The 71,263-nt window shown below is 41.1% G+C and overlaps 2 protein-coding genes across 6 annotated transcripts; both read left to right on the forward strand.

Annotated features, from left to right (window-relative positions):
• The first annotated feature begins 4,237 nt into the window (after positions 1 to 4,237).
• Positions 4,238 to 39,036, forward strand: FSD1L (fibronectin type III and SPRY domain containing 1 like). The gene is made up of 14 exons (XM_065656342.1): positions 4,238 to 4,322; positions 8,309 to 8,404; positions 9,307 to 9,438; positions 12,781 to 12,882; positions 15,427 to 15,449; positions 17,848 to 17,969; positions 22,737 to 22,946; positions 23,275 to 23,373; positions 25,104 to 25,230; positions 27,384 to 27,416; positions 31,352 to 31,449; positions 31,902 to 32,153; positions 32,482 to 32,570; positions 35,022 to 39,036. Exons 1-14 carry the CDS (start codon positions 4,308 to 4,310, stop codon positions 35,139 to 35,141), a joined length of 1,518 nt encoding a protein of 505 aa, XP_065512414.1. The 5' UTR covers positions 4,238 to 4,307; the 3' UTR covers positions 35,142 to 39,036.
• A 193-nt stretch (positions 39,037 to 39,229) lies between these two features.
• FKTN (fukutin) lies at positions 39,230 to 57,386 on the forward strand. Of its 5 annotated transcripts, none has more exons than XR_010607840.1 (10): positions 39,230 to 39,648; positions 40,836 to 40,895; positions 42,530 to 42,733; positions 44,162 to 44,439; positions 45,855 to 45,987; positions 47,396 to 47,525; positions 48,640 to 48,773; positions 49,687 to 49,814; positions 50,480 to 50,582; positions 54,954 to 55,038. XR_010607840.1 is itself a non-coding variant. In XM_065656458.1 (10 exons), the coding sequence occupies exons 2-10, from the start codon at positions 39,544 to 39,546 to the stop codon at positions 55,165 to 55,167; spliced, it is 1,386 nt and encodes a 461-aa protein (XP_065512530.1). In that variant the 5' UTR covers positions 39,230 to 39,380; positions 39,466 to 39,543; the 3' UTR covers positions 55,168 to 57,386. The 5 variants fall into 5 exon arrangements, 4 of the variants coding, with proteins under 4 accessions (XP_065512530.1, XP_065512529.1, XP_065512531.1 ...); XM_065656458.1 differs by lacking the exon at positions 50,480 to 50,582 and having other exon boundaries at positions 39,230 to 39,380; positions 39,466 to 39,648; positions 54,954 to 57,386; XM_065656457.1 differs by lacking the exon at positions 50,480 to 50,582 and having other exon boundaries at positions 54,954 to 57,386.
• The last annotated feature ends 13,877 nt before the right edge of the window (positions 57,387 to 71,263 follow it).

The following is a 71,263-nucleotide window of genomic DNA, read 5'->3' on the forward strand; positions in this document are numbered from 1 at the left end:
ATCACAAAACAAAACCTTACTGCTTTGTTGCAGAAGATGATAGCCAAACAGGCTAAGAAGGTGTTAATTGGAGTGAGAGGGCACCTGTGGCTGCCATCATAGTACCTGCATTTTGCTGTAACTTGTTAGCTGCCCCCAGGTAGCATCACTGGCCTCTTTCTTCGGTCTCTTCTGTTTCTTCATTACCCTCTGCTGCAGGGACAGACATTGCATCTCTGGCATTGGAACAACACATACAGATGCGGACAGACACACAGACACAGAGTTCTTGTTAGCAGCAAGAGCAGACCTAGGCATAGCTGAGCAGTGCTGACCCCGGCTGAGCTCACTTTTATTAGCAGTTCTTAATCTATAGGTTTACAGATATGGGCCTGGACCAAGAGGTTAGACAGGGTGTTTTTTCAAAAAATGTTATCCCAAACATACCACACTCAAGTTGTGACTGTTTTCAGTCACATTCCCATGCATGTCTTGTGGGTGGCATTCTGACCCATTCATTCACACACCCAGGCCCAACAGTCACATATCGTACATACAGGAGCCCGAGACATCATTCTCACTGGCCTGGGCTATCACTCCTTACACTCATAAAAAACATACTTCTGTATAACCTGTCCAAGGCCCTTTAGCTGGAACTGCACATCCTGCTGTTCCCACATCATGCCACATTTCCTCTTTTTTCTTTCTTTCCCCGCCCCTCAGAAATATCCAAGTCTTGAACTCCAGGCTGCATGGAGCAAGGCAGAGGCAACCAGCACAGCCACTCTGCTACCTGGTGCAGGATTGTCCCTGACGGATTCAAGCTCCAAGCTTTTCTGTAACAGTGATGATGTCAAGTTGAAGCTGGGGTGAAAAAGATTTCATTCTTCCTATCATGATTTATTGTGTGCCAAGTGGCAATGGTGGTTTTTTACACAATCACACTAACTCCTTTCCTCCCTCCTCCCAGTTCAGTGGGAGGTGGGAGGTGTTGTTTGGTTTTGTTTTGTTTGTTTGTTTGGGGTTTTTTTTGGTTGGTTGGTTGGTTTTTGTTTTGTGTTTTGTTTGTTGGTTTGGGTTTTGTTTTGTTTTGTGAATGCTTTAATGTGTATACAACCACCAATGCAGTAGATTTTAACGTGCATTCCAGGGTAAGAAAAATCTGTTGTTCAAGTCTCAGAATGCACTTTACTCTTCTCCCTTTCTAACTGGAAGACTACAAGACTACAAAGAAAATTCATCAAAAATCAAAGCCCTGCTATACTAAGTATACATATGTAACAAACAGTTCTTATCTCAAAGCAATCTTTGTCTGTATATTTTAATTCTATGGTTGCAGACCCTGTTGAAACAATGAAGCCTGTTTGATAACCACGGCCTTTTCTGCATGCGCATAAATAAAACCTCACTTGTGTTTCCTTCAGTGCAGTGGCTAACTGATGAAAGAACAGTGGGAAAGCCTGTTTTCCTCTGCCCACTGTCCTCTGTTCTTGATATGAAGCAAGACACCCTGAGAAAGGAGCACCTCTACCAGTTTTGGAATACCAGGGGGCATTTTAATCAAAATTTCTTGGTTGAATTCTTTAACTGCAGCTAATATTGTTAGTCGGGAGAAGGAAATTGCACAAATCTTATTTTCTTGACTCATCGTAGAAGCACTGCAGTAATTACATTTAATATAATGAGCCATCACCAGACCGACTTCTGAGGCTTTTGTGTTCATCAAGGTAATGAAGCAATAATCAAGAAGTGAGTGAGCAGCGCTGTCATGATCTCTTAGTCCAGGAAGCCCTGGACTAAGCATGGCCCACTTAAACCCTTCTGTCGAGCCCTGCTATCTGCAGCTAGCTTGCTGGGAACAAAGCCGGGAATATCTTTATTGCTCTTAGACTAAGGTGTCCACCCCGTACCCTGTCTAAGTCTTGTTTAAATCACCGGGGTGGTCCCTCTGCTTTTCTGCCTGACATCTGGCTGCGTGCTGTGTCTCCCTCAGGCAGACCAGGTCCCACACCGGGGTGTCCGGGCTTCACAAAACAGTTTAACCCCCCACCCCAACACCCTGCACAGATCTTCAGAGCCAAAAGTGCCTCTTCCTGAGGCTGGCATTACTAGCACCAGGCACAACCCCAGCACCTGCGGGCTGGTGACTTCTGTAGTGGTGGCCATGCCCCATGTTCCAAAGCATTCAAAACCATTCCAAGATATTTATGGGGGCTCCTCAAGCCAAAGGCTGTTGGGGTTTTCTATTCAGTACTGCTAAAATCAGCAGACATCCAAGGCACAGCCAGGCTCTCTGCTGTGGTTAGCCAGCTGCTCAGTGTTTTTCCTGTGGGTGTAAGACTCCTTGCATCTCATCACCCTGAGGTGTGGCACAACCAGATACGATTTTTCTTCCTCTGCTTTCAAATGGAAACAGGAAACAGGCTGTGGGTGTTCATTTGAACAAATAAGATATCAGGTACCTGGGAGACACAATAAAAGTTCGAACCACGGCCAAGGCCCAGCCCACACCAGGTAACAGCCCCAGGAGACGTCTGAACAGAGCTCAGAAGGCAGGAGCTATGCCTCTTGGCAGGTGTCGTGGTTTGATTGCGGGGTGACAATAAACCCATGGCAGATGTATTGTTAACCCCCTCTCCCCCTCTTCCCCCTTCAGCCCCTCCCTCTCCCCCTTTCCCACTAAGGACAGGAGATTGGGCGGGAAAGAAGGACAGAGAGAAGAGAGTTGAAAAAAATAAAAATGTTTTACTAATGCTACCACTAAAAATAGAGAAAATAATACAAAATATACAAAACCAATCTTAAAAGTCCTGGCAACTGCTCTGGCAGATGTAGGGCTGGCACCCGAAGTCCTGGACTGGACTCTGCAGCCAACCGGAACAGGATTCAGTCTGTCACTAGGCCTCAGTTCACAGGGACAACTCGCAAGGTCCTCTCCCAATGTCGGCCATAGGGAAAAGGGACGAGATCCTCGTAATCCCCCACTTTTATATGAAGTATCATGTGAATGGGATGGAATATTTAGTTGGTCAATTTTCAGTTCACCTCCAGCTTGTACATCTCGCGAGATGCATCATTATCAATGACCTTGCATTCCATTGCTATGCCTACCAAAACATGTATCTAACTTTCAGGAAAACTGCAGTTAGTAAGAAGACTTTAGCTGACAGGGAAATTCACTAAAAGAGAAGCTTGTTTTTAACAAAACCAGGACAGCAGGTCACAGCCTCGCTGCTTCTGCATTTCCTTTTGCCCTGTGTTTGTATAGTGCTGCCAATGGAGAACTTAAAACCATGGATAGGCAGGGCTCACAAAGACATAAATACCTTTAAAGAGATACCTTGACTGGTAGGTGGGAAAATCTCCCGCCATGATAAATTTCCACGCTAGGAGTGTGCTACTACCGCTGTGCACCCTGTGTGAAAAGCGCTGCTTTTTAACATCAGCACAGCACTCAGAGCCGTTATAAGGCCATGAAGCTGTACTTCAGCCCAGTGGCTGTTTTATGGCTGTATCTCTATAAAGTGTTCTGTTTATGAAATTACTATTTCTTTCCAACGCTGCAGTGAAACAAATTTTTTTTGGTTTTAAAAATTGGATTAGTAAGCTCTGAGATAAAGCAAAGCTGCCTTACAGGATACCCAACCTAATATAGAATACGAAAATATGATACAAAATTTATAATAAAGCATATTATCGCAACTGTTGCCTTGCTGCGGTCCTACACGGCCCCCAGGCCGGGCGCGGGCTCCCGGCTGCACGGCACCGCCTGCCGTGCGGGGCGCCCCCCTGCAGCACGCAGCAGGGCCTGCACCGGCGGCTGCGCGGGGTCCGCAGCTCCCCTGGAGGCCGCCGGGGTTCCGGAGTGCCCGCCTCCGGAGCTCGGCACCGGCACCGGCCCCGGAGTAGGGACACCCCGCTCCCTCCTGCCGCCCGGGGCGCAGGGACACGCCCGCCATGTGCGTCCCGGCCCACGGGACCGCCGCAGACACCCGGCAGCCCGGCCGGAGCCCAGGTCTCCGCTCCCGAGCCGGCTCCGCATCCCGGACCCGAGCACCCACCCGCCGCTCCGCGCGAGCCCCGCTTCGGGTGGCAGCTCCGACTGCGCATGCCCAGAGGCCCCTCCCCGAGACGGGAGGGCGAGGCACACGTGCCGCTGGCGTGCGCGGGGGCAGGACAGGGCGGGAGGGAACGGGGCGCAGCGCGCGTGCGCACGCGGCTCGGCAGCATCCCGGCGCGCATGCGCGGGGGCGGGTGGGCGGCGCGGTGGACGTTATAGCGGTTAATAGCGGTTCTGCCCCGGTACTGGCTGCGCTTCCTTCTTCATCATGGACGAGCAGAGAGTGAGTGTCGGCGGCAGCAGCAGCAGCCGCCTTCCTGCCAGCCCTTGGGTCGCGTCGCGTCGGGAGGTGGGCCCACCGTCCCTCAGCTGGCCGTGTCGCCGGGCTGCGGCGCGGGGGCTGCGGTCAGGAGCCGCCACCGAGGCAGGCGAGGCGTTTTCCCGGGTTGTCGGCGTTGCTTGGTGCTCGGCCTGGCTGCCTGAGGAGAGAGGCGGCGGCTGAGGAGTTAAACGTTTCCCGCTGCCTTGTCTGTGGGCAGCAGAGCGGGAAAGGCGCCGGCCCCCCTGGGCTGCCGTAAGAGTTCGGGAAACTGCCTTGAGTGGAGCGGCCCCGGAGCTGCGAGAGGCCTCTCCGTGTCCGCTTGCTTCGGGTTACCGCTGCAGTTGCTGCCTCTTAATGAAGTACGGCCCTGGTGTAGAGCTCCTTCACGCTGTGTATTCCTGTCATAAGTAATTATGGGGTGTACATAGGCCCTTCTGTTTCCCATTGATGTAATCCTGTGTTGAAGGGAGCTAATTAATAAAAGGTTGTTTTGTTTTGTTTTCTCTCTCTCTCGCTGTGCCTGCTGCGCTATAATTACATCCTTCCTTTACTTGTTATCTGCCCCCTCAGGGGAATCACTGAGGAGCAGACATGTGCCTGGCCAAGGGCAGGGCTTTCTGAAAATGATACTCTCTGGAAAAAGTTCTGACTCAGCCTTTCGGCTTTCAGTCTGTCATCCAAAAGGGCTTCTGTTACTGTCTCTGTGAAGACTACCCTTAGCTTGGAAACTGGTTTGGGAGTAGGGTCTGGGTAACTAGTGCTGCTCATGGCTTGAAATGTGCAGATCACAGATGTTTGCTCTCTTAGTTGTTTGTGCACTGCCACTCCATATGCATCTAGGCTTTGGAAGGTGAGATGTGAAATGCCAAAAGTGTGCTTCTAGTAGATACTGTGTGAGTTTGAGTCAGTCTGCTTTTGTTTGCTTTATGTGAGATTAGTCTTGGAGAAGGAGTAAATGAGGACTGTAGTTGTTGTGGGTGCTCTAGGCGGATGTTCTTGACTTGCATCATTGATCATACTTGAATTTCAGTGCTGCTCAGAGGTTCAGAATACAGTAGTAAAATTACAGTTGATCTCATATTTTACAATACATTGTTAATTTGCTGTTGTCGCTGGTATTGTCTTAAGTACTCCTTCAAACTCTGGCAACTTCAGAGTGTGGACAAGTGCAGAAGATTAAATTAATGGATGCTAAGTAAGTCCTCTTGCTTGAAATTAAGTCTGCACATGAAGGTTAATATGACACAGGATTCTGTCCTAGGCCTGAGGCTGCTTCAGAAACTCTGTTCTGCATCCAGTCATGTCATAAGACTTCAGTGGGATCTTAAGCAAGTTATAACTTGTTTCTCAAACAGAACTCATGTAATTATTTAGTTTATCCAAGTTTATTCTTTAATTTTGGAGGTGCCTGTCTGTTTCAACAGGTGCTATGTGATGTTAGTTACTAGCTATTCAAAGAAGGGTATATTGTCTACTTGCATGCTCCTGGCAAGACTAGAAGCCACCACACGTGGGAGGGCTTCTTTTCCATAGCCTTCTATGTTCTTCATCCCATGTGTATCCACAGTTACTTTACAAATGCCATACACATTTTTTTTCTGCAAAGAGCGTATTAGATTCAGAAAATGAGAAAAGTGAAGAGCAGTATTAAACTTACTGACAGCAGCAAAACCAACTTCTGTAATAAATGTGCCATAATGTTTTTAAAACAGATTTGAAACTGACCTCAATATGTGCTAGCCAGAGAGAAAATCACAAAAAAATTGTTCATAATAGGATTCTATGAAGTACTGTGTCTGTCAGTGTGCCTTAGATTTAAGTTTCCCACAGTGTAGAAACACCAATAAGCTTTAATGAGCTTGAAGTAACTTAAAATGTAAGCCTCAGCTGTTGCTTATGTTGGTAATTTTTCTAGCACACTTTTAATTACATATGGTTGTAGTGACTTCTCAGAAATTCCAGTTAAAGGGAGAAATGGCAACAGTGCATTGTTTTGTATTTGGCATGTGTCTTGGTGTGTTCAGAAGAAAATCTATTTGTGATTAGAAAATTACATTAGAAAATATTATGTAGTGATTCCTAAAATCTGACTTGTGCGTTGGTGTTTAAGAAAAATTCTGTCTACAGCTGGGTGATATTTTTAGGACTCTTTCATCTGCATTTGTAGAAGTAATCTAATCTTGTTCAAGTTTGACCAAACCTGGTGGAACTTCTGTTTGGAGAAATTTGTAGCATACTTTATAAGAGCCCTACCAATCCCTGTTTGGTCAGTTGGCTTTAGATGTAGTGCAAAACCTTGTTTGACAGCTGTCTTCTAGTTGCTGCCATGTATTTGGCTGTGTAAAGGCTTTCTGAGCATTGTAGATCTTCACATGTAGATCTCTTCCTTTAATCACATGTAGCTATAAAAACAAAAAGCATTATTTTTCAGTAGTATGTACAAGAAGACTTATTCTTTTTTCCATGTGATGGAACAGACTAAGCACTAAAATCCTAGTTGAAAGAGGATTGGGAGTTTTCCTGTTCATCCAAATTGACAGTTATGTTTATAGGATCTAAAGCTTAACTGTGGGCTGTCTGACATGCAAAAACAATTGCCTCTGGTCAGTAGTGAATGCAGAAGCAGCTGGTTGGACGATGGTGTTTCATCTGCCAGTCTAATGTGTACAAAGCTGTCTTCAAACATGTTCAGTTTAACCAGACAATGAAAAGATTCTTTAACGAAGTGATCAAAACTTGTTATACTCTTTCTGAAAGAAGCCAATTGGATCCTGTTTTTCTTCCTTAGAGTCCTAATTTCAGTCATTGCTCACTGATGCATTATATCTTTACATAACACTATCACAAAGCCTGTGGAAAAAGCAGTAAAATTTCACTTTCCTCTGCTAGTGATTTAATTTTGAGTATGACGCTATGCAAACAGGCAATGAGCTGGAGTACCAGATTCCTTACACAGGATGTAGTGTCAAGGTTTGCTGTGTCTGTTGTGAAAGGATAAAATATTTTTCTTGCTTTTTAGCAAACAAATCTGATCTAAGTACTAAATGGTTATTAAGAAATTGCTTATGGGAGGGACCTCTGCAACATCTTTTTGGTAATCTGGCTGTTTTTAAGGTGTGCTTATTAGCTCCCCATGCCTCAATTTCCTACATGTTGTCAAGTAACAACGTTAAACTCAGCAGCTTGAAACTCTGAGTCCAACTGATTAATAATGTCTCAATTGTCATTAAGACAGCTTTCACTTTTTTTGAAGAGCCAAATATAGCAGTTTAGGGTCAGCTTTGTTTCTAGAATTTATTATTTAGTAACCTGAATTAAATAACAAACTTCTTAGTTCCCTCCTCAGTTGGTCCTTTAATTGGAATATATAAATTATTCACCAAAATATTTTAACACTTACAGAATGTTTGTGATTCTGTGATAAGTTTACAAATTGCTGTTACAGATTTATTCTGTATATAGAAAAAAAGTCAGATTAACTATTTAACGTGAGCTTCTTTTAACAATAGAGAATGATAGTTTTTCTTCTGGGTTAATTTTTACCTTTTTTTTTAAAATTGATTCTCTATTTGGTGGCACAAGCACTAGCTTTCTTATCTGGAGAATTATATATGGCAGAGTGATGCTAGTAGGTAGTCTGGTTTAGATGACATGGGAGTTGCAGTAACATTGGTAGCAAAGCATGTAAAACGATGGTGTATCACAAATCATCTTGATTTTGTTTAAACAAATAACTGGAGGTCTTTAGTATGGTGCAATGCTTCTTAGACCTTTGATGCTCTTTCTCTTTTCTAACAAAATGTATTTCCCGATCCCATCTGAGCAAGAGCTGAATTCACCACAACTGGAATGTGTGCAATGAGTTTCCATGCATGTTGAAATGGTGATGGTTCAAAAAAGTTAAAAGGTTCTTTTACAACTTCTGTCACTTGTTTTTGTAATTCTAGGAGACCCTGCAAAGGATTGTCTCTACTCTAGCGAACAAAAATGATGAAATTCACAACTTCATTGACATGCTGAACCATACAATAAAAAATGTTCAGGTATATATATTAAGACTCATAGGTTGTAGCTGGGAGGGGAACAGCTTTCCAGTTTTGCCAGTCTTGTACTGTTTGGTTAATATGTAAGGGATGAGCTATAAGAATCCAGTTTAAAATGTTATGTTGGAACCAGACAGAAAAGCATTTTATTTTCAAGTTTGTCTCTAATTGAAAAGTATGGTGTTTTTGCTTTTCATGCCATTTTGTACGATTTAATTTGTATGGATGAGAGAATCTGGATTTTGATGCCAGATCTCAAACTCCTGTTAGTTGGAAGTAGTCTCTTTTTTTAGATTTCTAGTCTGCTTGGCAGACCGAAAAATGATACCATCCTGATACTTGAGCGAAAATGTTTTGCTGGGTTTTTTTTTGGTAGTTGTAAATTTTGTAGGGCTTATGTTAGACCTATTTTTTTTTTTTTTAGAGCATCTACACTAGGGTGAAGTTTATGTTCCTTTAGCCCATCAATAAGCCTTAAGTTGTTTGTTATGTGTTAAAGCTGAGCTAAGTTAACTGCAGAAATGCAAGTTATCCAGCAGATCTCTAAGCCGGCTTTTCGAGTGCAGTTTTTGATATCAAATGAAATAAATTTTATATGGAACTGGATAACTATCTCCTTACAAACATCTAGCAATCCATATATAATTTTGAGAGGGAACAAGTTTGAATATCATGGAATTTTCAAGGATTTCAGTCTTCAGTGTCCTGATGTAAAGTCTGCTTAGGAGGTGTCCATCATTCTTAATTTTTCCCTCCCTTGATAAGGTGAGGAACAGTGACAAGGCATATAATGGTATGGAAATAGTAAAGTGTGTTTGGGCAAACAATGTGATTTTCAGTCTAAAAGACTAGTCTGCATTTTTTTCCAATACAAATTGCAGCAGTTTCAATTCTCTTCTTAGATAAACTCTTCTAATGCAATCAGCGAGCTGGATGAAGAATTTGATGGTCTGTATTCTGTTTTGGATGAGATGAAGGGGAGTATGACCAACACTATTCAGCAAGAAGAGGCTTCTAAAATTCAAGCGCTACAGGTAACTATGTAACTACATCTGTAAATTTTTGCAGCTAAATAGAAGCAATTTTAAACTGCTATTTTAAATCTCAACTGAAAGTAAGATTTTGATAGTGTTGCAAGAAATGCAGAAAGTGTAAAGTAAAGGTGTTCTTTGATGTAAGTACTCCTCTGCTCCCTTCTTCTAGGGTACTTTATAGTCTCTAGCATATTTATGTTCTCAACATTATGTGAAAAGAAAGTGGTATTTGTAGAACTTACAGGTGGCAAGCAGCTGCATAGGAGCAAGACTTGGATATGTTTACTACCTTCAAACTCGTGAATATCTTCTGGACTGAAACTGGTTTCTTTGTCCAGTTTGGAATATGAGCGTCTGATCCTGTAAATATGCCTAAGTGATTTACTCAGGCTTGAATTTAGAGTCAAGAATGATACCAGGTATCCTAAGCACAGAGGCTGGTCTCCTGTTGACAGAACTGGCCATCCTCCACTTGTTAGCATCAAGCAAATTGTGTATGCACACTGGAAGACATGGGAGTTGCTTGGGTGCAGGTTACTGTGGAGCCTGCTACTAAACCTGCTGCATGAACTTCACCAGTTTGTAGGTGTATGGTTTCATGCAGGCGAACCTTTCCAGTCAGTTTCAGAAAAATAGAAACAAACAACCTTTCTGTATAAAGTCCATTTTTCCAATAGCTTGTAGCAAGTTGGCTCTAGCTTTCAAAAAGACAGGTTGCATGGGGCCAAAGGACAGTTAAATCTTTTAAGCAGAAGCTGTTTCTCCAGCTGTTTTCTTTATATGATCCTAGTTGCAGCATTCTTCTGTCTAGTTCTTCTTGCTTATGCAAAGCAATAAGGAAGATGTTTTTTCCTGAAAAACTTCACCTTCTCATGTCTAGTCAGTTTAAAGAAGTTCTAGGAGCAGCGTCCGGAAACAAATTCCACAGACTTCTTTAAGGACTGTTTTATATTCATACTTAGAGACTGAGTGTAAAACATTCCAGAACTTCTGGGTGCACAACTTAAGTTAAACACTTAAGTGCACTTTTCTATCTCCAGTTTAATCTTCCTCCCCAGATATCTGTCTTAAGTCCTTCTGAAGCTTCTCAACAGACAGAGGTCTACCCACATCCAGGGACACTGAGGACTTAAATGCTTAAAGAAAAAATGTTTCTAAATGACCAGCTCACAGAAGAAATTCAGCTGTGGCATCTATCAATTATTCTATCTTCTAGTGAAGAAAAAGTAAACTTAATCTTGCAAATAATGATTCTATAGCTGAAAACTGGTTTGATAGTTACTCATCTGGCAGTTTGACTTGAACATTGACATTTTCTGTTAACATTTGTTAATTTTCTGGTAATTAATCTAATTTGATCAAGCTTGGGTTTTGTCGAACCGAGTTCTTCTGAAGGTTTGTTAGTGTGGTACAGCTCTATCAAGAATTGTTGCCTGGTGTCTGTGTCGAATAGCTGAGCTGCTGCTTGGTCAGAAGAAGATGAAGCCACGTGGAATGTTACAGGTCACTGACACAGATATTAAGTGCCCTAATTCTCTTTTGGTTGAGGCTGTTCTCTAGCCACAGGCCCAAGGACATTCTCTTTCCTCGATGACAGACCAAGGTTCCTCTGTAACTAAGGCACTGCCAAGAGTGCATTTCGTAACACTCAATCTACCAAACCAAACTAAAACATGAACACTGTTGCATCGAATGTATTAATCCAAGCTATTATCTTTGACTGGAACTGAAAATTAACTTTGTATGAAGGAAATAAGGAACTTCAGTGAGGTATAAACATGCTGTTTCAAGGAATTTACTTGCTTAATTTACTATCCTCTTGAAATGCTTGTACTGTAGTTAGCCTTCTGTAGTTGACTAGATGCCATTGTTGAGATTAAGTTTTGACTTAAAATACTGGGGCTACATAACAAGCAAAAAGGGTGAGGATTTAATTTTTAGCCTGATTCCTCCCAAATAATTTCTTTGGAAGTTAAGGCTGAAAATTAGGAAGTCTCATTAAACCCTTGCTTTGAAAAATATATTGCTACATTTTGGGGCAGTGTATTTTAATGACACTGAAGTATTTATTTTCAACTTCCAAATGTAGATGCTTCTCAATAAGATGCCAATGTAAGCATCCAGTTACCATGCCATTTCTGCAAAGCTGTTTGAAAATGCCTCTGGCATTTGCTTTTCTCTTTTGAGGTGTTTGCCTGGGATGTTTTGACAGTATCATTGTGTATCTGAGTTTGTGAGTGCTGGATATGCCTCAAAGAGGAGAGCAGCTGTTTTAGATGAATCCCAACTTGCATTAATGGCATGCTTCAGAAAACTGTGTACAAACTTCTAGCTGTTGGACTGTTCCCTTACTGCTATTTTATTCTTTAACAGTAAATCCAAGAGGCAGCTGGTCCAGGTCAACTTGCCATGCTTGCTAAAACTAGTTACACTTCTGAAGTGCTTGAGACTGGTCTGGTCTGGAAGTTGATGCAACTGTTGGTTGCTTTTGAGACGGTGACTACTTTAGAGCAAGCTGTCTTTCCTGAAGTGTTTAAAGAAAAAATAATTACTTGTTCTTGGCTTGTTCTGAGATATTACAGTAAGTGTCACATGAGTAGAAAAACAGCTGTAGTTTGAATGGCACTGCAAAGGCTGTTGTCAGATTTGAAATGTGCATATTGTTTAATCTACAATATGTTTAGGATCCTTCAGTGTAGTCAGAAATAGTCTCTCTAGGGGTATATCCATAGTATGTAATACTGGAAGTTTCTGTGGTCTGTTTTACATACTGGAAATGGTACTTTTCTTTCAGATTACCTAAAACTCTATCATTAGTAATTTCTGCCCTTCTTCCTCTGTTTCCCTTCCTCTACTATACTCATTTGTTATGCGGCAATATTGATTTTCAGGATTGTCTTGTGACAATTCTAGAGCTGGTTGGGGATAAAATCATTGCCTTTTTCAAGGCTATTGCTACATTAAACAATGTCAGTTCATTGATGAAATGCAGGTCTGTAAATAGAAATTGTGGTGCACACAGATGTAAGCATTTCTTTGTTTCTGAAATCCTGATGTTGGGAGAACCAGATCTTAAAATGAAATCTGGCTTTTAAATCAGACTTCATCTCCTGTCTGACTTTTCCCCCTTTGGATTTATAGGATATGCCATGTATTTCTGTACACTTTTCAAACACATTGAAGTTCTACTTAACATGATGTGACAGAGGTAGTAGCCTTCATTAGGTAAGGTAACAAGTTGTTACAAATGGATGGCAAAGCCGCATGGTTCAAGTACTGCTAGTTTATAAACCACTTTTAAAATGTGAATACATCAAATTGTTCTTTCTGTTTTTACTTCAGGATCAGCTTAGCCGGTGTAATGATGCCCTAGAGAGTTCTGAAGAACTTCTGGAACTTGCTGTGCAGTCACTGGACATAAAGGACCGTGAGGAATTCTTGAAGGTAGAAAACATTGAAGAGATGTGCATAAGGCAGATGTTGGTATTTGTCTCAGTTGGAAATATCCTTTGCATTACTGTGCTGGATCCTGCAAACTTACCAGAAGTACTGAGAGTAAAGATAGAGAGGCATATAACAATACAGTTAATGCTCTGTTGAGGAGGCCAAGTCAAGCACAATAGTCTTCAATTTTTATGAATTTTTATTTTTTTAATCTCTAATAAAATAAGTTTTTCTTATTCAGAGTGAGGGGGGAGGGAACGGAAAGCCTTCTCCTGGACAGCTGTCTGTGTTAAACAAACCTGCACTGATGTTAGCTAAGTGAACCCAGAAAGTGAGGGTGAAATAAATCTCTTCCCGAGTGTCAACTTTGACTTATTTTTCTTGAAGAGTGACAGTTGCTAAACAGAGTATTTTTCTTAGCATTTCAGTTTGAGTTGTCTCTTCTGTCTTGCCATAGTGATATGTAAAGATGAAGTTAGCTCTTGAGCATTATGCAGAATGTTGCTTTGAATTAATTGCAAGTTGTTTCTTTTCAGATGCCTCTAGTGCTTTTTTTAATCAAATGTATTAAGGAAAGTTATTTGAGTGTTTCTGGAGAGAAAAATCTCTTTAAATTTGGGGTCTGAGCCTTAAGATACTGAAATCCAATTTAGTGAACTCTAATATCTGGGATTTGAAACTTGCATTACAGTAGCTTACACTTGTAAATGTGCCTTTGGGTATGGCATTTTAAGGAGTATTGCCTTGGCCATTCGCTAGCTAGATCTATTGCTCTGCTACTAAGAATACCAAGCATTCCTGAAAGGACAGCTCCAGCTCTGACTCTTTTATTGGCACGGATTTTCTTTGGATCCTCTAGTAAATCAGTTCAGGAGAAACTAGCATAAGACTAAACTAAGATTATTGGAGTAATGAGTTACTCCTGTGGAGATTCCGATTGGACTTAAGAGGGAAATTGTTCATGGTGAGAACAATCAGCTATTGGAATCATCTCCCCAGGGAAGTGGTGGGTTCACCAACATTGGACACTTTTCGGATTAAGCTGGACAGGGTGCTGGGCCATCTAGCCTAGACTGTGCTTTTGCTGAGAAAGGTTGGACCAGATAATCTTTGTGCTCCCAACCTGGTGTTCTATGATTTTTTTTTAATATGTTTTTTCATCTTAGATTTTTGGTGGCTTTATTCACTAAACTGGCTTACCTGGAAGTTGAAAGAACATGAATGCCAGCACACAGTAGGGTTCAGTGGTTAGATAGGATGTGATTTGACACGGCTGGGCAGCTCATCTGAGATGGACTGATATCCTTCTGTGGTAGTAGCCTGGAAACAAACTAAATTCAAAGCAGTTAATCCAGGACTGTCTTGCAGAAGACATTGAATCCTGGGTACCACATGTTGTACAAGATGTAGGGGTTACGAAGAAGGCTCTTGTTTTCCAGTAGCTCTTTTTTGTCTACAGTTGTCATGTAGGAAAATCAGTCAGTAGTTTTTGCAATAACTTTGGTTTGAGGTAAAACAAAGCTACCTCTTAAGCTAAATTATTTCTAAACAATTTTTTCCACTTCCTACTTTGTGAATATGAAATTGGTTTTACAGCAGCAACAACTGTGATATGTTGGTGGTGGGTGTGTGTTCACCCCTATCCATTGAGTGTGCAGTGTGTTCAATGAAGAAATTGGAAGTCCTCCACTTCTGTTTGACTTTAAACTGAGAAGCTGCCTAATGTTTCCTGTCTCGTCTTTGGACAGGAAAGTAGTTCAGCTGAATGGCAACTAGATCAAGTAGCAACGTGAACTCCAAACATGGATTCAACAGACCTAACTAAGCCATCACTACTTCAATAAGATTTTGTCTTAGTTTTGCAATTCCTCTTGGTGAAGGACAGGGATTTTTTTTGTCTTTCCAAATGCCAGTTAATGTTTCTTTGAAATATGCCATCACCACTTCTGCATCTGCTTCAGTGGTGTCATTTAAATTCTGTGAAAAACTATGTTCTGCAGTTTTGAGCAGGGATGTATGGAGAGAGCCTTTTAGGAAGCATTGTTGGAATAGTACAATAACTTTCAGAGGAAAAGTTAAAGTAAGTCCTATTTTTTTTTCTTCTGTCAGAGTATACATATTATTATGTATAGCCAAACAAGTTTGGTATAGTTACATGCCACTAATAAGCACTCTATAGTTTCACAGAAAATACTATGGTAGTTAAATTTTACTGACTTGGTCATGTAGCTTTTAAAATGTGATGGAGAGTAACTTAACTCATTAAGAGAAATCAGAAGAGACAAAGTCACACCCAGAAAGTTGAGTAATTTCGAATTGGTTCAGTGTCATTCTTGATTGTTTTTTCCCAGGTTGCAGTTCTAACCAATACTATTAACATGCTCTATAGGAAAATGTATTTTGATACAAATGTTAAATTAATTTCGATCTTCAAATCTGACAAATACAGCTGAGATTGTCATAGCCTTCTTGCATGCTGCTGCCATTGATACTTGCATGGAAATACTAAATACTTTCTTTCTCTTCTCCCTGACATGCATCAAGACTGCCAGACAGATCAAAGATAGGTACAGTACAAAGTCTATCGCTTTTGTGTCTTTGAATTAATCTTAAAATGCTTAAAAATGCATTTATTTTGAAAGGGTCATAGTCAGCATATATAAATTAATTGACTCTTTCCCAAGTGTTCGTTGTGACAATACAACTTTTGAAAGAGAACTAAAATCTTTTATGCTTCTCCTGTAGTGTTTTTCCTTGCAGGCTGGTGACCTTTCATACCTTAATAAAGACAGGGCTATTTTTAACACAGGGAAGCAGAGCCCTGCAGCAACTAATATGTACTTAAAGAAATAACAATAATAAAAGTATATCATTAATACAGTATATAATTAATAATAAACCAGAAGTTTATTAAGTAATACCTGATGGCTGAAATTTGATAATGTATCAAGCTGATTCTGTCCCTTTAAATTATGAGAAAATCTTGTTGTTTGTTTTTTAAGTACTTACTAACTTTTGCTAGCTAATATTCTTTTTGAATGTAAAAAGTCTTGTAGCTGTTGCAATATTTTTAGTGACACCACTGTGACTGATGTCAGTGAAATTGCTATTTCTGGTAGCTTTTCTTTGAACTGTGTCTTCAAACTATAGTTTTACTGTTTCAAAATAAATGCTAGGACCATTTTTATTCACTTGGAAGAATAACTACATTCTGAGAGTCTGACCTCCTCATTCAGAAAACTTCCTGTGATATGCTAATATTTTGAAAGATGGCTCAAAAGGTGTTTCCAGCATATGTTGCTTTTGTGGATCAAACATGTTGGCTTTCAGTTTACAGGTTTTCAGGGAAGGATCTGGTTGTCTAAATTCTATGAAGTTTTGTGTAAAATGAGTAATTGCTAGAAAAATTAATCTTTTCCAAGGGTAAAGATTTAGTGTCCTTAACAGATCAGATGGCAATGGTAGGAATCTTAATACTTTTTATCTGTAATAAACATCATCCTACTCTTTTAGTTTCTTGAAATGCTGTGTGATCTAATCCTTTTTAATCAGTTGTGGCTGGTTCTCTAAGATTGGTGCCTAAGCAGAATTTAAAAAGCTTTCTGAAGCTGACTACTCAGTGTTCTCTTACTGCTAACCAGAGGATTGTTCTTCCTTAAGAGGTTTACTCTACCCGTCTGGCTGGTGATGGATTCTGCTAGGCAACCCATACCAAATTTCAGAACATCAGCTCTGTTGTGTGAAATGAATTGACTTGCCTCTTTTATGAGGTTCATTTCATTGCCATAACTATCTTATATCCCAAAATTGTTATGCTTGTCACTCTTGACATGCTTATATCTTTAATACTCAACTTCATACTTCCTCTTCCTTATTAACTACCTAATTTTTTTGTTTTTCACCATTCTTTAATGTACCTGTTGTTAGCACACAATCTCTCACACATACTAGTGAAGTACTTAGTGCATATCACTACCCGTGAACTATTAGGTGTTTTGAAGGTTCCACCTTTAAGGTGTAAATTGGATACAAGTCTTTTGCAGTTGACTTTTTTTTGTGGTGTGTATATTACTTTCTCTTTTTTAAAACAGGAGTTAGGACCTGTGCAGTCTGAATCAAGGTTGTTCAAATTCTGTGTAGCCTGTTGTCTTCAGAGTTGCAGAACTATACAAGAGACTTGTCCTCCTTTTTTTTTTAGTGGTCTAGTTGATGGAGTACAGGAGTGTCTTAGGACTATTCAGAATAAAGGCTGAGCTAGGACTTCAAAAGTGGAAGTGAGAGCTGTGCTTCAGTGTCTCTTGTAAGACTGATCTGATACTTGGATGTTCCAAAATAAGGTGGTATCTGCAACCTAAACATTTCTTCCTCCCCTGGTGAGATCAGAGGTAGATATGAAATCAGAATATTCAGCTTGTTCACTGCTATTTATAAATGTCTCTGAGTAATATTTAACAAGTGAAAACATGTTCCCCGTTGGAGCTAATGAGTGGATCTTGTCCAGCAGAAAAGTATTTGGACCGTCTTAAACTGAAGTTTTAAGTTTCATAGTTCTAAGAATATAAAACATCCTGATTCTGTGGTGCTTTAGATTTTTCATACTTCCTGATTTTGTGTAAAGTGGTATGAGTTTTGTTTTGTCTCCTATCCAAGTTTTTTCACTAGTGAAAGAAGTTTTAAGCTCTTCTCTAGTTCCTTCTTGTGTTGCTTTACCTAGTAATATGGAACAACTGGGATCTTGCACCATATTCTCTTTGATACAGTCACACTAGCAAAACTTTCTATTTTGGAGTCTGTGCTGAATGGCAAACAGTTGTCTATTAGAAAAATGTTCTGCTCTTTGATCAGTGTTTTGGCTAACAGTTTGAAATTAACAATACAGATTATCTGATTGCTGTTTTTTGAAAATGGCTATAAGACTTAACCAATGCAAAACACATTTTGCTAATGATGCTTTCTTGACTTTAGAGTCACAATGGCTTCAGCGTTCCGCATCTCTCTGAAACCAAAGGTCAGTGATAGTATGTCTCATTTGATGGTGGACTTCGCTCTGGAAAGGCGCATGCTCCAGGCTGTAAAGTTTTTGCCAGGTAAAAACTGTATACAGTGAATTTAGTTTGTTACTACATTAATAACTTACATTTACAAAAACAAGCAAAACAAAACCACACCCCTTGCACCCTAATAAGCAATTTTTTCAGAGTACCTAAACTCATTCATTGGGTGTTAAACTGGCTGCTTTAAGGGTAAAAGAGTTTTCTAGCTTTATTGTGTTAATTTCTGCGTAGTATAGCATTTCAGAAAACAGCATTGATCTCAGAATTGAGAATGAGTCTTCCATACTTTTTTTTTCCTTGAGTTGTCAGTTCCTCTTCCTGAAGTTATCCTAAATTTCTCAAGACTCTACCTGCTAGCTTGATGTTTAGTGATACTCCAAAATCCTAGTTGTCTGCAGTAGTGTTATGCATGGAACTGTAAGCTAATATGTCACTTACAAGAGTGGCGATATGGTCTGAAATGCAAGAGAGGGGTAATCTACTATGGTAGTGATATTACCACAATACAAAATGTGTATTGATGCATCTATTTGTTGCTGTTTGAAAATAAAGTGCAGTATTCCAGTATGTATCTTTCACAGCTTTTTATTCATATTGCTTTCCTACTTGAACCACTTTGCCCTTGACTGATACCAAGCGTATATTCACAAGAATACTGCTGGCAGGGATGTAAATTGTTTCATCTCTAGGTCACTAATCCAAATCTGTTATGGACTTGGCAGCATCACTTAACATTTCTACCCATTTGTCTTGCATGCTGCAGATACAGCATGTGGTAGCAGGTATAGTAAATTACCAATGTTATTCTTGGTGGTCAGCTAGCAGTGTCTCAGCAGAAATTCACATTTTAATCTTAAACTCTGGGTGGCGATCATTGCTCTGTACTTTATAGGTAAGGAAACAGCCTAGATGAGCTGATCGTAGTGCGCCTGTTTAACAGGAATGGGAGTGTTAAGATCTAATAGCAAGCATGAACCAAAATCTTGTATCTATATGAAGATACTATTTAGTATGGCCCTTCTTATACATGCATTTTCCTTATCAAATATGTAGCAATTTAAATTGTTTGTGCCTTTGATTTGTAAAAAGGAATACTAATTCTCTGGGTATTAATTTGTATCAATCTTGCTTTCTTCTACTGTAGTGCCAAGCTATCAAATTACTCTGACACCAAATATGGACAGTTCAAACTGTTGCAAGGGAAATTGCGTTGAGCACTGGTAGAACTCCATACATCAGGAAATACTCATGTCCTTTTAGGGGAAGTTGAAAACAGGTTTGGTGTTGTGGTAACACAGGCATTTGAACACTGCTTGCTGGAATTAGACTGAAGACTTGGTTACTCCAAACACATGTGAGACTATCTGGTAGCTTATATTATACGACAACAAAAATAATTGGAGCACTTAACTAAACTTACGGGTACTTGTCCTCGTCTTTTTTGTCTAAGAGATTTACAGGCTTGTGTTCTGAAATACTTGTCCTCATCTTAATTTTTCTTTTGCCTGAGAAAAGAAATCTTACTGATGTTATTCTGAAATTATTGTTGGATGACTTTGAAATTTGATGGAAATGCGTGTGATTAACACTTGAGAATTTATCGTGATTTAACCCTGGCAAGCAGGTAAGCACTGCACAGCTGCTTGCTCATTCTCCCCTGCTGCAGGAGGATGGGGAGGAAAATCAGAAGGGTAAAAGCAACAACTTTTGGGTTGAGATAAACACAGTTTAATAGGTAAAGCAAAAGCTGCACATCTAAGTGAATTCATTCGCTACTTCACATCATCTGGCAGGTGTTCAGCCATCTCCAGTAAAGCACAGTTCTGTCACATGTAACAGTTACTTGGGAAGACAAAATGCTATCACTCCAAACATCCTCTCCTCTTCTTCCTTCTTTCTGCAGCTTGTATTGGTGAGCGTGATGTCATATGGTATGGAATATCCCTTTAGTCAGTTGGAGTCAGCTATCCCAGCTGCATCCTCTCCCATCTTCCTGTGCACCCCCAGCTGACCTGCTGATGTGGTGGTGTGAGAAGCAGAAAAGGCCTCAATGCTGCTTAGCAACAACTAGAACACCTCTGTTATCAAAACTGTTTAAATCACAAATCCAAAGTATAGCATTGTGCAGGCCTCTGAAGAAATGTAACTCTGTCCCAGCCAAAACCAATACAGACTTGAGTACTTTTGCTTTTAGTCTCTTCTGTTCTCAAGCTTTTTAAACCTATACCACTCGTTTCAGTGTAATTCCTGCTTGGCTTCAACTGCAGGGATGTGAGGGGAAAAATGGTGTGTTTCAGTAGTGCTAGGTTAGAATATTTGAACAGATAATGAAGGGAAGGTCTGAAATAGTATGCATAAAGCAAAATAGGCCTTCTGCTTCTAGTTAACTTCCCATAGCTAGGAGGTGTTTATACCTAGATACTAAAATTAGACATCTCTAAATGTCTCAACCATAATTAATGATGCTGATTGTCATCAGTGATTGTAGAAGGGAGTCATGGATGAGCCTGTTCAAGAAATAGTTGTTTCACCTGCATAAAGGCAACCTGTGTATAACTAGGTCTTGATCACTGGGACATGACTGTACAGAACAACACAGTTAAAGGTTTGAGTGTCATGAAAAGGGATGATTTTTAATAAACACAATCTGTAAGTGTATCAGTCCCACAGATGCATCAGTTTTGTTTTTTGATGTTCCTGTGAGATAGCTGGCCAGTTTTTTATCTATTTCAAGCTTTTGTGTGTGCTGAAACAGGGAAAATCTTTTGCTGATCCTTCCTTCAAAAACTGCAAACAACAAAACATCTCTTTTACTTCCTTCCAGCAAAAGTCTTCCTAGAATGTGCTTTGGACACTATGAAGAATATGTAAATGCCTTCTTTTGAAAAACATTTTCCAGTGACTGAAGTGCTCTTTGATTTAATGAAAATAGACTTCTATAGGCTATAAACAAAACTTCAGTCTTTTCTTCAGTGAATCTTAGGAATTCTTTCCCCTTCTTTCAAGACAAAGGATGAAAAGGAGAGAAAATGAGGCTACTGCTGACTGGCTAGTGGAAACTATTAGGTTGGTGCAAAAGTAATCGTGGTTTTGGACCATGAATTTTAAATCGTTCTAACTAGTCTCAGACACATCTTTATTAATCAAAATAGGAACCATTGCAATCAACACAGTTTTGCCAACAAGAAATAAGTTTGTTTATTCTCATAGTGTAAAAATCCATGCTTTGGGATTCGACAAACTCTTGGAAATAATCTTCTGCATCCTCCTGGTTGTGGAAGTGTTTTTCCTGCAAAAAAATTGTTGAGATATTTGAAGAAGTGGTAGCCGGTTGACAAGAGATCAGGTGAATATGGCAGATGAGGCAAAACTTCATAGCCCAATTTGCTCAACTTATGATGCATTAGTTGTGTGACGTGTGTTTGGGTGTTGTTGTGGAGAAGAATCGGGCCCTTTCTGTTGAGTGATGCCAGCTGCAAGTGTTGCAGATTTTGGTGCATCTCATCGATTTGCTGAGCATACTTCTCAGATGTAATGGTTTCACTGGGACTGAGAAAGCGGTAGTGGATCAGACTAACAGCAGACCACCAAACAGTGACCGTGACCTTTTTTTGGTGCAAGTTTGGCTTTGGGAAGTGCTTTAGAAGTTCTTCACCATCCAGCCACTGAGCTAGTCCTTGCCTTGGCAGTTGTCATATACAATCCACCTTTTGTTGCATGTCACAATCCAATCGAAAAATGGTTTGTTGTTGTGTAGAATAAGAGAAGATGACACTTAAAAAATGACGATTTTTTTTATTTTCAGTCAGCTTGTGAGACACCCACTGATTGAGCTTTTTCACCTTTCTAATTTGCTTCAAATGCTAAATGACTGTATAACTGTCAATGTTGAGTTCTTCAGCAACTCCTTGTGTAGTTGTAAGAGGATCAGCTTCTGTGATTCCTCTCAGTTGGTCATTGTCAACTTCTGCTGACCGGCCACTATGCTCCTCATCTTCAAGGCTCTTGTCTCTTTTGTGAAACTTCTTGAACCACCACTGCACTGTGCATTTGTTAATTCCTGGGCCAAATGCATTGTTAATGTTGCAAGTTGTTTCCACTTTTTTACAACCTATTTTGAACTCAAATAAGAAAATTGCTTGAATTCGCTTTTTGTCTAACATCATTTCCATAGTCTAAAATAAATACAAAATAAACAGCAAGTAATAAGTCAGTAGCAAAAAACAGAAAGCGAGAAAAATGCAGCAAAAGGATGTATGATATGACCATAATTAAAGAACATATTCCAATATCAAACAGTGAATTTCAACAATGCGGAAAATGGAATTACTTTTGCACCAGCCTAATATTACACTGCTAGTTGTCTGTAGTGGTAGAAGTAAACTTAAGTGATACTGTTTGAGAGCTGCAGCTGTACTTACCTTCCAAAGACTCAGAAATAAAAAGTTTGCTCCTTAGTGTTCTTCCTGTGTAGTGTTACTCCAAATGTAGGTTCATAATTCTAAGTCCACTCCAGCATGCCATTTTTACTGCTTCCAGAAGGGGATCAGCTGAACTTATTGACAAACATCTAGAAAATGTGATGCAAATATTCACTCTAGAGCTAATGCGTATTTCTTGGTTTATAAAATGTTAAGTTAATATGATATGCCTGTGCTTTACTAATGGAATAGATTCTCTAAAAGGAATGAGTGTTCCTGGGCCAAGGGCAACTTCTGAGCTCTATAAATCCAAGGAGAATAAATTCATATTCAGTCCATTTGCTTCTTTAAACTGATCTGTATATTTGTCTTTCTGCAGTCCCTAAAGCTCCAGAGATCGATCTAGCAGCATGTCTGGTTGCTGATAACTGCATAACAGTAGCATGGAGAATGCCTGAAGAAGACAGTAGAGTTGATCATTTTATACTGGAGTATAAGAAAACCAACTTTGATGGGCTTCCTCGAGTAAAAGATGAACAGCGTTGGGAACTCATAGACTATATTAAAGCCACTGAATATACATTATCAGGTAAAAGGTTTTTAATACCTCAGACCCAAGAATACTTATTAAACTCTTTATGCTTGGAACCTATACAAAATACCCATTTTCCTGTATGTAATGCAGCTTCCATTGTTTCACATTAGTCTTGAGTGCTTTGTACAATGATGGCTCTGCCTTTTATTTTGACTTTGAGGTTTTGTGAAAAATTGTGTGTTAAATGAAGTTCACACTGATCTTCAAGCTTGTTTTTTGCAGACTGAGAGAAATGGAACACAGTTACATTGAATAGATCTTAGTCTTGTAAAATTTGTCAGTAATTAATCTTAATTCAAGTTTCTAAACATTTACTTTTTAGGACTGAAATTTGATACAAAATACATGAACCTGAGAGTACAAGCTTGCAACAAAGCTGTGGCAGGGGAATACTCTGATCCTGTGACTCTGGAAACCAAAGGTAAAATTTGAAAGACTCTGACCTTAGATGTAGTGAAAGCACTGCTCTTACTGTTTCGCCTTATTATAGGAACTTTTATGTTCAGTCTGCTTCTGTATGAGCCTGCTGAAATGTGTCATAAGTGAAAAGCAAAGCAAACATTTTGGCAAAGGATTAAGAAGCTCATTGGCACAAAGCTGGCCTTTTAGCATTCAGACACTAAAAATAAGGAAGTGATGTAACTTTCTCCAACAGGGATTGACACTGGTTGTTTTGAACTGTAGATTAACAGTATTATGTGCTGCTACATCATGCCAACATATAGCCAGAGAAGATGGATGTTTTGGCTGAGCATTGATAGGACTCTTATAGTATCTAAACAGTTGGTGTGTAGTTGGCTGGTTATTGATACTTAACATGTGACGGGTAATAGCTCTCTGTAAACAGAGTGTGCTGAAAAGGACTTTTTTTACTTTGTAGTTGTAGATTCTAGCCATGGTCAATATTCCAAAAAATAGGCAGCTCTAAATTGCTAAAGTTAAGTAATTGTGTTAGAAATCACTTAGTCTGAGGATGGTGGCTTCCTAAGATCGTTTTGTAAATAAACTAGATGAAAAATTTCTTGGAAGTGATGTTTTGTTATAGAACACAAATCTTAAGTATTATGGTGGAAGCAATGATCCTGAGACTTTAATTATAGCCAGGTCTGTAATGTAAGGGGCAAAATGCCTGATATGAACTGGATAATTAAAATACAAAGTTTGACTTGTGAATGTTACTTCATAAAAGCAAAGCTATATGCAATTTGAATGTGCTGATGTGCATTCTGGTAACATTTCTAAAACACTTCTAATATTCAGAAGCAACAGTCATTGTCAGATATCTAGTACCCATTTAATAGCCACTTACAGATCTTATTCTAGTACCAGAAAAATAATGCTGATTTTGATTGTTTGGGCAGTTATCTTGCTTCCCATGTTATTTTTGTTATTTCTCTGTGAACATTTTGTTCACTTTCTTTAATAATCAGCACATGGAAACTCAGTATCCTTGTACATGTGCATACCTTACTGGTTTTTAGACTTGTGTACTGTTGAGCTCTAAACTCTTGAAATAGCAAGTATGCTTTCAGAGTCAGACTGTATCTGATGGTATTAGGACATAGAATAGTCTGTAAGTAAACAACTTTAGGGGACTTGGCATGTTGTGTTTTATTTTCTTGGATGAAGGGTTTGGCTGTAGCAAATACCAAGTCATTTCTAGTTGCACGCGTCCTCTACTATACTTGTATCTGCAAGTGACTTCACAGTTCAACTCTGTCTGTATGTGGTACCCTGTCGATTTAGGTTTCTCCAATTTACAAACCTTATTAATCATAAACACCTTGTTGGAGAATCAGTGCTGCAGAGCATGGAAAACAAGCATAGTATTTTGTGTCATTCAGGACTGTAAGAATCTAGGGAGTAGACTGTAACTAGCAGAAAGCACTAGCTGAATGGAATTACTGATACTGCAACATTATCAAGATGAAAAAACTTACTTTGTAACCTGTACTCTGAAGGTAGATACTTGGGCTTTATTTAAAAGCTCCTTACCTTGACTACAAGCATCAGACTAAAAAGCTAGTATTTCTGTTAAATTGAATACTGCTCTGTTACAGTTTTTCTAGTGCTTCTATAATTTTCTGTGAATAACCACTGTTGGGAGAGAACGTTATACCATTTCACTGTTTTGTATTTTGTCTTGACCAGCATTTGTGTTCAGTTTGGACAGTACTTCATCTCATCTGAACTTGAAAGTTGAAGATACTTACGTTGAATGGGACCCTACTGGAGGCAAAGGCCAAGAAAAAATAAAAGGGAAAGAAAATAAAAGCAGGTAAGAACTTCATTTCATGAATGTTTACATTGTCTGGGATGCCTCATCTGGCAATTAAGAGAAGAGGGTGGGGAGGAATTAAAGCACTTGAGGCCAGTTTGACACACAAGGAATTTTCACTTTGAAATCTTTCTCTGGAAGAAATGTTTTTTTGTTTCTCTCCCCATGTCTCGCACATGTGGAGCCTATTTGTGGAAGCTATTAGAAATGTCTTAATCATTAAAAAGAATTTAAGTGTTTTAAAAATGTACTTCTTAAGCTTATATTCAAGGGACTAAAATAAATTGTAGATGTGGGAGTTGACCTTGGCTTGCAACTAGGTGCATGCCAAGCTGCTCTATTGCTTCCCCTCTTTGACTGGATAGTGGAAGGAAAAATACAATGGAAGGCTCATGGGTCAAGATAAAGACAGGAAGTTCACTCCACAATTACTGTCATGGGCAGAAGAGATTTGACTTGGGAAAATTTACATTAAATTATTGTCAATCAAAAGTCAGGGTAGGATAATGAGAAATAAGAACAAATCTTAAAATACTGCCCCCCCACCTCCATTCTTCCCAGACCCCACTTCACTCACAACTTCTCTACCTAATCCCCTGTGTGGTGCAGGAGGATGTGGAACAGGGATCGTGGTCTGTTCATATGTCTCTGCTGCTCCTTCTTCCTTATGCTCTTCCTCTTCTCCAGCTTGGGGCCCCACCCATGAGAGACAGTCCACAAACTGCTCCAGCATGGATCAGCAAACCTGCTCCAGTGTGGGCTCTCATTAAGCTGCAAATTCCTTCAGGGCACATCCACCTGTTCCAGTGTGGGGTCCTCCATGGGCTGCAGGGCGGCTATATTCTCATTTTTTCTTGCCCAGCTGCTCTTGTGTAGCAGCTTTTACCCATTATTAAATATGTTATCACAGGCACTACCACCATCACTGATGGGGGCAGCTTCTGGCTTCTTCTCACAGAAGCCACCCCATAGCCTCCTTGCTACCAAAACCTTGCCATGCCAGCCCAATACAGTAGATAAGGTAAATGTCAGCAAGCAATGATGTAATTGTATGTTTAGTAGTGTTGCAGGTCAGTGCTCATGGATAGACAGCTTTTATACTACAAAAAATAAGAGCTGGCTGCTGTGTCCTTTTGAAAAAGCTAATGTTAAATAAAATTGGTACTTACAGGTGATGTTTGAATTTTTGATTTCATAATCCTCATTGGCGAGGAAAAGGTACCAATAAAACAAACCAGATAGCAAAAGATAATGGATAACGGAACATAACTCTTGTAAAAGTAGCAGCCCTAAACATATTTACCAGCTAATTTCATCTAGGAAAATTTCTTAAGTAACTTCAACAGAATTCTCTAGTAGATTGAGTGTTAGGCACTTGGATGTGTGCTCTTCAGGATCACTGAATAAATACGGTTGGGAGAACATTACTCGATCAGTCTACTCTGGCTGAGCCTTGAGTATATCCAAGGATGAAGAATGTGTTAAACCTCTGGCCTCTATTCCAGATGACTTTAATGGGAGGGGAGGGATATCCTGATATCTGACTGGAACTTCCTGGAGTGCAATGAGTACAAGGTGCCCCTCAGCTATCAGTGTGTGCCCTGATCAAGCCTGGCTCGATCTTCTCTGTACCTTCTTGTTATGTCATTGAAGACAGCAATTAGCTCTTGTTTTCTTGAGGCTGAGCAAACCCAATTGTTTTTCTGTGCACCAGTACCTTAATTGTGTTGTTGACCCTCCACTGGATTTGATCTAGTGTGTCAGTGTATAGTCATGAGGAGTCCAGACCTGGACACAGGACTTCAGGTTCAGTCTGACAAGTGCCAAATTAAGAGGAACAGTTGCTTGCCTTGGCCTCCTGGTTGTTGTCTTGCTCCTGCAGCCTGGGATGTGGTTGGCCACCTCTTCAACAAGGGCACTGTACAGTGTGGTGTCCGCTGTTGTTGTCTGCCTCAAAGACAATTAATGGACTTCCAGCATGCGCTTTTCAGTATAAAGAGCACTGCTTGAGATAATTTGTGAACAAATACCTTCCCTGTGGGCATGCGCTGCCAGAAGCATGGTAGAATAAGTTTCCGTGGTATCTTAAAAATGGGGATAACTTACTGTAGTAACAGAACAGTTGTTTAATGACTACTTATTTCTGTCAACAGTGGCCAGAATCCTCTGCTGAAGAGCAATAGAAGGTGATAATATACCTTTTATTCCTAGGATCTAGCACCTAGTTTTGCTGGGAGTCTTTGCTACTTCCCTTTGCTTGATGTAGTGAGAAATAAATCTAATAGCCTTTATCAGTAACAGTACACACATGCCTTTAAAAATTAGTTCAAAGTTTAATTTGAATTCATAGAGATTATGTATGTATTTTCCAATGACTGAAAAAGTCTTCCTTGGAGGATGTGTCCTAGTGTGTGGGAGACCTGATATGCAATGGTTGGAAGTGCTTTCTTTAATGTTGATGCAAAGATTCCTGTTATTTACAGATATTTTGATTCTTACTTAACCTTTTGGCACATCATGGCAGTCTGAATTTTTTACAAATGCAGTAAAGAGTTCCTTTCTGAGAACTTTAACATTTTTTAGTTTTCTTTAATTCCAAAAATCTTTTTGTCTCTGAAGTTGTGCTATAGTTGTTGCTGGACATCAGAGGAAAATAAATGTGTTTTTACACTTTCAAAGAAGATGTTTAGCCTGATGGCATGTGTAAAAAGCCTCATGGCAGAACAATTGTTCAAATGAGTCTTTTCTGATTTGTAAAGGCAGCTAAAATATTCTTCTGTTCCTTGTGCAACTGTGGTTTTTAGTATAATTTTTTTCATTATTTTTCTAATGAAACTCCTGTTTGAGAAACTACTTCTTCTGTTTTTGCTCTCTTGGTCTTTTTCACTGATTTAGAAGTTCTGTGACCTAACCAAATGCCTGGGTTTCTAATTTCTTGTAGGTTTTACTCCTCTGTATTCATTCCTCTGGATATGTTTTTGGCTTGAGATCAGCAGTTAAGTTTGTGTAGGCAAAACAAGCGCTTGCAGTTGTGCAGTGTCAATAGTTCTACTACACAAACAGTACCAATTTCTGCCAAACTAAGTTTTTAAAACTGTCTTGGAGATACAGCTACTTGCTCAACAAGCTGGCAGTCTTACAGCCTGATCTCTCTGTAGGTGTCAGTAAAGAACTTCCCTAGTTCTGGCCTTTGCTTTGCTAGAAGGACATGGTCACATGTTTAACTTTGCATCTCAGGCTGACCTTTTTTAGCAGGAGATTTAGATGAGCTTTGATTCTTGCAGGAGGCTTTTGTTCCCTGTTAAGAGTATCTGTAATGGTGTCTGCATTAAAAGGAAAATTTGAAGCTAGCTCCATAGTTGGAAAAAGTTGCAATATAATTTTAGACATCAAATGTGCAGCTTTCAAGGGTTGGAAAGATACAATAGCAATAACATGCTTAATGATCTGTAGCATATTTATTAAACTAGAATAATGCCTCTGGATAACTTTTGCTATCCCTCCATGGACAACTCCTGATACTGGTCTTCGGCCTTTCTTCTCCAAAAGAGAATACATATGGCTTGGAATATGTTTGTTTTATTTGTTGGGGTGGATGAGAAAATTGAGACTCTACTGCAGTGCTGTAGGCAACAATCCTAACCCTAAGATGAGAGTATCTGGTCAGTGAATGGTAGAAGCAATGCATCAGTTACTACATGAGCTAATGAAGACTGCTGTATTGGAAAATGGGCACCAAACTGACTTTTTGCTATAAAATTTACTGCCTTTCCCTATTGAAAGGGAGACTTCCTCCAGGGCAGAAACAAACAAGCAAACAAATCCAACCACACACAAACAAAAACCCCCAACCCACTGTTTTTTCAAACTTTTATACCAAATATTAATGTAATTGTCTGAACTGTTAAAGGCTGTTAGATTTTTGAGTGGACAAAGCACATGCAGTGGCCATTTATAGAAGACTTGAACAGTATAAATGTTATTGAGGACTTTTAATTGTCTTTCTAATTTTGAGAAAATACTAGTAAAGCTCCTGCATGTTTTTTACGGTGATTCTCTAAATGGCCACGTTGCTTTCTGCCTAACTGATACAGAATCTGATAGAAAAATTTCAGCAGTTTTTGTTGAAAGTGTGACTGAATAATCTCTGATGCACTTGAAGCAGGATGGAATCTGCAAAGGGTGATGGTTCTCACTGAAATTATGCTTTAATTCTTGGCTTTACCTTTTTTTTTTTCATGCTATCACTTGCTACCTTTTTCTTTGGTAAGTAAGCTACAGCTTCCTCCGTGTTAACAAAATTCAAAAGCATTTGTGGTGGTTCACCTGCACAATATACAATTACCTCCTTCATGTAACTCTTTCAAGTAATTTAGAAACTTTGCTGTTTTCTGCTCAGTACTGGCAAACTTATATGCTAAATGGTGATGCCAAAGTAGACAACTTTTCATCACTGATTTCTTGTAGACTTCTGTAACTGGAATAAAAAGCAAACTTAGTCATGAAGATGAACCAGAGATTCTTGCACACTTATGATAGCTTAATCGCAGTTGGCTTTTGATTCCCATGTGACTTTGTTTTAATGAAGGTATTAGGCAAAAAGGACATTTTCTAACCCTTTATGAAATGGTATTTGAGAAAAATTCCAGAAAACTTTAAATCAGTGTTGAATGAATCAGAAAGGAAGCAAGCTAAACTCACTGTATTAGTGGACATTTAAGTAGAAATTAGCTTTGCCAAATTGTGGTTGAAGGAAAAGTTGGAGAGAACTTTCTTTTCTGTGTGGTAACTCTAAGGCTAATATATAATAGACTATGGAGGATGAAGATTTGAAAATCACTTATCACGTGTATTTTGGAGTCTTATTTCATACATACTTTTTTGTCGATGGAATTAAAATGTAAACTGCATGGTTAATTCTGAGAAGTTAAAATTCTTTACTTCTGATTGCATTTAAAATAATAACCAGACATGATCCTCTGGCTATTGAGGTTTAATACTCACTGTAATTTGCAAATAGCTTTCATTTTGTTTAATGGTTAAATTGCTAGGAATTATTTTTAAGGGCGCAAGAGGAAAAATAAAATGTTTAAAAACCTCATTAGGTTAAAATTATTATTTTATGCAACTGATCACTCATTAGAATATTCTCCAGAGCAAAGTGTCTTCATTTATTTTGCTGTTGCTAGATGAGAATGCTTTTGAAAAGTATGATTAGAAAAATTTAAGAGTCTGATCCAATTAAGAAAGGCTTAGATGTTATAATGATTCTTGAGGAGCTGCTGTGTGCTTCTCAGCACAAAGTATTGTGACAGAATTTTTTTTCTGTAGTCTTCGATAGAGTTAATATAGTCAAATAAAATCCCCACCCTTCAATACACTTCGTGGTGGTTGTTTGTGGTTGTGGTGTGTTGGGTTTTTTTAGGAGACTTGTGATACATTAAACTCTGCAAGCCTCACTACATCTTTTTGAATATAAGTTGGGTTTAGATTTGATGCTGTTGATTTTTTTTTTATCATTTTCAGTGTGTATCTTGAAATAAAATGAGCAAAATTTTGCTCTTTTCATTGGGTTACACTTTTTCCTGGTGTTTCAGTTATTGTCTGTACAAGTCAAACGTGCTGAAAAACCTACCTTTAGCACAACTGATGTTATTTTCCCATTTACTGATCTTCAAATTCTAGTGAAAATTAGGCATTTTAGCATTGAATATCAGTAGTGTATTCATACTTACCTGACTGTTGTAGCTGGTTCTTACTAGAAATCTTATCCAAAAAATCAGAAACATGAATTCTCTAAGGTTCTGTGTAGCACAGGCAAAAAACTGTTTTATACAGCATTCTTCCAAACTACATGCCACACATCTGCTTTTTCTTTCCTCCTGTTTCCTGTCTTAACTGACACTGAATTTGTTTGTTACAATGCCATGCATTTTTTTTTTGTCTGGCTGTCATCTCTTCAGTTATTGTGCATGCATACTGTTACAGATGTTAAATGGGAGAACTAATGTGTCATTTCAGTAGCTTATAGATGTTCATTGCACCCTAATTGACACAGGAGAACATGAGTATGCATTTATGTAATTGCATCCAAATCTTGAATGGTTCCTTTCTTTCTTAGAAGTAGTACATCGTCTCCAAAGAGGACATCCATTAGCCCAAGATCCTCAGCGAGGGGCAGCAGAGATCGTTTTATTGGTGAATCATACACAGTGTTGGGTAAAGTGAACTTTTTACTTCTGTCCCAAGTGTAATGCTGTGGAAGGGCAGATTAAGTAAGAATTTGAGGGAAAATGTGTGGTTGTTCAAGGCTGTGTACTTGATGCTTTCCTGCATAGAGGTAGTTTTGCCTGCGTAACAGCAGAATTTTGTGCTACAGCAAGTGTCTTCAAGTCTTTTGAGGCTTCTTATTACAAAGCTCTTAGTGACTGACATCCACTGTTATTAAATGTGATATTAAATATCTCTGAGTATAAGTCAAAACTGTCTCATTCTATTATATGTTTATATTCTGTGTTCTTGTACATTAATTTTTTGTTCCTTATAGTTCAGGTTTCTTTTTATCTCTAAGCCTTCACCTTAAATAAAACAGAAGACACCACTGGTGCATGTAAGAAAGGAAGTGTTGCAAGTACACTTAGTTACGATGACTAAATGTATTTTTTTGGTAGGAGATACTGCTATTGAAAGTGGACAGCATTACTGGGAAGTGAGAGTTCAGAAGGACTGCAAATCTTACAGTGTGGGAGTAACTTACAGAAACCTGGGGAAATTTGACCAACTGGGAAAGACTAATTCAAGCTGGTGCATTCATATCAACAACTGGCTGCAAACCACATTTTCAGCAAAACATAATAATAAGACCAAGATTCTAGATGTACCTGTTCCAGACAGAATAGGAGTGTATTGCGACTTTGATGGAGGTAAATTACAATCTTATGAAATCTAGCTAAAAACTTACTTAGCTATCTGTGTCAACTTAAAGCAGTACAAAGCTAAAGTGAGTACATTACTTCCAGATTCATGTAGTATTTTATGAAAATAAGGCTCAGAGCTGTTTGCGCAATAGTGTTTGTAATGTCAAATGACTTTGGTTCATCTATATGACAGAGCTACTGAGAATTTTTCACTTATGTGGACTGCATTTAGTGTATTCTGGAAACCTTTCCCTCAAAAAGAATCAATTTTACAAAAAGTTACACAGCAATAGCATTTAAACATGTATTTCAACTTGTTTTCTGCTTCTTTTAGGTCACCTTGCATTTTATAATGCAAACTCAAAGGAGCTGTTACACACCTTCAGAACAAAGTTTACCCAGCCGTTACTACCAGGCTTCATGGTCAGTATCTATAAAACTTTGTTCAGTTTCTAGCACTGAATTCTGTCTACTGAAGACTTAATTGTTTTTTAAAGGAGGGAACTTGGAGCACTGTGTTTGGCTGACTAATGGTTTTAAAAAATATTTAAGTGTTTTATTTTTTTTTATATGGTACTTATAATAGCACTCCAATAGGAGAACTCTTCAACTGGATGTCTTGGCTATGTAAATAAAAGTAATTAAATTTTTGTAGGGTAAACTAATAGCACATTCTGGTAGCTGATGAGCCTGCTACAGTAATTGACTCAAACTGATGCAGATAGATGCCCAGATGTTGCAAGTTGTCAGAGCAGGTGTCATGAGACAGAAGAACTCCATGTGCTTCTCTCTGAAACACAACATTCTAGCTTTCAAATCTTAAAAGCTCAGTGGGATTTTCTTGTCAGTCATTTCACTGGTTGTCTTAACTTTTTTCTGTCTCTAAGCTAATCAGTGAAAACTTGTAGCAATTCTGAAGACTTAAACCTTGCAAAAAATGCGCAGGAAAAGGATTAGTTACTATGTATTCTTTCTTGTTATTTTTAAGTAACTAATTTGGAGGCCTGTCGTGGTTGGTTTGTGGGGTGACAATGAAACTGTGGCAGATGTATTGTTGACTCCCTCTCCTCCCTTCTCCCCAGTTCGCCCCTTCCTCTCCCCTCTTCCCACTAAGGACAGGCGATTGGGTGGGAAAGAAGGACAGAGAGAAGACAGTTGAAAAAAATAAATGTTTTACTAATGCTACCAATAAAAATAGAGAAAATAATACAAAATATACAAAACCAATCTTGAAAGTCCGGCAACTGCTCTGGCAGAGGTAGGGTCGGCACCCGAAGTCCTGGGCTGGACTCTGCAGCCAACCGGAACTGGATTCAGTCTGTCACTAGGCCTCAGTTTGCAGGGACAACTCGCAAGGTCCTCTCCCAATGTCGGCCATAAGGAAAAGGGACGAGATCCTCATGATCCCCCACTTTTATATGAAGTATCATGTGAATAGGATGGAATATTTAGTTGGTCAATTTTCAGTTCACCTCCAGCTTGTACATCTCGCGAGATGCATCATTATCAATGACCTTGCATTCCATCGCTATGTCTACCAAAACATGTATCTAACTTTCAGGAAAACTGCCGTTAGTAAGAAGACTTTAGCTGACAGGGAAGATTCACTAAAAGAGAAACTTGTTTTTAACAAAACCAGGACAAGGCCTCAGCTGTTTTGTAAGGTGCCATCGCATGCATTGTTATTTGGGAGCAGGGCATAGGTCTGGAAAAACTTAGGAATCTGGAAGAGGCTAGCATGCTAGTTCATACTAACAACTCAGCTGCCTAGGCACTGATCTCTAGCCTCTTTTAATTCTGGTCATAGAAAACACAGCACGGCACTTTTAAAGTGTTATTAGACCAGTTAATAATGTTGTTCTACTTTTGGGCATGGAGGAGGAATGGAAAAGTAGTAACTTGCCCAGGCAGCCTTACATCTAGCATTTCCAAACACCTGATTTTTCACTTGTATCAGATAGAAATTAGGAAAGAACTTCTATTTCTGGTTAGATGCACTGACAATAGGAGTCTAGATTTTCAATAGGTGTTTATTGGGAGGTGGCTAAGCAAGTTGCCTTTCTGATCCTTTTCAATATTCAGGGAACAGAATAGCTTCAGAAATGTTAGGGTGCATGTGTTAGTCATCCCCCTAGCTCTTGAACATATGCATTGCAAAGGCTGACTCATTAAGTTAGTTCCTAAAGCATCCAAGGAAACATTTGCTTGCCACACTTCAGCCTGTTAGTCTGCATCTCATATAGCCCCTAGTACTTAGTGATAGCAGTCTTACACTACTTGTGTTAGCATGAACAGTTAAAATAGAAATGACAAGCTACTTAATTACCACTGTCAAATTTATTCATAAACATGGAGATACATTCTTTCATGTAATTCAATTGCAAAATAGAGGTCACTGGCACCTGTGCTCCTGAAGCTTCTCAAAACTCAATTCTTTTGTACTATGCTTACATTGACATAATTCTGCCATGTCATACTAAAACGAGGTGCTGCTTTCAGACGCTGGAGCATAGTGAACCTGTTGCTTTTCATTGTCATTTTAAGTACTTGCTGCTAGCGCATTGGTCTTCAAAGAAGTTTTGCTAGTGGGAGCAAGTCTTTTAGTATTAGATCCTAGACTTGTTTATAAACTTAGTCATAAAGCATAGTATGTGAAGCATGTTAGACTTTATGGTCTTTAAAATTAGCTGTGTGTGATTAGAATGTTTTACAGAGTGCTGTGACTAGAGAGCAAGTGAGAAGACAAATGGAGCTGCAGGATAAGTTTCATATTAGTTCCATTGTGGGATAGGAGAAGAGATATGCAGATGCTTCATAATGTACAGAATATTTATTATTTTTTTTCCCCCCTCCTACCCCCCACTTCTCTCTTAGATCTGGTGTGGTGGGCTTACAGTGAATACTGGGTTGCAGGTGCCAAGCCCTGTGAAAACACTCCAGAAAAGTGAAAATGGATTGAGTGGTTCAACAAGCAGCCTAAACAATATTGCCTAGTAATGTCTATTAAAATCTTCTGTTGCTGAATGTTTCTTTTTTTCTGTTTAGCTGCTACTCACAGAAGCTTGTGAGTATTGGATTGAAGTGGGTTTGCTACCTATTGCTGTAGTAAGGCCTGGGTACTGATAGTGCAAATGTTTGGGGCTAAAGAGTTAGGAACCTACTGACTATTCTGAGAGAAGATGGAACAGTTGCCTATTTGAAAAATAAGTGGAGAAATCAAGAGCTGTAACTATGTGCTTTTCTAATACTGTATTTAAGCATTTTATTATGGACTTGAATGTTAATTTTGTTATGAATATTATTGCTCTATAAAGAATATAACAAATACCATTTCCTTAGCTCTCCTAAAATGAATTACTTGACTATGTACTTCGTTACTGAGCTTCCCATTAGAACTTGTGATATCAAACGTGCATCTCAGAATAATATTGATTTGCTCACCTAGCCTGGCAAAATATCAGAGCAGTATGATTTCAAAAGAATATAATAAGTTTTAGTCCTGATATAAAGAAATAGTAAGAACAATCTTTGATTTTTCTTCTGATACAAAATAATTCAATTTCCCATGAGTAACTCATTTCATAGAATCCTAGAATACCAGGTTTCCAGTATTGTGGCATTATTCTAATTGGATTCTTATAATCAGCAATTTACATTGTTCATCGGATTTGAATGACAAATGTGAATGAGAAACTGAATCTTCGTCTGCAGGTAGGAAAGTTACAATGCAGTTGAAGCTGGGAACAAGTGTATGAGAGCTTCAGTTCAGATGTGTCTCCCTGGAGAAGACGAGGAGGTGGGGGTGCTATTGCTAAAACATCTTACAGCTTTTTCTTAAGCCAGCTTCAGAGCTGGCTAAGACTTCTCAAACATCTGTGTCAATATCTAAGCTGGCTTTGAGCAGAAGCAGCAATGAATTCCTGGTGATAGGGCAGTACCCTCTGCGCCCAGGCACACATTTTTGCTAGCTGTTTTGACTAGCCTAGTGAGGATTCCTGGAACTTTCTGGATAACCAGCGAAGTCAAAAAATTGCATGATTTCTGTATCCAGCGGAAATGTAGCTTATATACAGAGCACCCACTTTTAACTTGGTAGCCTTGTACCATATGCCATGTATATGTAGCTATGAGACTAGCTTTCAGTGGATTATATTCTAAAGGATCTCTCTATAGGCTCCAACTTAACCCTTTCCCTTAGTAATAATCGTTTAATGACTCAAATTAGTGGGAGAGCTAAAAAAATCATGTTATGTTCTTTATGGAAAATCTTGACTTTTCAGTGGGAATTACTTGTGTATTACAGACTGTTTAAATCTGCTTTCTTCTTTCTAATGAAGTCCAGGAGCCTAGAAGTAATTTTCAGATAATACTTGAATCAACTGTTTCTTAACTGAGGATTTTTTTTCCTAGTATCACCTGAAAACTGTTTCAAATTCACACTGGTAGAGTCCATCATGAATTGGCTCCTTTCCTACAGGGCCAAGGTACTTTTTCTTCTGTATATCTCTTAGTCTGTAAAGACATGACCATCTAATCATGTTAAATCTTGTTAGTATCAGTGGGTCCTTTTTCTCCAAGGTTTCTCAAGAGAAGGAGAAATTCCTTGAAACAACTCATAAGCTGGTTATGATGTTCAGTGGGAAACTTAAATTTTCTTAATTTGAGTACCTGCTCTAGAAAGTTTTGTTTCTCTTGAGAAATCATGAAGTTGACAGGATGGTTAGCCCTTAACGTTCATTTAATATTGGAACTTGAGCATCTTTAAATATTTGCATTGTGAACAACTGTAGCTGTAATCTGTTTTACAGAGGAAAGTGCAAAGCCATTCCCAGTTTAGCTGTACCTTCCTTGGCCAGTTTAGTGTTTTGGGTCTTGAAACAAGGATACTGGAAGGTGACATGTTTTTTTAAATGAACGGCATCTGAATCTGTTTCACATATAATCTATGGGATGTTGTTATTATCCAAGTAGTCTGTCTAGTAATCTTAAATATTTCTTCCTCACATCTCCCCTTTTTACTGCAGTGAACATGTCTGGCAGTTCTAGGGGCTCAGCTACTGAGAGTTCAGTGGTATGTGAGAGAGTGAGACCTGCATGCTTGAAACCTGGTGGTATTTAGAAAGAGAAGGGTTAAGGTAGATGCTGCTTGTTTTGGGACTTGTTCTATTGAAGGATGGGGTAAGCAGACATCTAAATAGGGTAGTGCCTGTTCACACTGCTCAGTCATCAGCTCGATCTTGGCTGTTCAGCTACAGTTCGTATTTAAATTTCCCTTTTTGGAGAGAAAGGGGAATGTTTACTACAAGCTAATGTGTAGTGAGAAAAAAACATGAGTAATCTCCAACTCTACATAAAAGCATTTAAATTATGAAGTTTTTTAAGCAAGATGTAGTGCAACCTGTGAGATAAATCTGATATGCACAGTGTAAAAATGTAATTTTTCTTTAACACTTGAAAAAAGCTTGAAGTATTTAATAATGTGACTTGTGACTTGCAAGTTTTAGTTTAACTGATGTTCTAGATAAGCTTGTGACTTTTTACCCTTAAAGGATGAATTTGTAATAGTTTGCACAGATGTCAATTTTTCTGCTGCTAACAGCTAGTCCAATTTTTTTTAGTAAATGGGGATATGAAGAATTGCCTTAAGCACTTTAGATTTTTTTAGACTCTTCTCTGAGCTAGTATCTGTCCAGTACCAATGATATATTGTTGCAGGTGGTGCACTGTCCGTACCTGCAGCTAGAAAGGGAGACATGCAGCCTGTGAAGTTACTTTTTCCTAGGGGAATCCACTTCAAGGATTGGAGGGGTTGTTCTTTGGCAATGGATTTGACCTTTTGAGGGTCTGTGATTTCCGCGCCCCCCCCCCCCCCACCCCGCCCCCTAGTAGTTAACACTATTTCATACTCCTGGAGCCTCTCTGCTCTGGAGTTGATCCTGTTTAGTGGCTAGACAGGAGTAATCTTCTGTATGACCAAAATGAGTTGTGGTATGTGTGGTTTTTTTTTTTTTTGACACTGATTACTGGTAGTCTTTCAGAGTTAAAATAACTTCAGAATAACTTGTAAGGAACAGAAGGCTTCCCTTCAGTTCTTAATACATCAGAAAACTGTAGCTTTCATTGTTTCTATGGGAAACTGTATGAACTGCAGCTAGTGATGTTAATTTCAGAAAGGATGCTTTAAAAGCATCCTGGTGATAGGTGCTTCTCCAAATATCAGATATGGATGGTAGAGGGTGACAGGCTTATTTCTTTAGCCATCCTCTGAGCAGAAAAAGTAGAGGCTAATGTACAAATCCTGTTTCTACCCCGCCTCCCACTCTCCCATGTTACTTCTGTTTCATTCAAAGACAGACTGAGGAAACTTAACAGGTTCCCTCAGGAAGAACATCTGACTCAGCAATATTTTACGAGTTATTTTACGAGGATCACGAGTTATGAACGTGATGCATAGTTTGACATACACTGGTAGGAAGTTCTGTTGATCATCTCCCCTCTGCCCGAGCCTCGCTTGAATTCGAGTATTGTCAATGCCCTGCTAGAAGGGGAAGCCTGGCTGGGGTTTTCCCTCCCAGGGGCGAAGTCTCGGCGCTGGGCCCAGCAGGGTGACGCTCCGTTGCCTGGTGCCCCACTGCCGTCGTCCAGGGCTCTGCGGCGCCTACCCGCGCCCCTGCGCCGTCCGCTGCGGGGGTGCCCGAGCCTCCCCCGGCCGCACCTCAGGTATTCGCCGCCAGCGCGTCACCCCTCGGCCCTGCGGAGCGCACCCGAGGACGGCGGCCTCTCGCTGCCCACAGGAAGCGGCGGAGCTGCCTTAGAGCCCGCGCAGTGTTTTCGTGTCTTCGACTTGTGTGTGACGCGAGCTTTTTGTATTAATACAGAAATTTGAAATCTGACGTGCCTGAGTTTTCCTCGTTTTATCTTCTTCCGGGGAGGGGTTCGTCCGCCGGGGGGAAGCAAGGGGGTGTCGGGTCTCCTGGTGGGGTGGGGCCGAGGGACCTTCGCTGCCGGCCGGCCTGAGCCCGGGCTCCGGCACAGCTCCAAGGCCGGGGCGGGCTCGGGCCGCGCCGCGCATGCGCCCGTGGGGGCGGGCGGGGCTCCGGGGCCGCCGCGGAGCGCTGTCGGCTGCTGGGGAACCGCATCGCTGGGGAGGGCGGGCAGGCAGGCCGAGAGGAGGCCGCGTTGCCTCCGCGTCGCGGGCCGTGCGTGGGAGCGCGGAGAGGGTCGGCGGTACGGGTGAGGATCCCCCGCCGCGGGGCCGGGCCGGGCCTGCTGGCCGCAGCTGGCGTCGCGGCCTGCTCAACGTCCCGTTCTCTGCCAGCGCGCAGGGAGGAGCTGCGGAACCGGAGAAGATGAGCGACGCCGCGCTGCTTCTAGGCGGTGAGCGCCCCGAAGACTGATGCAGAAAATCAATAAGAACGTGGTCTTGGCGCTCCTTTCTCTGACCAGCCTGGTTTTCCTCCTCTTCCAGCTGTACTATTACAAGTTCTACCTATCGCAGAAGGTATGAGAGAGCTGTCCTGCGTAGGCTTACTTTGTGGAATAGCCGACTATAACGCTTACTCTCTTCCGACCCTTTAACAGCATTAATGCTACACCTGAAACTTCCCTCGTATGGGTAGCAATTCCTATAATACTGGCATATTGCCTGGGCAAGTTTCTGGTGGCAGGCATGCAATACTTCCTACTTGTGCTGATAAGTGACTTTTATTGATGGCGAGGTCAAACCAAGCATTATCTTAGGGCTTTTCTGAAGAAACAAGGAAAGCAGCATTTATTGGTTGCATGTTTTTCAAAAGTGGTGTTTTCAAAAGAAATTCCTGCTTTTTCTGCAGTTGTCTTAGTGCTTTGTGACTCAGCTTTCGTACTTCTCTAGGAGTTATAGATAGAATCCTGCTTTTATACCACCCATGGAATATTTAGCCGAGTGTGATTTTCTGTAGCAGAAAAAGAGGTAAATGTTGCTACTGATGAAATGCACTGGTTTTTGGTGGCTTCATAGTTCACAGTTGCAATGCAGATTCAACAGTGGAACTCCTTGCAACTGTATGTCTTCATTTTATTTTTACAGAAGCAGCACGTAGGTATCATATTACCTGAATTTGTTTTCTTTTGGTGAGGACATTCTTAATAAATGCAGGCAGCCTTTGTGCTGGGTGGTACTACAACCTTTTACTTCTTTCTTATAGTTTCTTATTGTGAACGACAAGGCTGTGAATGAGAGATTCTGCATACTTTTGAAAAGCTAAAAGCTGAGCCACCTGCCTTGGCTTTATGATAGGGATATACTCTATTTCACATTTAATTCTCTAAGATTACATCTGGAAAGACTGAGGCAGGGTCTTGCTATCTTTCCCACAGGGCTATTTGCCTAACAGTGTTTGTGTTTGTCACCTTCTTATTTTACATTTGCTGGGACATGGACTTAGAAATCTGAGGCCCGATCATGCAGTATTTGCATGTCTTGTTTTGTCCTAAATACACTAAGCTAGAGCAGTTGTCTATGGCTTCACATTGAGTGTGTTAAGTGACCAGAGACATAACCAAAGCCCGAAGTATAAAGTGCTATCTGTATAAATGCCCCTGAATGTCCTCTTAAGAAATCCTAAGCAGGGATTCAACTGAAACTGACTTTTTTTTTTTTTTAATTTTCTTTCTTCTTTCTCCCTCCCCTTTTTTTGGTTTTGATAGAATGGAACAGCTTTTTCCAAAGTCAGAGGAAGCCAGTCAGGCCAAGACAGCACTAGATGGGTATGTACATTGTCATTGCTTCCTACAGTTCTTCTGCAAGTCTCGGAGAACTCAGATGGAATTGCAAACTTGGGGTCCAGTTCTCTTTGCACTGGGAATTTTCTGGTATTAAGGACTAAGAGATACTTTCCTCACTGAATAAAGTAATGAAATGTTTCAAAACATCACTTTAATATGGAGTAGAGAAGTGGTTACAGCTTACCAGCCTTTGCCTGTGCAGTCCTTAGTAATGTTATTAATATTTTAAGCAGCAAAGCTTGTTCTTTCTGATATAGAAGATTTAATCTGGGCTTCTGTGTTCTTTCACATTGGGTATGGAAAAGATTGGCTTATTTGACATGCAGCTCATTTGATAGTCAGTAACATGGTAAAAGAATCGGCTGCAGGTCTCAGGTCACAGAATACCTGTTTGGTTCTGCGGGGTCATAAAGCTCTTCACAAGCAGGAAAATGTTACATTTCAGCATTCAACAGTTGCTGTATTCCAGTGTTCAGGAGCAGCATTAGGAGTGCCGTTAGATAGTTGGAATGGGGTGGTTTTTGTTGTGTCTCAGTTACAGTTTGCAGGATTGGGTACAACCAAAATGTCATGTTGGCCTCAGGGAATCAAAAACTCAGTTATGATATTTGTAGTTAACATTTGTTTGAAAACATATTACAGAAGTGTTTAACAGATCACTCAGCAAAACAACAGCACAGATGGTTAAAGAGAACGATGCCCTGGGAGCTGGCTGCTGTTCGCTTTGGATGCAATATGATAATGTTTCTAGTTAGCAAAATGGCTGTTTAAATGCCTTTTTTCTGCTTAGCAAGAGGAAAGGTGCTCTGGTTAAGAGTTGTTGGGAATAATCCAAACCAACTGCTCTGTGTACTGCTTGGTTGCTCTAGGAACGTGTCACTATAATTGGAGGTAGCACCCCTTGGAGCTACCTACTAGGTGTTAGGTGACATGGTCACAGTGGGCTTCTAATCTGCCAGTCTGTGGACAGAGTTCTCATTAAGCTTTAAATTGATCTTACAGGATCACTAGTAGCAAAGCAAAATGCTCCACAGTCCTGCCAGGGACCTGTTGCACTCCAAGCTTTCTTCAGAGTCCCTGTGCAATGCATCCAGAATACTCTATTTGAATGCATTTCTCTTAGCTGCTTGACATCATCACCATCTTTTTCTACCAATTATTTAAGTTTTAGCTAAAAGCACCTGTTCCCCTGGAGAAGTGATGTGGGTGGGGAAGGAAGCACATATTTTTTGCACAAATTTGCTTCCCATTTATCAGTCTGTTCTGCTGTTTTTAGGCACAGAAATGATGCTAGCCCATCCCTTACCTTTCAGCATCCACTTGAAATCACTAAGATGGTGGTCTTGCCTCTGCATGTACAGCACGTGTAGTACTGCTGCCTAAATTCTGGTTTTTGATCCACATTCTGTCTTAATTCATGTTTTTGTGCCTCTCTGAAGCCAAAGCCCCATGCCAGAACTGGAGGTTGGCCTGTGGAACCTGGTTGAACAGATTCATTGCTGGTCAGGAGGAAGGTTAGAGCTTCAATTGGAAAGCCAGGGTCAGCTTGCTGAGCGGGTAGCTTGGGCAGTAAGCCATGGTGTTTCTAACTTGTAATTTTATCCTCTGTCAAACAGCACGTGGTTAGGAAGTTCCTAGGCTTAACAGCCAGTCACAATATACCAGTGTATTTGATCGATCCTTTCATTCTGGGACTGGTTGCTAAAGACATTGAACAGATCAGAAGTTCTCCTGAAGGTCCTAGTCCGGAATGCAAGTACTTTTGTGCTCCAAGAGACTTTACTACATTTGCACTACTGGACAAAACATGGAAACATGAAGTAAGTGCCTTTTACTCAGCTCACATTTGTGTGTTGTAATGCGTTCATCTGTTCAATGATTTTGTAACATGATGCTTTCATGTTTGTATTAAGGACTCTGCATTCTTTGTGTGGAAGCCTCCTAAAGGTACTGGTAAAGGAAACTTTTTTTTTTTTTAAAGCACTAGCCTGGATACATTGAGAGTTGTTTACAGATAACCAGAAGTTTTTAGATGCAATATTCATAAATGCTTGTAGTAAGAGCTCATACCAAAAAGAGAAAAGAAAGTGGCCTGTTAGAAAGAAGGAAAACCTTAAGTCTGTAATGGAAGTACAGCCATAATAAATTGCGAGCTTGGGTATCTGTCAGGGTGGAAATGTAGGTACTGATGTGGCAAGGCTAGATAGATTATAATATCTGGTGTACATTTCTTTTAGTATGTCCTTGTACTTACCACTGTTTTATTTTGTCACTTAGTGTATTGGTATCTCTGCTTTTCTTGAGTGTTCTGAGATTTTTAAATGGATGTGTTACAAATAGAGATATGATAAAGGACGAAATGGAATCCAAGATTATTTCATCAATTAAATGTCATTTGGAAATATTTTTTAGATTAATTTATACAGACTAAAGGTACCAGTGACAAACACCTTTTTTTTTTCCTATTTTTCGTTTTTTAAGGAAAAGCAGGAGACATTAAAATGATCTGTGACTATTTTACTGAAAGAGTCTGACTCAAGTGAAGAGTGGTGGCACTCTCGATCTGATCAGGCAGTTGTTTTACCCACAGCTGTAAAGGAATTGACAAAAGTGAGAATAAGGTTGTGTGACAGCACACTACATTCCTTTATGGCTCCTAGACAATATCGGTAGCATGCACAGGAGAAGCTGGTATGTCTGCATAAGACACTTCACGGGGGGTAATTGAAAGCGTCTTCAAATGCTGATTGATTCTTTTCCTATCAGCCGGAATTTCAGTCCCCTTTTCTATATAAATAAGCAAACCTGATACCTCGTGCAATGTTCAGCGTTTGGTGAGATTTAGATAAATATTTATGTACATAATAAAATAAGATCTTACAGTAGTTGTTTTTGTATTAGTGATATAATTATTCAGGGATTTACGGACAGCAAGTTCAGCATAAGAATAACTTTACAGAACTGTTTGAGGGTGCAGAGAAGGGTGCTATGGCAAGGAGAAAACCTAGTCCAAGCATGGCTTACAACATTTATTTGTTGTTTTATTGAATAGTTTGGGGGACAAAATTGTTTGTGGTCGCTGATCTTTAAGGTCTTAGAAATTTTGGAGTATTTTGTGCTTAAGTCTGATTATCAAATGAAAATTGAGAATAAAGTCAGTTAATAACAAGCATTTAGCATTCAGTTTTGGTTTCTCTAATCTTTAGCTTCTCTCTCCCTTTCTGTCTCTCCCTTTCTCTTATTTTTAGGTGGGGCTTTTTAAAACTGCTGAGAAAATGGGATTCCAATGGCTAAAGATTATAAACAAGGACCCCCGCTTGGATGGGATGGATGACCTATCTGGGACTGAAATACCCTTGCACTACATATTTAAACTGGCATCTCATGCCATTCACCTGGTGGTCTTCTATGAGAGGAGTGGTAATTATCTCTGGCATGGCCCCCTGCGGCTCAAGCAACACATGGACAGAAAGTTTGTGCCTTTCCGAAAACTCCACTTTGGTCGCTACCCTGGAGCATATGAAAAGTGAGTTCAAAACAGAGGAGGCAAAAAGTCATTATGGCACTTCTAGAATAACTTATTTCTCCTGTATATAAAATTACTCGCTTTTCTAAAGTGAAGTTCTAAAATTTAGTTCATTTATAGTTCAGACCTCAAAGTGCTGGTAGATTAAGGTATGAAGGTATGTCCAATTCTGCTTACCTGAAAACAAGAGCTTCCCACCAGTTATACATTACGAACTATGATTTAGAATAGCTAGATTGGAGCAGGTGGGAAGCTGAGAGAAGAAGTCATGACTACAGTTGAATGTACCAGAGGATCTCCTGCTAGAGTCTGTGGTTTACTGTTAATATATTTAAAAGTTTTAAATCTGTTGATAGCTATCTGTGCTATCAACACGGGTGAAGTGGAAGTGGCAGGAGATTTGGTACTACCTGGTATGTATTTGATGTTCTTTCTGTAATGATATGTATACAAAAGTTGAATACAGGTATGGAACATTAGATGAAAAGGGGAAGCAACAGAAATCCGTTCAGTAATTGTCCAAATAATCAGTGTTAACTCAAATGAAGAGTAATGACATTTGTAGCACAAAGACATGTGCTAACCATTGCATCTAACTCACACTTCTGACGTGCCGAGGGGACTCCTTTCTTGCATAAATGTTTGAAATGGCGATGTTACTTTTCCATAGTCTTATGCTTAAACTTTGCATTACGTTGGTAAAATTACTGTAAATGTCTGCCTTTTCTTACTATGCTTTCAATAGCAGTATTTCAGGAAATACAGGTCATTGCAAATCTTGACACTGTTTTTGAAGCCACGCACATGCCAATAGGCTCTGAGAACAGTATTCCTGTAGGGTATGTGTATACAAGTCAAGATAAATCTGTTTAACTTTTTCTTTTAAAATGACACCATTATTTCTTCCTTTTAAAACATGGAATCTGTACCAGTTATGTGCCTAAACATTTGAAATTGGCTGTGTAAGTTGTTGAATATCACATTTCATTCATTGTGAAGGCTGAACAGTTTTTAAGTTTTAAATGCAAATAGCCTTGAAAGTACAGGGTAAAATTTGGTTCTTAAGTGCATACCATACTTTAGACAACCAAATAAATAGTCTAAATTTTCAAATGCACCAAACAACAGCTCTGAACAAATTCAGTGCAAGTCATGAGTCAGTAAAGGAATCTGTGGTCTGACAAACTAACTATGGACTTAGAGGCATCAAATTTCTTTTTGAACAAAATTTGGAAGTACATGGTAAATTTGTTGACGCTCTTGTTGCTCTTCTTTTATAATATTTGGGTGTATTTGGACAGAAGAGTCACTGCCAGCAGTATACATTAAGATTTTAACCTGAGCTAGAGGAAAACATGTCTTGTAGTTTGTAAAGGATTTGAATGGGGTAATGTATCATCTTTCTTTCCCTGCAGGCCAGAACTTCTCCTTGTGTCCATTGATGACTTAAAGGTTCAGATTCCAAAAAATCCATCCAGTTTTCTAGAGGAGATGTTACACTCTAGATTTCTTGAATGTAGGTACAGAGAAGCTCGGTCTTTCTTTCAGGTTAGTGGTAATCAGGTAGTGTCTCTGAGATGTAACATTCTTTTTCACTGATTGACCAGTTCATTGTTTTTTACCTAGATGGGACTGTTCACGTACATAAAGCTAAATATAACCTCTAAGACTCAATCCACAGAGTTTACTAAGTGGTAATAAAACTAAAACTTAACTGAAAATCATGGTCCGTCTTTCTTACTTGTGAGGACATTTTTTCCCACTTTCCAAAACTTTGAAAAAGAAGAGGTAGCCAACATGTCCATAGTTATCACACATTTTTACTTTTAAATAGATTATATGTAAATAAGATCTTCTGTGTGTTTGTGGCTGAAATTTTTCCTTATGGCAATTCTCAGAGTTCTGAGTAATATTTCATTTTATGTTCATTTGAACCATGCACTGCTCTTCCAAATTTCCAGTTTGTTTTATTTGAAATGGTATATTAATTCTGAAATGACTTATTTCATTGCTTTTTGACCAAGCTAATGTTTTCACCACTATTCAAAGCATTATTTTTAGAATATTGGTACCTGATTTAGCAGATGGTGGAAAACTTTCACCTGCAGTATGGGGAGCATTTTGTCCTCACTTGAAAATGGCCAAGATACAAAGTGGTCGACAGTTACCACCATTAAGACTGTGGAGTCATAATCAGGTCACTGAATTTCAGCCATCTCTTGATTTCATGAAAGGGGAAAAAAGAGGACACTAGGGTTTCCATTCTTCAGACATTTGAGGGGCTCTAATATTGAAATGAGTGGCTAGCATCTGTTTTGAAAACAAAGTATTCATTTCAGCTGCTTGTTGCCCGAGAGCTCTTAATGGAATCAGTTCTGAAGCTGAATGGTGCATTGCTCCAGTGTTTGATTCAGTAATTTTTGCCCAGACTGCCGTATTGGTTTTGGCTTTGCATTACAGGTTTTGCCACAGTTTCACCTGGAAGATGGGCATGATCTTCTGTTCACATTGTTTCTGCTACATAGCAGAACTCGTCGAGATCCAGTTATAACACGTGGTGGCGCCAAGTAAACTGATGTGCTGGCAGAAACTCTGATTCTGTCCCCGTTCTCCCCCTGGGCTCTGGGTATTGGCTTCACCCTGTGCAGAACTAGGGTTCAGCTGTGTTTTTGCCAAGTGCTGAGAATCGGCATCTAATACATAAATTCTTATTCTATTTTACTGTGACTTTACATTCTGCTAGTTTGGAAAAACTGAAGATTGATGTTTCAGAGTTTAAATTTTAACTTGTCATTCTAGTGCATGTTCTCAAACTGGTCTTTATATGTGAAAGCAGATACTGCCCAGATATTAGTTAAGTAAAATTTTAAAGATCATTTTTTCTTAGGACACTGAAAAATTAAGGGATGAGTCTGCTCTCAGAAAACAGCTCACTTATTCTTCCTTTGCCTTCCAGCTGTATCCTGATGATGCCTCTCTTGATGCAGTGGAGTTCAGAAAAAAAGCAAAATCCTTGCTCCATCTGGCTGCCTTGACACTGAATAACTTAGGAGTAAAGTTCTGGCTGAGCAGTGGAACATGCCTTGGTAAAACATTTGTGTTCTGTTGCATTTTTAAACCCATCTGAAATTTTAAACTTTTCATCCTCTGGTGCTTGTGATGTCTGCTGATGTTAGCAACTAAATGTACCGGGTCGCAAGGTAATAACGTGGCATTAGCGGTACTGAAATAGGCCTTTTCGCTCCAGACAAAATGCTTTTTCTTTAGAAGCTTGAGCCTTGGAGACGCTGAGGAAATTTCCAGTGAAGCATTTAATGTTATTAGCAATTATCTGTGTAGTGTTGATCACTGCTTAGAAAGTAGTCAGTAATCTAAATTGTGTGGCTTAGATTTACTGAAACGCTAGTTGGAAAGCACAGTGATGGGCACATATTTCTACTGTCCCTGTAGTCTCTCACCTGATTTTTCTTCCAATCCAATTCGGTGCTTATCGCTGACTTTTAAAATATAGTTCACATTTATTTATTTTAAAACATGTCCTTTTAATAAAATATCAGCCTGTTAGAGGAGGTATTGCAAGTTTTCAGTTCTGCTGAAGATGGAAGTAGAATATTATCACTGGTGAAGATTCTTGTGTTATTGAAAGCTCATGTGTGTGCATTTGACTTGTATTTGTTTCGTCCTACAGAATATAATTTTCTGAATGAACAGCTGCTAAAACCTGCTTTAATGAAACAGACAAAATTATGTCCCACTTCTTGTCTTACTGTTTTGAGGTAGTGCTTGAAAGATGATTAACATCTCAGATACTATTTAAATAATAGTTTCAAATTAAAAGCCCATCTGTAGCCCTGTAACTGTTCGTTGCTGGTCAGATTTGGACCCAGATAAAGAATATATTTTCTTTAAAGACATTTAGATTAGGAAACTGAAGATATTTTGTCATTCAAAGAGTAAGGTTTTTTTCTCTCATTCTTGGCTTTCTCGAGGAAAGAGCTAGCTATAAGTGCAGTAATATTAGTTTTCATTGATGTGGTTTATTTCATACTAGAGAAAAGCAGAAGTCTTGTTTATGGCCTCATTCAAAGATCTCTGCCCGATGACCTTAAGACAATTCATTTTTATATTGCTTTTGTTCTGTTTATATATTTCTTATGTTCCTAAATTAACTAGGTTTGTTTTGGGTTTTTTTAAACTCAGGCTGGTATAGACAGTGCAATGTCATTCCTCACAGCAAAGATGTGGATTTAGGAGTCTTCATAAGGGACTACAAAGCAGATATCATTCCGGCCTTTCAGAAAGCAGGATTACCACTGAAGCACAAATTTGGCAAGGTACACAGATAATGAACAATTTATTTCATTTGACTTTGTGTAGGTTCACAAGTTTGAGTACAGCTGCAGATCACTTACGTAGAAGTGGTATCTGAAGTCTCCTCAGCAGACATTTACTTATTAGGGTTTTACCTAAACATATGATTTTATTGATTTTTGTATGCTGGACACTGTGTGAGGAAACACTTTTCTTATTAGGTTTAGCCCTGTTTGGGGAGTGTGAATTCCACCTCAAAATACATTTTTCTTAAGTTTTAAAAGGATATAATCTGTGACAGTGGTGCTAGGGAAACTTAAGAAGCAAGGTAGAATTTAGTGTTTGAGATTGGATGGTCCTTATCATATGGGAGGACTGGTGATAGCTCTCAGATTATCTGTAGCCCTGTTTGTAAAACTAGCAGAAAGGAAGGGTTATCTTGAGATGGGCACTGAGCTTGTTCATCATTAGCTTATGTGGATCTTTATTTATAATAGCTTTTTCAGAGTGTAGGCTGCAGAATGGTAGAGAGAGGAAACAAAATTACAGGAGCATGAATGTTCAGCCACAGTTCACGTGATACCTCATTACTGCTGCTACTGAGTGTTTTATCACAGAGGAAATCTGTTAAATGAAAACACCTACTAATCATGTGTTTATTCGCTGAGATTATTTTGCTTGTGGCAGAGGACAAGGAGATGGTGCTGAAGCTTTTGGGGCTAAAGGGAGGAAAGATAAGGTAGTCCCACTGAGATGCAGATTTCCAATGTTCTCAAGGCATCAAAAAAACCAAAAATTGCAGAATTAGTGTATTTTCTTCAGTTAGGATAGGAGTCACTCTGCATACCTGACCAAAAAAAATTTGTTTTCTGAAACCTGCTGACAAGTAGCCTTGTATTTTTCTGAGTATATACAGTATATATTTTTGTCTTGCAGGTAGAAGACAGCTTGGAACTCTCTTTCCAAGGAGATGATGATGTGAAACTCGATATTTTTTTCTTCTATGAAGAGGATGACCACATATGGAATGGAGGAACTCAGGCCAAATCGGGCAAGAAATTTAAGTATGAACTGGATTTGTACCTCTAATAGGAAAGAAATTGAACAAGTTAGCGCTTAGTGTTGGCATTTTATGCGTTGTATGTTGTTGCCTGGCAAAGACCGCGCTCTTTGTGGGGAAGGCAGTTAACAGTGGAGAATCAGTGGAGATTTTGCACTTTGAGACGAAAGAATTAGAATACAGTACTGTGCCTTACTAGATACATGCTGGGCTTGTCGAATGTCAGTTCTCTTGTGAAATCTAAAGCAAATCTGGTATGTCATATATCAAGCAGATCTTATCTGGGCTGTGACAAGCCCTGAGTTAAATAAACAGCTAAGATGAGAAAGAAGTCTCTAAAACTGTATTTGTTACAAAAACTAATTTTGCAGTAAAAAATGAATCGTTAGACATCTGTTTTGATGACAGAGAATTATGACAGAAAGTCTCAACTAAACTGCATGTAGGTTTTGATAACTAGATTTGTTTCTTACCGTCACCTACCTTAACTCAGAAAGAGACAGTTGCAGGCTAGTTGAAAACCTTGTTGACTTCTGTAGGATTTAATGACTGCTGATATTTTGCCTGAACAGTATTTGCCTATATTTAGCTAATGGGAACTTAGTGAACACTGTCATCCAGGCGGTGATAATGTCTGAGCCCTTGTCTTAGTTATCTTTCTTCTGAAAGGATAAACAAAGATTGGGGAAGATAATTTGATGACCAGAGTCAAAAGGCACTCTTACAAGTAGACAGAAGGAAGAATTCTTGGAATATACCTCCAGAAAATGTGGTATGTCGCAGAGTGCTTTTCTTAGCATACAGCAACAATTTATAGTTTCCCAAAGCAGGCTTAATGTCTTTTTTTTTTCCATATGAGGTTTTAGAGGATCTTGTATAATGCATTCTGAGGAGGAAGCTGACCAATTAATTCCTTTCCTTTTCTTTGTGCTTCTCTTGTGTCTCAATTGCTATATATGTTTCCATGCCAGTGGAGCTGACATGCTCTTTCAAAATTCTATTGTAGCATCGGATCTTGGGTACTTGAGACGTGTTTTTTTCTCCTTTTAGATATGAGTGGTCCAATGCATGAGAATAGAAGGCAGATGTGAAACAGTGCTATGCTCCAGCTCCTGTATTCTAGGATATCACAGGTCTTTGGGAACTCCAGCTTTCATAAAACACTTTCTTTTTCTTGTAGCCTAGTACTTATTTTTGGTGGTGATTTTTTTCAAGGTTTTCAAACATGGCTTTCTAGTTCAGTAAGAACTAATTTTCTTAGACATAGTAGCATAAGGAGGCCTCTGATTCTGAACTGGTATTTCTTAGGCATAGTTTACTGTACTTAATATATACAGAAACAGAGCAAGAGAACTGCTTGTTTAAAGGCCCCAAATTCTGACAGAACATGGCTGTTCAGAATGCTTAGCCAAATAATTTGAGATATATATTATCCCAAATAGCTTCTCAGAAAGAGAAAAAAAAATCACAGCTTTTTATCTGTGAGACATGATGATTTAGCATGCTTGATCTGAATGCCTGCAGCACCAGAATGACACTCAATTTTGCTTAGTCTTCAACCGTTCCAAAATTTTGGGGGAAGGTAAAGTGAGTAGGCCAGTCAAAAGAGAAATGATCATTTGATTATGCAGAATCCTAAATCCACTTTAACAATTTTAAAGGAATCTCACCAGCTGTTTATGAGGTATCAGAAGATATATTGGTTGCTACTAGATCATCACAGATAAGGGTGGAAATTCTATTCCGAGATATTTATGTCTTTTAAAAATAAAGGGTAAAAGACGCTTTCTTCAGAAAGCTAAATATTTGCACAGGCATACTTTTTATACATCTTGCTAAATAAAAGTAAGAAGAGTGAAAGTATTTCTCATTTAGTCTCTAAAATACTTTTCATTAGTCTCCGTTTCCTTTGAGATCTGGTTTCTAAACCTTACAAGTCTGACTGTATGAATTGAATTTTCATCTACGTGAAATACTTGCTCAGCATTGCAGTCACAAGCAAGCATGTACATCCTCCTTATTTCGTCTTGGAGTTACAGCAATTGAGACCTTCTGTTTGTTTACAAAATTAGTGCTAGACAGTTGCATGTTGCATTCTCCAGCAGAGAATAAGTATTTACAAAAACTGAATCCGGGAATCAAATCTATACTATATGCTTTAATCCTTAAAATCCGTTAATTCTGTAGATTCTTAACATAGAGGACTTTGCATAAGCATAAAACCTTTTCAGTACTTTTGTGTCCAAACATTGATGAGACTGAAACTGGAAGGAAAAATGGTGAGCAGCGTCTATGTACAAGCAGCATGTAGCCTTATCCCAGCCACTTGGAATGAGCAAACCACGAGCAAGGATTCCAGGAGTGTGAGGTATCACTGAAAGCTACATTTTTTCATCAGTGAATGTGAACATTTTATTTTAATAACAAATTGTTATTTTGGTGAAATTTTCAGCTGACTTTTTGATTTCCGGATTATCTGTTGGTTCTCCTTAGAATTCTTATTCAGGTTTCATTCTCCAGAGGCTATATTATTTCAGTTTTAAATTTTGTTTACCTGTTTTCCCCTTGGTAACTGGCTTTTTTTAATCTGCTTTTTGGTTTAGTTTAGAGCTAATCAGTAGGCTCTGCATATATATCCAAAAGTGCTTGATCCAAATCTTTCTCTCCTTCCATTTAAGGCATAAAAGCAAGGTTGTTTTATTTTCTGAAAGTGTTTGCGCAGTGCTTAGAAATAAAATTAACTTTATGCTTAGAGGAACAATTGAGGTTTTTACTTCATGCAGATGCACAAATGTTTCAACCTTCTTTTTCAAAAAGTGTAAGTACGCATGGTTTCATTTAACCTGCGAAAAGGAATTTTAACACTACTTTTTTTTAGTGGAAGAATTCACAGCTTCAGAAGTGTGAGTGATCCTCTGCAGAAATAGTACACAGTCTTTTGGTATTTATTTGTTTAACACATCAACTCTGACACTGGGCTCCTGTAGGATGTCATTCTGATCAAACTGTAAAATTACCTGTGAAGTTCCACTGGTGTAAGCATACTTATAGGTAGAGCTTGTGTTGGCCCTTCTACACAAAACAAACAGATAAAGAACAAGGTCGGTTTGGTAGAATAAATTATTTCTAAAATTTGAGTGGGCGGAAACGATTTGAGAAAGTACAGGGTGGCAGCTGTGTCTTAATTATACAGCTGCTCCAAGCCTGGCACCATGTTTGAACAACAGTACTGAAGGGGAATTGGATGTCTTTGTTTGGTAAGATTGAAGAAAAGTAAAAAGGCCCAATTCATAGTAAAGTATTTACACAGAATCACAGAATGCTAGGGACTGGAAGGGACCTCAAAAGATCATTTAGTCCAATCCCCCTGCTGGAGCAGGAACACCTAGATGAGGTTACACAGGAAGGCGTCCAGGCGGGTTTTGAATGTCTCCAGAGAAGAAGACTCCACAACCTCCCTGGGCAGCCTGTTCCAGTGTTCAGTCACCCTCACTGAGAAGAAGTTTCTTCTCACATTTAAGTGGAACCTCTTGTGTTCCAGCTTGAACCCATTACCCCTTGTCTTACCATTGGTTGTCACCGAGAAGAGCCTGGCTCCAACCACGTGCCACCCACCCTTTATATATTTATAAACATTAATGAGGTCACCCCTCAGTCTCCTCTTCCCCAAGCTAAAGAGACCCGGCTCCCTCAGCCTTCCCTCATAAGGGAGATGCTCCACTCCCTTCATCATCTTTGTTGCCCTGCGCTGGACTCTCTCCAGCAGTTCCCTGTCCTTCTGGAACTGAGGGGCCCAGAACTGGACACAATATTCCAGATGAGGTCTCACCAGGGCAGAGTAGAGGGGAAGGAGAACCTCTCTCGACCTACTAACCACCCCCCTCCTAATACACCCCAGGATGCCATTGGCCTTCTTGGCCACAAGGGCACAGTGCTGGCTCATGGTCATCCTGCTGACCACCAGGACCCCCAGGTCCCTTTCCCCTACACTGCTCTCCAACAGGTTGCTCCTCAACCTATACTGGAACCTGGGGTTGTTCCTACCCAGATGTAAGACTCTGCACTTTCCCTTGTTATATTTCATCAAATTTTTCCCTGCCCAACTCTCCAGCCTATTGAGGTCTCGCTGGATGGCAGCACAGCCTTCTGGTGTGTCAGCCACTCCTCCCAGTTTGGTGTCATCAGCAAACTTGCTGATAGTGCACTCTATTCCCTCATCCAAGTCATTGATGAATATATTGAATAGTACTGGCCCCAGTACTGACCCTTGAGGCACTCCACTAGATACAGGCCTCCAACCAGACTCTGCCTAATTGACCATGACTCTCTGGCTTCTTTCCTTCAGCCAGCTCACAGTCCACCTCACTACCTGATCGTCCAGTCCACACTTCCTCAGTTTATCTGTGAGGATGCTGTGGGAGACTGTGTCAAATGCTTTACTGAAGTCAAGGTAGACCACATCCACCGCTCTGCCGTCATCTGTCCACCTGGTTGTGTCCTCATAAAAGGCTATGAGGTTGGTCAAGCACAACTTCGCCTTGGTGAAGCCATGCTGACTGCCCCTAATGACCCTCTCATCCTTGGTATGCCTTGAGGTGGCACCAAGGATAAGTTGTTCCATCACCTTCCCAGGGATGGAGGTGAGACTGACCGGTCTATAGTTACCTGGGTCCTCCTTCTTGCCCTTTCTGAAGAGTGGAGTGACATTTGCTTTCCTCCAGTCCTCAGGCACCTCTCCTGTTTCCCAGTGCTGCTTTTCTCAAAATCTCCCCTACCAAACAACATAGATCATCCTCTTGACACCCTTCTAAATGAAGTAACTGTTAAATCCAGTTAAGTGGAGAAGTAGAGACAGGAACTAAGTGACTTCTCATAGGTGGTAGAATGATATGGGACTAAGCAGGAAAATAATTAGAAATGCTCCTTCATAAGAACATATGGCAAATGCTAGCCAGTTACTATTGATAAGAACCCCCCAGTCCAGTATGTATATAGTATTTCATAGATAGGAAGCTATGAAATAAGAAAAAATATTATAAATGTAACATGGCCACTCGCTGCAGTTTCTTGCTTTATCCAGGAACTTATTTAGGGGTGTATTCCAGTCTTCTGCCAGTGACCATGTTATTTTGTTGTGACACAGGTATCTCTTTCCAAAGTTTACTCTATGTTGGACTGAATTTGTCGAACTCAAGGTACATGTGCCCTGTGAAACCCGTCTGTATGTTGAAGCCAACTATGGCCCAGACTGGAAGGTTCCTGTGAAGATGTGGGACTGGAAGAGCTCACCGTCCAATGTGCAGTACAACGGTGTCTGGCCTGTCGATGAATGGGACGATGTCATTCAAATCTACTGACCACCTGACTGCTAATAGAACATGCCTGCTGCCCTTGAAACTGTCAGTTTATAATTTCCCATTTCCCAGAAGTATCAAGATCTGTTCCTTTTGTAACTCTCATCTGTTTCCTTAGGAATCATTTACCTTTTTTTGCTTAAGAGGTATTTTTTTCATCTTCATTGTCCACTTTCCAGGTAGTTAAAGGAAAAGATTAAAGGCAGAATGTGGCAACTGAAGAGAGGGGAAGCTGAAAGAAAAGCTTCACAAAGGGACTAGAGGAGAAATGTTGTAGTGAACTTACAGGCCGTTGACCATTTCAATGTAAACAGTGTCCAGGTGGCTTAGACTTTCCTGGTATAATCAAAACCTTGGGACTGTTCACTTCTCAAGCTGAAGACAGGGATAGGATGGAGAAATACCTCTGTTTTTCAGAGGAGATCCTGCGAATATTTAACTAAAGACCAGAGTTATGAGTACCTCAAATGTGCTTGATTTGAAACTGATACATCCATCCCTACAATATGTAACATGTTGCTGTTGGGAGTAGAGTTTTTCTGTTACACAGAACCCATGTGACCCACCTGCTTGACGTGGAGGAGGTAACAGTGTAATACTAAATGAATGAAAAGAGAAACTGTCCATGTCAGAGATCTTCCAAAAACGGTTGGGTTTTTTGTGAACTAACCACTGCAGGCAATTATGACAGGGAATGCTGTCTTCTTTTTCTTTTTTTTTTTTTCTTTTTTTTTAAGAGCAGGAAGGTGCATGCCACAGGGATGTCTTTCCCATGAAAAAGCAAATATTCTGGTTTTGGTATTCCAGTTAGTGCATTCTCCACATAACGGTTTTGGCTAAATTTTAGAAAATTATAGCTATCCCTGCTTTCTTACAGGTAGACAGAAATGGGGGTATGCATAGTTTTCTGTTTAACATGGGCTCACAGAACAGAGATCTAAGGGAATCACAGCTCTTTTCTCTAAGTGTAAGTAGAAGTGTGTACAAATACCAACTATTCTATCGAATTTGCAGTAGCATAATTGCAAATGAAGTGTTAGTGTAACATTAGGCTTTGGATGGGAAGAAGGTGGAAGCTTGACAACTCTTTCCTCCTGCTTCTGCTTGTGCTTTTGGTCAATGAAGCAAGCTTGCTTCAGCGTTGTGTAGAGGGATAACTTTCATATGAGCATGTGTGTCTGAGTTTGTTCCAATTCTGCTGTGCAGGGAAGACAAGGGCACTAAAGCTGCTAGTGAGTTATCGGTATAATGCATGGTGCAGACCGAGGAGTACTTGTGAACCAGTTTCAAGGTACTGAATAGAGCTCATCTTTACTTGCATCAAACCTGTATCCATTCTTTCCTTGCTCAAGCAGAAAGGTTATCTGTTGGTCGTGGCTTTTCTCCCTTTCACTGGGTAGAGGTAGGTTGAGTCTGTGATTTGTGTTCTATTTGTCGATTTGCAGTTTTCAGCTGTCTGTTCAAATGTGTGCAGTTCTGGAGAGATGAAATGACTACTCCCATGCGGTGGTTTTACTACTGTATCATTCCAGATGCACTCTGGGGCTTCCCTGCTGTTTTCGTCCTGGAGTGTGCTGCTTGCTGCCAGTCCTCCCAGTTCCAGCAGTCTCCTATCACTGAAGCTCTAAAGTAAATTGTTCTACTTCTGGCAGCAACGTGTCATGTTGGCTCTTCTGTTGGTGTGGTAACTTTGTTAACTTTGCCCAATTAAGAAGAGAGAGATGTGAAATCCTGCTAATGCAGTTTACTTGGTAAACATTACATCATAAGGGATAATTTTTCAGATAGAATTCTTTTGTCTTTTTCCTTAAAATAAAAGAAAGCTTATGTCCTTCTGGTTTTTGTGTTCATAACTCTGTTCTTGTGAACTTTTTTGTTTAATAATGTACAGTAAGCCTGTAAGTTTTTCAAATGTGATAGATGTTTAAGAGTGAAAGAAAAGCTACTATTAGAAAATTATAATCCTGTCAAATTGTTGACTTTGTAGATAGAAAGACTAATGGAAAAAAATGCATGTTTCCGAAAGGGAGGATGTCTTCAATATTTGATTATACCTGTAAGTTATTCTTCAGGTTAAAATATTTTCTTTTCAGAACATACAAGTGGATATTTAACACTGATTAAAAGAAGAAGAGTCTAATTTGCAACTCAACATGTTGTTTCATCCTTTGTTCAGTAATCTTCTGCAGCATTTAACACACTTCATTGCAATTTTTAATTGTTTCTTACACTGTTTATTGACTGTCTTGAGTGTTTGTTTTTTAATAGAGATGCTTGAACACAACAAAGATACTTTGAATAAAGCAGGTGCCCATATGTAGAAAAAAGGATCCTTGAATTGCATGAACACATTGCAACCTCTGCATGTCACCTGTCATGCCTTGTGCAGTGCCCTGGCTGCACATTTTCTGCTTGATGATTGCGTCCTAAGGAGCAGTGTAAACATTGCAGAACTGGTGCTCTTTGAAGGCATGCTGTGAGGCTGAAACCTTACGACTGCCCACAGAAACACACAGATTTAGGCATTTGTTTCCTGTTAGGTTCTCCTGAATTGCCACATCTGAAGTGGATTCTTAATTCTGTGTTACCTTCCTAAACACTAAATACCTTAATTTTGAAAGTACTCTGGAGTACAGGGCAATTTCTAAATTCTCTTAACAGCATGCATTTATGGTCTTAAGCAACAACACACAAAGTCTTTCAGGTGACAACACACACCTGTCTTTCAGGTGACAAACAAAGCACATTCCATATGTGTAACTGCTGAAGACAGCAGAGTCTATTCAAGGAATGCCCATGAGTAGAGAAGAGGGTAGCAAGATGTTCAAAGCTCTGGAATAACTACAAAGATTGAAGAAATAGGGTTGCCTGAAGAGAAGGGACCATGAAGAGTCGTCTTTTCCTTTTTCCCTTTCCGTTTCCCTTCCCTCCCATAACGATGCAATGACTTTCAGGAGCTTAGATCTGTGCTTTCTTACTGATTGGTAGAATTCTCTTGAGTTGATACAGCAGTTCAACAAGTTCAGGAGCAGCTACCTCACTGTTAAGGCATGTTTTCTTTCTCTCCATGTAATTCTATCACACTATTGCAGAACAAAATGTGGGAACTTGGAAAACTGCACACAAGCCCTTAAAAGACTAGCACTAGTATCTAATGATCTACATCCTCTGTTTTAGTAAATAGGCACCAGCAGCTGATTTACATCAGCTGAAAATCTTATTAATAGCATTAGATTGCCTAATGGTAAATTCTCTACTGCTGCTAGTGTTATGTGTAGATGTCCTATTGATTTAGACTGCAGCAGAGCACATGAGTTATGAACTGAATTAGTCTTATGAAATCCAAGTCACTGCTGTAATTAAGGGACATGGGTGAGAGCTTTCACTTTGGAAAAAAATAAGGGACAATGAAAGTTTTGTTCTTAAAGAAGGGAAACTAACCCTGTTGTGGTTGGGCCTGTTGTCCTGAAAAGTAAAACTTTCCTGCAGCTTACCAGAGAAGTCACATATTTTATCCAGAATTTACTAGGTGATATGTTACACCTGATGCTTTACAGATCGTACTGTGAGCTCATAACATTCCTCTTCCAGCGCTAAAACTTCTGAATACCTTCTTTTATCAAAATAATTAGCTCGAATGTTGGTGCGTACAATGTTCCTGTATTTCAGACTGCAGGACCATGAAACATTGGTATCACTCAGGGCAATAATATATCTGAGATGTGCAATAATATGTGCAAAGATATTCAGGTTAGTTCTGAAACAGAAAGCAATTTAGACCTGTGGTTGATAGCAAGCTGAATATATAGTAACACAGGTTGGTGGTGTAAGCAAATGAAATGGGTGTGGGAAAGAGTGCTGGCATCTGCAGGAAGAGTGAAATGACACTTCTGTAACTATGTTCAGCATTTCAGCTACTGTATAAAGATCACTGCAGGCCCTTGCCTGTTAACGTGGTGGAATAGTGGGCTATAGAAAACCACCTAGAAGGAAATGTTGAAAGAAGTGTGGTTGTTCAGGCTGAGAAGGATGTAGCAGGTACTACATCCTGTTCACTTGGTTGAGATCAGACTGGACTGTAGGGAAAGTTTTGGAATTTAAGGAGAGAGTAATAGCTTGAGGAAGGACATAATATCTCTACCCTTGGAGGCCTTCAAGAATCTGGTTGGTCCATAAATGTCTGGAAGAAACCATGATTGTATGTCTTCTTGCTGTTACCTGGAAGAGGGCCTGACTGAATTTAGGAAGTTTTTTCCTTATTTCTTTGTTTGTTGTGTTTGGTTTGGGGTTTTTGTTTGTTTTTGTTTTGCTTTTTACTTTATGTGTGTGTGTGATCTAAACAATATTTCAATATTTGGCCTGTACAATTCAGCCTGCTGAGGGAGCTGGTGGAATAGCTTTATCTCAAGAAATAAGAGGTAGTGTTAGCAGGCTAGGGGTGCTATTCTCTGAAGATTAGATTGCAATCCTAAGAGTGATTTATAGTGCATATTTCAGAAAGTCCATGTTTGCCGGGTAGCACTGGGGTAAAAATGTTACAGATATGTATGGATCTCTGACTTGAGACAAAATCCGAGAATCAGAGAGTGGTGGGATATCTGGAGGTCATCTGGCCCAACCTTCCTGTTCCAACAGGGTCACATACAGCCGCTTGCCTAGGACTGTGTCCACGTGGCTTATGTATATTTCCAAGGATAAAGACTCCACAGCTCCTCCAGATCTGGGCAACCTTTACCGGTGCTCAGTCATCCCCACAATGAAGAAGTGTGTCCTGATGATAAGGAACCTCCTGTGTTTCAGGTTTTGCCTGTTGCCTCTTGTCTTGTCAATGGTCACCACTCAAAAGAACCTGGATCCTTCTTTTTTGCACCGTCCCTTCAAGTATTTATATACATTGATGATATACTCTCTGAACCTTTGGTCAGAAAAGGAAGTTGAAGAAAAAGTGCTGCCCTGATAAATCATAGAACTATAGAATGGTTTGGGTTTGAAGGGACCTTAGAGATCATCTAGTTCCAGCCCCCCTGCCATGGGCAGGGACACCTTCCACTAGAGCAGATTGCTCAAAGTTCATCCAACCTGGCCTTGAACACTTCCAGGGATGGGGCATCCACAACTTCTCTAGGTAACCTGTTACAGTGCCTCACCACTCTCATAGTAAAGGATTTCACCCAAATATCTAATGTACCCTCTTTCAGTTTTAACCTGTTAGCCTTCCTCCTATCACTACTCTCCCTGATAAAGCGTCACTCCCCATCTTTTCTGTAGGTCCCCTTTAGGTACTGGAAAGTTGCTATAGGGTCTCCCTGGAACCTTCTCTTCTCCAGGCTGAACAACACCAACTCTCTCAGCCTGTCCTCAAAGGAGAGGTGTTCCAGCCCTCTGACCATCTTCGTGGCCCTCCTCTGGACCCTCTCCAACAGCTCCATGCCTTCCTTATGCTGAGCACTCTGGAGCTGAACACAGTACTCCAGGTGGGGTCTCACAAGGGTGGAGTCTCACAAGGGTGGAGTAGAGGGGCAGAATCACCTCCATCAACCTGCTGGTCACACTTTTTATGCAGCCCAGGATACAGTTGGTTTTTGGGGCTGCAAGCACATATTGCTGGCTCATGTCCAGCTTTTCCTCCACTACTACCCCCAAGTCCTTCTCTGCAGGGCTGCTCTTAATCCACTCATTGCCCAGCCAGTATTCATGTTTGGTATTGCCCTGACTCATGTGCAGGACCTTGCACTTGCTCTTGTTGAACTTCATTGGGTTTGCACAATCCCTCTGTCCATGTTCCCAACAAAGATGTGAAATAATACGGGTCCCAATACAGACTTCCAAGGGACACCAATCATCACTGGTCTCCCCCCAGACATTGAGCAGTTGACCACAACTCTCTGAGTGTGACCACCCAGCCAGTTCCTCAGCTACCAAAGCATCCACCCATCAAATCCGTATCTCTCCAGTTTAGAGAAAAGGATGTTGTGTGAGACAGTAACAATCCCCTGAGCAGAAATTGTGCACGCTAGACCACAGCTCATGCTTGAACACACGCTGAAACCCCCATCCCAAAAAAACAGAGATCCAGACAACAGCTCACACTCAAATACGATCACACGCTCTACCACTGCAGCAATCAAAAAGGAAACTGGATCACACTTTGATTCCCCAAGCAGTGAGTTCCTTTTCCCGGCTGGCCCCCCAGTTTTATACCGAGCATGATCTTATATGGGTTTGAATATCCCTTTGGTGAGTTTGGGTCAGCTGTCCTGGCTGTATCCTCTCCCAGCCTCCTCTGAAAATTAACCCTACCCCAGTTGACCCAGCACACTGCCCTGAATGTGCTACTTAGGAACAAGGAAGAAATGATCAGGGCTGTGATAGTGAATAGGAGCCATGACTGTAACGACTGTGATAAGGAGAAGTTCAAGATCCTGGTGGGGGTTAGGGAGGTGAGTAGCCCTGGACCTCACGAGGGAAACCTGTGGCTGATTCAGGGAAGGAATAGGTTGGAGGCAGCTCTTGTGAGAACCCACTCTGAACAGCAAAGGAGATCAAAAGGGCTAGCAGGCCTTTAGAGATCATCTCCAAACACAAGGGAAGTCCTTGTTGATGCTCAGAAGGAAAACACAACAGATAGCTCAGGAGGTTGGCATGGCTGCAGAACAGTCATCCACACTTCTGCTCCTGGGGAAAGTATGGATCGAGTCCTCTTGGTGGCCATTTCTGGCCACGTGAGAAACCAATACGAGTGGTGACAGCAATGACAACCCCATTGTTAGAAACACCAAGCCCATATCTGTAGTTTTCATACGTTTACTGTACTATTTGATCATTAGCCTCCCAGGCCCCTTGGGGGCTGGCGGGTGCCCCAGCCACTGGCCCAGCCCTGGTTTCGCCAGCTCCTGGGGCGCCCTCCTACTGTTGCCGGTGGGGTGGCCTCTTGTTTGGTGGTGAAGTGGCCTCAGGGCTTCCTGCCCTCCTCTTCGGGGCTCGCCGGGCCCTCCCAGGGGAGCACTGGCTGCCCCGGCTGGGAGTGGAGGCCGTGGGCCCAGCCTCCTCTGGGTCCTCCCGTGGCTCCTCTTGCTCCCCGTGGGTGGGGACGGGGACAGAGCGGGTGCCGCTGGGACCCCCACGAAGGGCAGCCGAGGAGGTGCTGGGAAGCTCTTCTGCCTCAAATCTGTCAGGGCTGCTGGAGGGGGCTGGACTGGGGGCAGGAGAGCCCCTTCGGGAGGCAGCAGGGCCGGGGGCAGCTTCGGGGCTGCCCTCCCGCTCCTCGGCAGCCCAGTTGTCCCCCAGGCCCATCCGGCGTTGGGCCTCGTTGCTGCACCGCGCCACCACGGTGTCGATCAGCCGGCGCACAAAGCTGCTCGTGTGCGGGCCCAGGGCAGCCCGCAGCAGCTGGCACAGGGTTTGCTCGTCCGGGCCAAAGAGGCTCAGGCTGGACATGACCAGCCTCTGCGCTGATGCTGCCTCCTGGTGAGCACCCTCGAAGATCCGCCGCAGCTGGTATCGCAGCCAGAGCACCAGGTGCCGGAACAGAACCGGGTGCTGTCGGAAGAGCAACGCCCAGACATGGGGGTGGAGGCCGCCCACAGGGGCCCTGGGCACCGGCCCCACAGCTGATGGCTGGGATGCTGCAGGGCCGTGGAGATTGTGGGCGGCTCGATGGCCAGGAGCTCCTCCTGTCAAGCGGGTGACGACAGATAGTGCTGCAGGTGGAGAGATGACGTGCTCCTGAAAGTCGTCGTCCCCTCGCACTGAGTGTATGATGGAGATGATCCTCCTCTTGCAGAGGGGGCACTCAGGCTTGCTCTGTGCCCACTGCAGGATGCACGCGTAACAGAATTGGTGGAGGCATGGCATCACATAGCTGGCCTCCTCCCAGCTGTCCAGGCAGATGGGACAGCGGTTGTCCAGCTCCACGGCCATGCTCTTCACGTGCTGTGGTGGGCTGGGGGAGCTGGGGATGTGGAGCCGCTCCCTTGCACCGGTGCTGCAGCAGCCGGTGTTGTGCTGGAAGAGAGGCCACGGTCACTGGCTGGCCCAGGGAGGGGTGGAAGGAATGCCCAGGTTCCTCCAGAAGGAAACCCTCCCAGGTCCCCAGGGTGAGGTGTCCATGCCCAGCTCACCTCTGCTGCTGCGAGCTGTCTCCGGTGTGCCCCGGCTGCCTGAACCTGGCAGGGCTGGGGAAAATCCTCCAGTGGCTCTGGGGTTGTGCACTGAGAGCTGCAAGAACAACTGCCCAAGCACAACACCAGCACCAACAACAGCCTCGCTCAACACTCCAGTCCTCACGAACTCGCTCGGCTGGAGTACAGTCACAAGACAACTGGGTGAGACTGAGCACCCGCATATAAGAGGCAAAGGACGTGTGGGCACGATCCATTGCTTGGGAACATAATAGTCCATTGCTAGGTGCCACCACTGTCCATCGCTCGAGGACGCCACAACAGGCCATCCTCACCCACAGTTCGTGCCCTGGCAGCGCTGGGGCCATAGCACATGAGTCTGGGTTTGCTGCAGAGCCACTGCCCCCTTCGTCCCCCCATCTCTTGTCTTCTGCTCGGCATCTGTGTTTCATACCAGTCACCGAGGCCTTGGCTGTGTCTTCCCAGGACCCCACTAGGTCGCTGTGGCTGGGACAGGCATCTCCAGGCCCATAAGGCAAGGGGATTCATTCGGTAACACCTCATGCCTCCTTGGGAGACTGTAGAACAAAGTCCCATGGTTTGGATATCAGAAGTAAACAACACGCTAACTGATGATTTGACTCTGAAGTGTGCAATGAGACTTTTCCACTGGACTGTCCTTCGTGGCTTTGGGAGAGAGGGAAGGTCCCTTCAAGCTAAGAGAGTTCGCTGAATTTTTTTCTCCCAAGGTTCGCAAGAGGAGGGAACAATCTGTTCATCTGTTTTACATTTCAGCCTTTCACAACTGTGGAATTATTACTTCTGCCCTAGTTGAATTGCTTGCTGAACGTTGAATTTTGGAGGTGATTGTCCCACTCTGCTCTGCACTGTTGCGGCCTCACCTGGAGCACTGTGTGCAGTTCTGGGCACTGCAGGATAAAAAGGATATAAACCTACTGGAGAGCGTCCAGAGGAGGGCCACAGAGTAGGTGAAAGATTTAGAGAGGAAGCCATATAAGGAGCAGCTAAAGTCACTTGGTTTGTTCAGCCTGGAGAAGAGGAGACTGAGGGGAGACCTCATGGTGGCTCCAGCTTCCTCACAAGGGGAGGAGGACGGGCAGGCACTGATCTCTTCTCTTTAGTGACCAATGGCAGAACCTGAGGGAATGTCAGGAAGATGTGCCAGGTGAGGTTTAGGTTGCACATTAGGAAAAGGTTCTTCCCCCAGAGGGTGGTGGAGCACTGGAACAGGCTCCCCAGGGAGGTGTCACGGCCCCAAGCCTGACAGTGTTCAAGAAGAGACTGGACGATGGCCTCAGACACATGGTGTGAACTGTGCGGTTGTCCTGTGCAGGGACAGGAGTTGGGCTTGATGATCCTTGTCGGTCCCTTCCAGCTCAGGACATTCTATGATTCTATGATTGCTAGAGTCATAAGGAAAAAAAAACCCTGAGCCAAACAACAAGAACAAAACCACATTACTTTGTTGTAAGATATTTCTAGCTAATAAGGAGCTGTATTTGATCTCAGGATCCAGGGCGTACTGGAGAGGGATTTAATCTGAATTGTTATGTGATACCTGAATAACACCCAGGATCTGAGCAAAAATGGGCATCTACCTCCTGGAAAGGCAGCTGTGTCCAAATGGAACAGTCCTGGGTCTGGTACAGTCCCTGCTAATGCTGAAATTGCTGAGAAGAAAAAGGGGAAAGGAGGAGTACAGGGGGCTTTTCTAATAATTTTCCATTATTCAGCGAGTCTGGCTTACAGCAAAATGCCTGACTTAGGCCATTTTGTAGAGGGAAAAGGGAAGACTGCCAGGGGTTTGGGGTTCCCCAGTACTTTGCATGCCTGGGGCCTTTTTTTTTTTTTTTTAATATGTGAGGAAAGAGGAAAACATGAAGTAGAGGGAAACACGTATAAACTCCTCCTTCCTGATCTGATGCTTAGCTAGTACAAAGAGGGAGGGCTGCTGATGTCAGCCCAGCTGCCATGGTTTACACCAGAAGTGGCAAATCCAAACCACCCACCAGGTGGGCATTGCTGCTCTCCCACATAGGGTGGATGAGGACCATGGCTCTAACAGTGACCAGTCGCAGCTGGGATGTTTCAGGCTATTCTTCCTTGGCCTCTCTGGCCTTCCTCTGCTACCTCTCATCCTCAGTCTATGCTCCATCCGAGAGAGCTGGGACTCAAGCAGAGACTGTTATTTATAGGGGGAAAAAAAAATTGTCATCATGGGCATGCAGAGGGGTGTGAGTGGAAATGAGTTGTACTGATAAGCCTTCTGACTGTATTTTACTTTACTGAGGTTCTTAACAAATAATCTTTATGCAATGCAAACCTGGCTTATCAGTCTAATGCAGATAGTCTGAAATCCTTATCTCCACCAGCCAGTTAGCTGGAGTGATCCCCTTTTCATGATGAATAGAGAGTGAAGAGCTGCGCACAAGCTGACCCCTCCCTCCTTCCAATCATTGCCATTTACTGGCAGTGAACTGAATGGCTCTGATTTCCAAACTCATAAATAACGAAGGGGCTTTAGAGCTGAGCTGCCCTGTGTTTTGAAACAGTTCAGCTGTGCGGGAGGCCTGAGTGGGCTGGGAGTAGCATAGGGACAGGCCAGCAGGGATGGGAAAGGAAAAAAGGAAGAAGTCCCTGTTTTGTTGCATCTTTGTGAGAAAAACAGTCTAAGTTTAAGCCACCTTTTAATGCTAGAGATAGTGTGATCTCCTCACACACACAGATGCATCCCTTCCTTTAATGATTGTCAGCAGAGCCTATCCCTGACGTTTGAATATGTTTCCTTAGCATGCTTTTTGCTCCATGACTTTGCCTGCTGTGTGCTGGGGAGAAGCTGCTGCTATTTGTAAGTTGAAGATTTATAGTGAGAAATCTGCCTGCTGCTCAGGAGAAGGTTTATTCTTCATCCTGTTCATACTGTATATGTACTTTCTGTAACTCCCGTGAGTCAAGTTTGTGTACATGGGAAATGGATGGCAGCTAAATAGCTCTGCTGCCTTTTCTGGGGACAGAAGCATGGAAAAAGTAATAGCAGCTGTAAAGAAGATTATTTTTTCTGGCTGTTGAGCTACGGGGCATATATATAAAAGTCTATCTCTGGGAATGCATGATGGAGCAAACAGATGCTGCTGTTATTTCTGTGGTGGGACACCATGAGGTGCCACATGATCTGCACCAGGTCCTAGCCTTTTAATTCCAAAATATAGAACAGGCCTGTACTAAAGTGACAACACTTAGTGAAGAACAGGACAGAATTTTATCCACCAACACATGCAAGCTCCCTCACTTCTGTTTTGCCCCTTTCCCTTTTGAGTGTTTTTCTGCTCAAAAGGCAAGGGTCTAGATTCAGCATTTGGTGCAAGGGGACCTCACTAAGCTACAGCTGTGCAGAGAAATCAGGCTTTGTAGGAAACAGGTTTCCCACAGCATGTGGCATGGAGAAATGCTGGTGATGTTGCTGTCAGTTCCTCCCCCCTCTTGGTATGTGGGCAGATGCCAGTATGAAAGACTAGTTTAGCAAGAGAGGTGAACTTTCTCAAAGCAGGAGAGCCTTTGTACCCCAGGATGCAGTTTATGCCTTTGTATTAATACTAGTTAACTGCTAAATCTAGGAATAAGAATTACTCCAAAGCATGGAAATATTTTGGCAATATCTCTACTGTAGAGTATGGAGATATTGCTACCATATGGTACACTGGGCACCTTGCACGATGTGGTATATCCCACAGGTGTAATTGCTGTAAGATTTTGCACATTATGCAAGCCAAATCACATCAGCCAGCAACTGGCAGGAGTTGTTTCCAGGTAGCACTAAGGTTTGAGCCCTGATCTCAGCGTAACACACAGCGAGAGGGCAGATCTCTGTCACAGCTCCTCAAAAAAAAAAAACCCACTCAGTGTAGATGACTCTGCACATGCTGTCAACAGACATAAAATCTCATTTGGTGGCTGCTTCCCAGATTTGTTCTTGTGCTTTTTCCCAAAAAGTCAGAAGTGGTTTCCCCCTCTTGCTTCAGAAGATGAGAAGAAATAGGAGAAACAAATGGACAGGATGATTTCTCTGCAATCTTCCTATTTAACTAGACCACTATGTAGCATTATTTATTCACAAGGCTGTTGGCAGGAATAAGAAAGACACATTGCACTGCAAATCTGTTCAGGTAGTATCTGTGAATGGCAGCTGTCACACAGGTCTTCAGAGACCCCCAGACAAATTACAGCAGGCATGATTGAATATGTAAAGCAACACCACCTCCAGACCTAGCTGCGAGGATGGAGTATACTCCTGGAAACAAAGACTTAAAATTAGTCTTGGATGATAATATTGCAGCATTTCTACTGGAGGATTAAATTTAACTGTGTCTCTTTTCTTATATAAAGTCCAGTTGGTGTTTCCTTGCAAGGCTCAAAAACTTCTTACGGGTGCCCAGCCTTACAGATGTCTGTCTGTACAATGGAAAAAATGTCCAAATTCTTCCTCTTTCCCTAGCTTTGATGTGAATGTCTGTTGGAGGGTCCAGCTCATGCTACCTGCTAAATCCCCTGATCTGGACATCTGTGTCCCCAGCTCTTTCCATTCTGCAGTTAACATGTTTCTCAGCTTGGAGTCTCACTCCTTCATCATGGGTGGACATTTGGGATGTAGGTCTGGTTCTGTTGAAACCAGCAGCTGAAATTTTCTTGTCTTGCCAGGACCTGGACTTCATCAATCTCCCCATCTTGTTCTGGGAGACCTTGACTCAGCCCAAGTTGATGCCCTTGTTTGCTGCTAGGTTTTGTAGTATGTCCAAGGAACTACAGCATTTGCCTTCCCTTCTCTTCAGCTTTTTTTAGCAACTCAGTGGGCCAGCTACAGGAAAGTTAGCTGCTCTGCTGTATAGGAGGCCGTGGACTGTGTTTGTGAGAGAGCTGTTTTGTGGGCTTATGTCTTCTCTTCTAAGCCTACAGCTGGGTTCGTCTGGTGGGTCCTGCTGCCTTTCCCACAGCTGGCACCTCAGCCTAGTCCCTGGATAACTGGACCATGTGGCAGCTTGTGGGCAATAAAAGGATAACATATCACTGTGTTGTTCCTGAAGGAAAAGGTGTGGTCTACACCCTGAGAAGCTCTCTAGTGATGTTAGAGGAAGAGTTGGGTCTGATTTGCTCCCAGCTGAGCAGGGTACTGGTGAGCACAGAGGAAACTGTGCTTTTGGTTCTTACATGTGCAGGACCCTTCTACCCAGATCCTTTCTGTGGCAGGTCTGGGTGAGTCCCACTGAAGTGGGGCAGGACCCACACAGGCTGGTCCTTTTCAAGGGTGATGGCTGTTCCTGATAATACCAAAGTGGCTCAGCTTTCTTTTCAGCTTCCTGAAGACTAATGCAGACAGATCAGTTAGGGACTGCACACAAGAAGCTGCAGCTCCTCAACCCTCCCCCAGATAATAATATAGAATACGTCCCCGCTTTTCTCCTTCCTTGAAGTCCCCAGGAGAGAATTAGCTGGTGCTGCAGGTGCAGCCATCCTGCAGGGTGGTGAGAGCAATGAATAATAAGGTTTTTAGCTCAAGCACACTAAGGCTGTTCAGCAGCCATTGGATAATCCTCTGTTAATCAGATTATGTAAATTACTACTTCAGCATCCCTATCCCATCTCTTGTCCCCCTGCTCTCCAAGCTGGAAATAAAAGGCACTCTAAAAAGGAACATCTAAACTGCAAAAAGGCAGCACTGCTGAAAGGGGCTGGGCAGAGGGTGCTGAGATGAGGAGCAGCAGAGCCAGGCTTTGTTTCTCTGCAGACAGGCACAGGCGTTCCTGCTTGGCAAAGCAGCGGGAGACACCAGCAAACCGAAGGTCAGGCGTAGGCACTGCCAGTGTATTAATGGTGTCTCCAACCAAATGGGTTGAGGAGTGCAATGCTGATACGTTCCCAGAGGCCAGTGCTTTGTCCTGGGATGTTACTTCTGGTGCACTGAAAGAGCATCCCTGACTTCCTTGGAGCAAAGTGACTTCCCACCCTCTTTCTTTTGCATTCATGATGTGTTATGAGTTTGTTCATTCATAATGTAAAGCCCAGCACCCCAAGCAAGGTTTGGATTGAGAGGTGCTGTCAGCATTCTGGCCTTAGTCACTGACTGCAGTGACCAAACTGAATGAAAGGAGAGATTGTCAAAAATGGCCATGGAAGCTGTGTCTGCAAAGCCTGTACATGCAGGCACTCTGTCACCTAAAACCTGCATCTGTGCTTCAGCACATGCAAGGTAGTAACATCCTCTGACTCTGGGTTTCATACAGGATTATGTCTTCCTGAAACACTTGCCAGAAGCCCAGGCAATCACAATGGTATCTTACTCAAGTTTCGCCAGTACTCAAAATGTAGCTTATGGCACTTACTTTGAGGTTACCGCATTTTCATCCAGCTAGGACTTGTGGTTGTTGGTTTTGTGTGTGTGGTTTTTGTTTTGTTTTGTTGTTGGTTTTTTGTTGTTTGTTTGTTTGTTTTGCTTATTTGTTGTGTGTGTGTGGTTTGTTTTGTTTTACAAACTGGAATAGACAGCTGAGGAAATTGAGAGAGGTCAATTACAACTAAAACAGAGGAGCTGAGAGCTCATTTATTCAGCAACTCCTTTTGTTTGTGACAAAGATGGGGCTGCCTCTCTCCTGGCAGATGCAACACACCGGAGATGAGGTTTTACACCTGAGACAGAGTTTTCCACTAGCCTTTTGATACTCACTGATCATCAAGTGAATTTGTTCCCGAGTCCTTCTCCACACTGTTGAACACATATCCTGATATTTACATCTTGTTCACAGTGGATAGGCAAACCTGTCTGAAGGGCTACTAAAAATATTGCACATAGAAATTTCAGCCCCTGCTGCTCTGATGGGTCAAGCTAATCATGGGGCATGTCTTGGTTTAATAAGCTCAGGTGACACAGTTATGGCTGAAAACATGCTAATGCATACTAGAAGGACTTTATTGGTGTTAATGGAACTGCTTCCCTGTGCTGTGATGTGAGAGGCTGGGACATAAGCTCTGCAGGAATAATACTCGTTGTCAGGCACAGAATGGACACCCTGGTCCAAACAATTGGGAGCTTCTGGCTGACCTTGCAAAATTATTTTGAAAATGCAAGTGGTCAAATATACAGATTGCACAGTTGTCACCTTGAGGAATTTTGCCAAAAAATTATCTTCCTTCTTCTATCTCCTTTTGGCTTTTGTAGAGCCAAAGGAAAGTAAAGAAATGTATAGCACAGTCATATGATGGAATATAGGTGAATTGAAAGAGTAATGGAGTGATTTCTGCATGTTGTGGCTCAGCGCTGTTCTACAGTAACCAATGAAAGTACATCAGTTCACACCAGCTGAGCATCTGAAACGTGGGGATGTATTTAAAAAAAATGAAAACAGAGCAATTGAAAATGAAGTTTGAAATTAATTGTACCATCTCTCCACCATCAAGGCAGCAATAAGGGCGTACATTCATAACTGAGAAAAGATAGGATGGCAAAACTTTAAAAGCAAAGGAAGAAAGCTACCTTTCAGAGTCAGAATAGTGAGCAGGTCTGGGGTTTTTATGTGAAATAGCATATATGATTATAATGAATCCCTGAGAGGCTGGGCTTCTTAAGTTTCTCTTTGCACACATATGCCCTGCTGGTCTTGCAAGAGAAGCAGTCTCAGGCACCAAATATGGATTTCAACCTCAGGCATTCCCAAGCAACAATCTGCACTACGAAGAGATGTTAGGGAGATTGAGAGCAAATTCCCTTGTTCCTTGCAAGGGCTCACCTCAAAGAGCAAGCCACATGGTTTCAAAGACTTGCATATGAAGAAAGAGAACTTGACAGACTATGCAAAATCCTGGCAACTCCCAATGCATCAAATGAACATGACTGGGCGTTGAGTGTTTTGCTTGAAGTCATACTGGAAATTTAATCTCTCGGTCCCTACTTTTTGTCATTAGTTGAAGGA

Source organism: Caloenas nicobarica, chromosome Z (genome assembly GCF_036013445.1).
Source record: "Caloenas nicobarica isolate bCalNic1 chromosome Z, bCalNic1.hap1, whole genome shotgun sequence".
NCBI lineage: Eukaryota > Metazoa > Chordata > Aves > Columbiformes > Columbidae > Caloenas > Caloenas nicobarica.

Coding starts and splice junctions, on each gene's coding strand:
- FSD1L (XM_065656342.1), top strand. Junction 8,405..9,306: donor ATACAATAAAAAATGTTCAG/GTATATATATTA, acceptor TTCTCTTCTTAG/ATAAACTCTTCTAATGCAAT. Junction 12,883..15,426: donor ACCGTGAGGAATTCTTGAAG/GTAGAAAACATT, acceptor ACATGCATCAAG/ACTGCCAGACAGATCAAAGA.
- FKTN (XM_065656457.1), top strand. CDS start 39,544: ATGCAGAAAATCAATAAGAACGTGGTCTTGGCGCTCCTTTCTCTGACC. Junction 42,734..44,161: donor ACAAAACATGGAAACATGAA/GTAAGTGCCTTT, acceptor TCTTATTTTTAG/GTGGGGCTTTTTAAAACTGC. Junction 48,774..49,686: donor TGAAGCACAAATTTGGCAAG/GTACACAGATAA, acceptor TTTGTCTTGCAG/GTAGAAGACAGCTTGGAACT.